Source organism: Micromys minutus, assembly GCF_963924665.1.
Source record: "Micromys minutus genome assembly, chromosome: 3".
NCBI classification, from domain to species: domain Eukaryota; kingdom Metazoa; phylum Chordata; class Mammalia; order Rodentia; family Muridae; genus Micromys; species Micromys minutus.
The window spans coordinates 44,874,883-44,935,830 of NC_137972.1; the positions used below are offsets into that span (position 1 = coordinate 44,874,883).

At 42.5% G+C, this 60,948-nt stretch overlaps 2 protein-coding genes across 2 annotated transcripts; both read right to left on the reverse strand.

The window, feature by feature from the left end:
• Positions 1 to 17,190: 17,190 nt before the first annotated feature.
• On the reverse strand, positions 17,191 to 51,534 carry PPP4R2 (protein phosphatase 4 regulatory subunit 2). Its single transcript, XM_080915045.1, has 9 exons — positions 51,294 to 51,534; positions 50,370 to 50,451; positions 31,297 to 31,467; positions 24,997 to 25,090; positions 23,739 to 23,776; positions 22,435 to 22,509; positions 21,997 to 22,140; positions 21,036 to 21,319; positions 17,191 to 20,835 (listed from the first exon to the last, which is right to left on the reverse strand). Exons 1-9 carry the CDS (start codon positions 51,325 to 51,327, stop codon positions 20,519 to 20,521), a joined length of 1,239 nt encoding a protein of 412 aa, XP_080771171.1. The 5' UTR covers positions 51,328 to 51,534; the 3' UTR covers positions 17,191 to 20,518.
• On the reverse strand, positions 41,407 to 42,052 carry LOC308419296 (large ribosomal subunit protein uL13-like). The gene has a single exon (XM_080914976.1). The coding sequence runs from the start codon at positions 42,040 to 42,042 to the stop codon at positions 41,431 to 41,433; it is 612 nt and encodes a 203-aa protein (XP_080771102.1). The 5' UTR covers positions 42,043 to 42,052; the 3' UTR covers positions 41,407 to 41,430.
• Positions 51,535 to 60,948: the final 9,414 nt, after the last annotated feature.

Here is a 60,948-nt window from a genome sequence, read left to right on the forward strand (position 1 = left end):
AAAAAAAAAAAAAAAAAAAAAAAAAAAAAAAAATGGTTGCTGAATCTCTAGTTGCTGCATCTGTGCTCCAGATAGGGAGAAGGTGCTGTGTCCGCTGCTTGAGAAACAACTGTTCTCATAACCATTCCCCGCGCCCAGAGGACCTTGACCTTCTGTGGTAAGAACTGGGTCACAGGCACAGCCACTCTAAAAGAAGCTGGAAATGTGACCGAGGTGATTTCCAGAGTCCAGAGCAGAGGCAGACGGGGAAGGAGGTGGAGACAGGCGACCAGATACACAGTCAACACTGCCCACCAAAGGAGACAGAACCTAAAAGCATTGCATAGTCTTTCGAGGGCAGAGCTCCGAGTGTGCTGAAGTGTTCGTCTCTGTTGTCTGGGAAACGACACTCTATGTGTATCCTCTTAGACTCGATCAGTTATCTCAGTGACATGAATAGGTTTGAGCACAGGTTATTCTCGGGGGCTTTTGCACTTCGTCTGAAACAGCCCAGGAAGCAGGGATCGCAGCACGTGCTGCGTGGGTCTCTGAGGTCCTGGTGTGGAGCGCTTTACTGAGGGTTGTATCACACTGCATCCGGGCATCGCCTAGAATCAGCCAGGGGGGCATTTCCAAAATAACTAGGCTCTGTCGGAAGTTAGAACAAGACTGAGACATAAAGCCTGTTGTGCCGCCTGCTTCCCTGATAAGGGAGCGGAGCGTGCTGTCCTGCAGGATTCTCGAAGGCAGAGAGCAGGGACTGACGTGAGATGCTGGGCACCCATGCACACAGCCGACAGCACAGCCTGGACGCCCACATCTGCCACGCTGCCCACTGCCCAGCACCCAGGCCTCACACAAACCATAACTGCTGTGCCGGAGGGCTCTCTGTGGCCTTCACTGGGGAGCACCTAGACTCTCCCACTCCCTAGATGAGTCTTTCATGGATTACAACAGACTTTGGGGACTAGATGCTAGGCCCTTGGTCCCCTAGCAAGATGGATGTACTCAGAAGGCCAGTGCACACTCAGAACTCAGAAGTGAGGAGTACTGACAACCAGCTGGGCTCTGTCCCTTTCTGAATCTTACCTCCCAAGATGACTCTTTGAAGCTACCTGGAGGCGAATCCTTATCAAGGGGTCTACTTTTGAGAAACACTAAATTGAGACAAAACATCACCAACAAGACTTGTGGGTGTTATTGACACTTTCAGTATGCACCTGGAATGTTGCCAGACACATAACAGCCATGCCTCTCTCCTTTTCTAAGGGACAGTTACGGCTACAGATCAAAAGACTGAGGCTCAAAGAGCCAAGGAAACTTGGTCAGTGACTCTCAGTGTAAACTGTTATGCTACGTACGAATAAATGTGGATGCTTATCTTCTAAAGGAGAGGCACACATTCTATGTGCACTACACACACAGTGCAGTGTGATTATAGATTTGCACACATACATCTATAGAAGAATAGTATTTGTTTAAAGACCTGCTGTTTTATTTACATGTTTGTGTCTGTGTATGAGGATGCATATGTGTGAGTTAAGTTGCTCTCGTAGTCCAGAAGAGGGTTCAGAACCCCTCGAAGCTGAAGTTACAGGCAGCTGTAATCTACCCGCATGGATGCTAGAAAAACAAACTTGGGCCTTCTGCAAGAATAGTGTGTGCTTCTAACCACTGAACCCTCTCTAGCCCCTGGACTATTATTTTTATTGACATACATTAAGTACACATAATAACGAGTTTCACAATGACATTTTTATACATGCGTGTGTGCGTGTGCGTGTGCGTGTGCGTGTGTGTGTGTGTGTGTGTGTGTGTGTGTGTGTGTTGGTCTTACTCATTCCCCACTACTGAATCTTACCTCCCTCTCTCTTGTCTCCACCAGCACTCTGATAACCCTTTCCCCCACTGGTCTCAACAACTTCCCTGTCTTTTTTCTTGCACTCCCATAAGTTTAAGGGTGCTTATAGAAGCATAGCATGGTTACGGGAACACCTTCCCAGCAACACTGACTACCTACAAATCCCCATGCTACTGTGGATTCATGTGCAATGTCACGTCATATTCAGGGGACAGCATTCCACAGCATGCCATCCCACCCTCAGGCTCTTACAGGCTCTTCCATTCTTCCCTGAGCCCTTGAGGGGGTGAACTAGATGTCCCATTTAGGCTTGAGCCGTGCCCTTTAGTCAGTTGTGAGGTTCTGCATTCACCACTGCAAGAAGCATCAATGAGTAAAGCCAGCAGCAGCAGCAATAATATATACATAAATATATTTAGAATTGGAGCAGTATATCTATAATGGAATATTATGCAGCCCGTAAAAGGGACTGCTATACTAACATATGCTACAACATGCATGAACTCTAATGCCATGCTGAATAAAGAATCCAAACCCGAATGCCTATATTATACAACTCCATTTGTGTGGAGTCACTGGACCATGTGACTCAAGATGGGACTCGACTGGATAGCTGTCAGGAAGCAAGGAGAAAGGCTGCTTGATGGAAAACGGTTTCACTGTGGTGTGGAGGCATTGCTTGGTGGTCCCAAGGCAGTGGGACCAAGATAGTGAACCAGGGCAGTGATGGGGAGCTGCTGTGAAGAAGGGACTGCCACCGGCTCCTTCTCTGAATTAGCTAAAGTGCTTTCACTCACTCCCAGCCTGTCGAAGCAGAACAGGGCTTCCCTCAGAGTGTATCAGGGAGCTGAGACACACAATAAAAATGCCCAGCAGAGCACAGCCAACCCCACCGGGGTGTGCCACAGGAAGGGCGGCTGGCACGCTCCCATGCCTCTGTTTGCTTATGGAAAAGAGTCAGTGTGGCCAGCCATGCTGCGACTGGGGACCTCTCCCCCAGGTGTCCAGAACTTAGATTCGTTGCGGCTTCTGCAAGAGATCCCTGCAGCTCGGGACGCATCTTCAGCTGCCACCAGACCTTTGGAAGCCGAGCTGCACACATTACCTTAGACACAGCAGGATGGGGGCCCCACCAATAAACCCCAAGAAAGTCCAGGCTCCAGAGTTCCGAACCTGCACCGGTCAGTACCAAGAAAGGGAAACAAACCCGTGGATTTGACACAAAACCAGTTAGGAAGAGAAACAGATTACGCTCACCTTGCACTGGGGTTTGGAAAGGTGGCTCAACCCTGGGGACAAAAGTCTTGTGTGCAGTGGCTTCTTTCAAGATAAATTTTACCGAAATGACTAAAATAACACAGCTTATATTTGGTCTTTGGTTTTCTAACTGTGTTTTGTGTGGCGATATGAATCTGCTAGTCATGTACTCTACCACCGAGCCACAACCTAGCTCCTTAGAGACCCTCTCTAAAGCTCCAGGGATAGTCAGCTCCTGAAGCAGGGTGCTGTGGTCTGGTGAATCCCTTTAGAGAGTCACAAGGTGTACTAGCTCATTAAGGCTCTGAGGAGCCCTGCAGCACAAAGCCTGGGTAAGAGCAGACCAGCACAGCACTGCAGCTCAGAGCCAGCGACTGAGTTCAAATCCTTACTCAGCACAAGCTGTGTGACCTCGGGGAAGTTAGTCACTCTCTCTGGTGCTTTCTTTGTTTCTTCACTGATAGACTCAGATAAGAACTGATCGGATGTATGTATGATCAGTGTAACAGGAGTCCAGTGGATCAATCAATTAAATGTATATATTGTGTGTACATAGAATATATTATATGTATATAACATATATTGTAGATACATAACATACGTGTTACATATTATATATTTGTATACATACATATGTACATATACATATACACATACATACATACCTATATACATACATCCTTCAGCACCTACCAAATAAATGTTAGATACACATTACAGTTTATAAAGGTTTTCAATCACTTGCTACAACATATAACAGAACTTTAATTCCACCATAATTTCACGTGTTTAGGACATATGCATATACTCCTGTATATATGCGAACCTATATTTGTGTGCTTGTTAAGTCCCTAAGTCAACATCAGATGACTTCATTGAATTCTTTGCACCTGGGTCTCGCAACGCTTCCCAATCCAGCTAGACTGTCTAGCGAGCAAGCTCCAGGGTTCTCCTGTCTCTGCCTCCTAGTGCTGGGATTCTAGGCCCACAGTGCCATGCCTGGCTTTGGGATAGGCACTGGGGATCCCACTAGGGTTCTCAGGCTCAGAGAGCACTTTACCAGCGGAGCCAGCTCCATAGCCCCCTCTACGGACAAACGAGGAGAATGACACACAATCCATTCGCCTTAATGCTAAGAAGGAAACACAAAAGCATTAGAGCCACATGTCCCTTTAACTGCCACTGGGATGCTGAGCAGTGATTGTACCCCTGAACTTCAGAGGGAGCCCTTCAGGCATGCACCCCTTCTTCTGTCTTCTGAGCTCTGCAGAAGCTCTTATAGAGTCCCTTGGAAATGGTCCCGCATGGTATCTAATGGAGATGTTTGAATCTAACTCCTTAGGCCAAATACAGCATCAGATCCTTATTTTAATGGCTGCCAGATACCCCATGATACTAAAAAATCTGAATTTAGCTGGCCAGTTCCTGTTGATGGACAGCTGAGCGGCACACCCTCCATTTCTGCCCACCACCACCACCACAGCCCACGTGCACTGTCTACCTGGCAGCACCCTCCTCCTCCTCCACCTGGCCCACTTCTCTCTTCCTCCCATCCCCAAGGCCTGGCTCGCCCTTGAACCGAGGCCGGTGTCAGAGCTCAGCAGGTTAAACAAGATGTAGGGCTTGATGGTCCAGGGATGACGGTGCCAGCTTCTGCTGGGGTCCAAAGCAGATGGAGGAGGCCAGAGGGAGATTATAATAGAGAGAGAGTTGGCAGCTGGGCCTTCCTTTGGGAACCAGTGAGGCCAGGAAGGATGAATTAAATGTTTTTTTTTTTTTTTTGAGAAAAGGTGACATGAGCTGGAATCTCGCCACAGGCTTGTCTTGTGTCTGACAGCAACACATATGCCTGGCAAAGACGGACTCATGGGAGACAGTTTGGGAGTCTATGGATGACAAAGGTTAGCCTCACCTGCCTGTTTGGTTGTTCTGTTGTTGTTTTTCTACCCTCGTCACCCATCCCAGACCATGGCAGGACCTTTGCACAGGCTGGACCCTGTTTCTGGGAAGCTCTTTGCATAGATGGAGGCTGACTCCTTGGGCATCTTTTCTCCATCCCCTCTCCTCCACGCAGTCATAGGCACTGTCTGGAAAGTACACTTTCTTCCTTGCTCCTACAACGCTGCCCATCAAAGCTCCTGTTTGCTTCTTTTGCATAGTCATGCAAAGTACCTTGGGGTTAGGGTTTAGCTCGGTGGCACAGCCCCTGTGCCAACGTGATAGTCAGTTTTGTCAACCTCACGGGATCTAGAATGTTTTAGGACAAAAATATCCATGAAGGATTCTCTAGACTGGGTTAACTGAGAAGGGAGGACTCACTGTAAACGTGAATAAGACCATCCCTGGGACTGGGGTCTCAGACTCAAGAGAAAGGAGGAAGTGAGCTAAGAACCAGTGTCGATGGCTCTCTTCTTTCTTACTGCACATGCAGCAACACGAACTGCCCTTCAATGGTGAAACGCTTCTTCCTTTTACGTTGCTGTCTTTTCTATTTATTCACTTATGCGTTCATTTATGTTTCGAGGCACGGTCTCTCTGTGTGGTTTTTGGCTCTCACGAAACTCAGGATGTAGATAAGGTTGGCCTCAAACTCACAGAGGTCCGCCTGCCTCTACCCCCACCCTCACCCTACCTCCATCCTCTGCCTCCCACACAGCACAGAAATCACACTGGAGCTCGTTCTGCTGCTACAAGAGCTGAGCGAATAGGTGTCCAGCTATTTTACACCCATTCCGTTCTCTAAAAGTGAGAGTGAGGGTTAGAGCAATGGCTCTGTCATTAAGGATAACTGGATGCTCTTGCAGGTCACCCAGGTTTAGTTCTCAGCAACTGCAGGAAGGTTTCTGGACCACCAGGTTCAAGGAATCTGATGCCCTCTTCTAGTACCAAGGGGGTACTGCACCCATGTAATGCAGTTCCATACACGCGGGAGGGGGACCTTATACACATAAAATTTGTAATTATAAATAAATAAGTAGTTAACAGGAAACAGCCTTACCAGAATGTCACAAATGTTAAACAACTCCCTGAACTCTTCATGTTGTGCGCATGGACCCACAAGTCTGTCCAAAGGATCCCAGCTATGGCAGGCACCACCGCCCCTTCTGTCCTTCCCTGGACTTCCAAACTCATAATTCTGCCCGGAAAGGTCTGGCCCAGATCCCTTTACTGCTGCTACAGGCCGCTAAAGATAATTATCACACGAGTTCTGGGGACCAAAATGTTATTAATTCGAGCTTCTTTACAGTCCAGCTCAAAGGTCAGTTCTTAGCAATTAACGGTGCCTGGGGGGGGGGCAGATTCTAACTCACTCATTAAGGTAGGAAACCGGCCTCTAGCCACTGTCCACTTAAAGCGTTAAATGCCAATGATTACAGCCAGCACGGTCCACACCCACCTGCTGACCAGCGGTATTAATTATTTACAGAACAACACTAGTGGCCTCAAATCTCCTTGAATTCTCAAATTCCCTGCAACAGTCTCTGGTTGTATCTCTCATTAGCGGCTCCACATGTAGCAAGATGAGGTGTGGGGGTGAGGGGAGGAGGGTTGCCAGAAAATTGAGGGAAATGCCGATGTTTCTCAAAGTATCGTGCTCCCCCTCGTGGCTCGAATATGAACTGCAACACCAGGATCCAACTGGCCTTGGCGACAAGCTGATGAACTTTAACCTGAAAAGGGAATACACATGACTTTTATTAAGTCTTATGTGGGAAAACGGGTAATGTGCATAAACTCTTAAAATAACAGGAACTAGGGCTTGTGCCAAAATAAGGCTACACCTGAACCCTTTCCCTTGGATTTCAAAGCCAGCTTGAGCCTGAGGGGAAGGGGAGCTGGGGGAAGTCCTGGGATTTGTTTAGGCTCGGGAAGAAAGGGCTTCCTGCTGCAAGAAGACCGGATCTGAGCTCCAAGCCTCCTCTGGCTGCCAACATTTTCTTAAGCAACCTCCTTTGATGAGGCTGCTGCCAATTAATGGAAACACAGAGAACACACAAGGGTGATTTCCACAGAAATCCACCAAGCCTGAGAAGGAAGAGAAGCTGGAGCTTGGGGCAGAAAAAACAGAGGCTGCCATGTGATGCCAAAGAGAGACGGCCTCAGCTGGGTGTGTGGTGGGCCAGCAAGGGCCCAGGGTCATTAGAAGGGAGAAGGTTCCTTGGGGAAAACCTACTTAGTTTGAGTCCCTCAACCACTTTGTACAAGGATCCAACTGGATCGCCGCTCCTCCCGTATTTCTTGATAATGTTTCCAACACAAATTTTCCCCCTCATCTTTGGGAGCAGCAGCAGATTCCTGAGTTCCACCCTCTGCCATCCCTTGCTGTCCAAAGGACACCTTGCTGACCCTAGGTGGCCACAAACTAGGCAGTGGGCAGAAGTTCATCTGTGAGAACATCAACCCAAAGATTTCACACCCAGGAGTAGAAAAGAGTGTAGGGGACAAGCCATGGCCTGGCGGAGTGGCTGTGGGCACAGCTGACTTGGAAAAAAAAAAGGAGAAAGCTGGTGTTATGAGACAGACCCTTCCCCAAACCCACTCCTTGCGTGTGGGGAGTTAGTTTGTGATATAAATACAAACAGAGGTGCTCCCTCAGACAGTAGCTGGCTCAAGAGTCTGGAGGGGTTAGAAATTTGGTGTTTTCCTTCTCGGTTGTACCGTAAGTCTGGTTAAGGAACTGGGAATGTAGTTCAGTGGTGGAGCACTTGCCTGGTGTGCTTCGAGTCCTGGGTTTGATGCCCAGAACCACCAAATTAATTAATTAATTAACTACAAGAGGGTGTGGGGCACCCTCCCAAAGCCACGTTCTTCCCTGTGAAAGATTTACTTCCCAAAGGATTTGCAGTAAATGCCTCACAACTAGAGAAAGTGGTTTAGCACAGTTGGAACTCTAGGGCTCCATGTACAAATCCAAAAGAAAAAGAAAGAAAGAGAGAAAGAGAGAGAGAGAGAGAGAGAGAGAGAGAGAGAGAGAGGAAGGAAGGAAGGAAGGAAGGAAGGAAGGAAGGAAGGAAGGAGGAAAGAAAGAAAGGGAGGAAGAGAGAAAGAAAGGAAGGAAGGAAGGAAGGAAGAAAGGAAGGAAGGAAGGAAGGAAGAAAGAAAGAAAGAAAGGAAGGAAGGAAGGAAGGAAAGAAAAGACACACACCAGTTGCTTCTCAAATCTCAGCCAGCAACAGAAGTCTCTGGGGGGCTTGTTAAACACAGGGTGGGAAGGGCACCCTGGGGGGCTCACTCAGTGGACTCCATTAGGACCCAGGAGTCAGGGCTCTCACATCCTGTAGACTTCAGGATGAAGCTGAAGATGCAATTCCCGTTCTGGGAACCACTGAACTGGTAGCCACTGGTCCTACAGTGAGTATGCCACTTTAAGCAAAGGAGGAAATTACAAATGGAAGAGAGATTGGCCCAATAGTTCCCAGGCTTAGCTGTGCCTCAGAATGCTGAGCCTGCCCCCTGCTTGTTAGAGTACAGGTTCCCAGCGAGCCAGCATCCAAAGCTAAAGGCATCACAAGAGTGCGGATTTTAAACGATCCTCACATTCACTCCATAGGTAATATACTGCCCAATTTCAGAGTTACCATGATTGGTTTTCAAACTCTAGTTAGATGAACAAAGAACATTGAAAGGGGTCCAGGTGTGGTGGTACACACCTGCATGTCAGCATTTGGGAAGCTGAGACAAGAGTTTTGCCATGAGTTCAAGGCTAGCCTGGGCTATGCAGTGAGACACTGTCTTAAAACCATGAGTGGGGAAGGGGTGCAGTAGAGGGCCAAGCGTCCACTCAGCTTAAAGAGCTGCTGTAGGCACCAGAGAGCCAGCTCAGAGATTAAGAGCACTCTCTGGCTTCTCTTCCAGATACCTGGGTTCAGTTCCCAGCACCTACATGGTAGGTCTCACAATAGTCTATAAGCTCAGTTCTAGAGGATTCAGCAGCATCTTCTGGCATCCTACATACATGTGGTATACATACATACACACAAGCAAAACACTCTTTTTGTTTGTTTGTTTGTTTGTTTTGAGACAGGGTTTCTCTGTGTAGCGCTGGCTGTCCTGGAACTCACTCTGGCTGGCTGAATTTGAATTCAGAGACTCGCCTGCCTCTGCTTCCCCAGTGCGGGGACTAAAGGTGTGTGCCACCATTACCCAGCAACACTATTATACATAAAGATAAATAAATAAATAATTTAAAGAGCTGCTCAAATGTTAAGAAAAACCTGGATTCTTCCACAGTGTGATAGAGAAAAATTCCCAAAAACAACTGCTCAATCCTGCTCACTACGGGTTCCTCACGAGCAGCTCTGGGTCTCTCACAGCTGAATTTTCTAATCCAGTGAGGGCCTCTTCTTCACCCACACATGGCACCAGGCTGGGAAAGAAGAGGAAGAACACAGCCTTGCCCTTGCCTGCCTTCTGGAGCTGCCTCTGCACTCCTACAGTGGGCCTACGCCCCACAGCTCCCTATACCACCTTCCACCCCCCTCCACCTGGGCCAGCTCCTTCAGTACTTCCTGCAGTGAGTCAAGCTGGGACTCCAGCCTGCCTGGGTGTGTCACTCCCTACCATGAGCAAGCATTCTTCACTGGAGAAGCTGAAGCTTGGGACAGCTTACAAGTGGCAGTGGGACCCAGGTATTCCCCCACCCTAAAATTGGGTCTCATAGTCTAGGGTAGTCTGAAACTCACTATCTAGCCCAGACTAGCCTCAGACTCTCCATCCTCCTGCAGTAGCTCTAGAATGCCACTGTGGAAGAATGCCCCTATGTGCTCTGTAAGGAAACAGCACCTCTGAGAGCAGAACTTCACACACATCTGGGCCTCCTCTCCCTGACAGCTCCTGTCTACCATGTTCCCTCTTAGCTAAAGCAAAATGCAAATGTGCGTGGTTAGTGGGCCCACACACATGGCACCATGGGTTTACACTCCCAGCATGCTTATCCTCAGATGAATCCTCAGTGACACGATCTCCCCTACTTGACAATGCACAAGCCACTCAGACGTAACTGGCCTTACCTAAGCCATGCCAAGTGAAGACATTTTCCTTCTGTTTGAAGTCTCCAGGCCTTCCAGAATAAGAGCTGGGATTTCATCCCCGATGGGTCCTAATTTAGCTCCACCTGCTAAGGGTGAAGTTCCTGAAGGTCCCTCTTTGTCATCAAAGCCTGTTCTTTCACTGTGGGAACAGCAATGAGCAGGTGTACGTGGAACCCATGGCCAAAGGAACCCAGACAGGAGCCATGTTTTTTTCTCAATAGCCTGCCTCTCAGATACCTGGGAAGTCGCCCTCTGTACCCAGCTGTGTGTGCTGAGGCTGTGGAAAAGCACAGGCAGAACAAAGCAGCAGGCAGGGGGAAAGTCATCCACAGACCATCAGAAAACCCAACGCAGACACAGCACAGGCCCACACCTGGATCCTTTGTGAGTCCAGCAAGGGTGGTCGGACAAACACACTTGCTTTCTCAGACCTGTGCTCAGGACACTGAGGGAAATTCAAATTTCACATGGATAAGGAGTTTTTTAAACAAGGTTTGTAATTAATTCCTTGAGAGTGTCATGCGATGTATTTTCAAAGAGCTGTTTGTTTTAACGCTGTGCGTATGGGTGTTTCGTGAGTGTGCGCTTCTGTGTACTGCACGCATTCAGAGCCCAAGGAGGCCAGAGAGAGCGTCAGACCCTTTGAATCTGAGCTTATAAATGACTTTGAGCCACCCTGTGGGCACCCAGCTCTCTTGTTTTTAACCACTGAGCCATCTCTCATATACAGTGTGTTTTGATCAAATTGACCTCTCTCCCCCCAACTCTACGATCCACCCTCTCTATCTTCCCCTTCCTACACTCAACTTCTAGTTTTCTTTCCTTTAAAAAACAAAACATTGAATTCAGTTGTTGTGTAAGTACTCTTGGGAGCGGGAAGTACCCGTGTTTAGTCACCTTACCAGGGTTAAAAGGTTTTGAGAAAACAGGCTCTCCCTTTCCCAGTAGCTGTCAATTGCCAATTGCCCTTCAGCTAGTGGTGGGACTTCCTGTCCACCCCCAGTCCATGTTGACTTGAGTTTATGAAGGGCTTGTGCATGCAGTCACAACTGCTGTGAGTTTATATGTGCGACTCTTCTGATATGTCTGGATAATGCCGCTTTCTTGGGTAACATCACTTCTGTCTCTAACCATCTCTCTGCCACCTGTCCCTTGAAGACCATTGGGCCTTGGCTATAGACGTGTGATTTATAATTCTCATTTAGGATGAAGCATACCATAGTCTCTTATTCTCTGGGCATGGACCAGACTAAGTTGAGTGTCTTAGAATTAATCGCCATCTGTTGCAAGAGGAAGCTTCTGTGTGGATGGCTAAGAGATACACTGAGTGTTGGGAGTGGTTTCTATAGAGTGTCCATCCAACAGACAATAGTATTCTGTTCCCTCCCAGGGCCTATGGCCTGTCTAGACACAGTCTGTGACCCTACTAATGATGCCAAGTATGAGTTCCATCTCATAGAGCAGGTCTTAGACACAACCAAAAGGTAGTTGGTTACCCCCATAACATTTATGCCTCTACTGCATCAGTGGATGTGTCTTACTTAGGGTTTCATTGCTGTAAAGAGACACCATGACCAAGGCAACTCTTATTTTAAAAAAAGTTTAACTGGGGCTGACTTACAGTTTCAGAGGTTCAGTCCATTATCATCATGGCAGAAAACATGGCAGCGTCCAGGGTGACATGGTGTTGGAGGAGCCAAGAGTTCTACATCTTCATCCACAGAAAGGGACTAGAATTCTACACTGGGCAGAGCTTGAGCCTAGAGACCTCAAAGCCCACCCCAACGGTGACACACTTCCTCCAACAAAGTCACGTCTCCTAATACAGTCCTCTGTCGTGAGCCAAGTAATGAAACACATGAGTATATGGGGTTGGGGGCAGGGGAGGGGTGAGAGGGGCAAACCTATTCAAACCACACAGGGTATATCATCATGCTGGGCAGTTGTTGTTGCTCTAAGATGAGTGAGTCTGATGATTACTGCTCTACTCCGGAAGCCTGCACAGCATCTTCCAGAAATCTACCATCAGGTGAAGCTTCCAGCTGAGTACCAGCTTGATTTCTCCATGTTTGATAATAGGGGCTATTCGTGACAGTAGCTTTAGACTTAAGACTCTCTTCCTAACTTGCTCTACAATGACGTGTCACAAGGCTGTTGATAAAGAAGGACTTCTCCGTTTTGATTTTTTTAAATGTGTGTGTGTGTGTGTGTGTGTGTGTGTGTGTGTGTGTTTAAGAGGGGGGGGTAGTGTAGGATGTGTGTGTGTGTGTGTGTGTGAGAGAGAGAGAGAGAGAGAGAGAGAGAGAGAGAGAGAGAGAGGTAGTGTAGGATGTGTGTGTGTGTGAATTTGGGTGTGAATGCCACAGTACACATGAGGTCAGAGGAAAACTTCTAGAAGTCAGTTCTCTCTTTCTACCATGTTCTTAAAATGGAATTCAGATCCCAGGGTTGTGTGTCAAGCACTTTTGTGCCCTGAGCCGTTTCACCAGCCCAGTGAGGGCTGTTTCTCTAACGAAAAGTGAGGGTTTGAACAGACCTCTTAACCACGTCCACAGGTCTATTTCCCCCAGTCCACAGCACTTTTCCTTCTGAAACTGTCTTTATTCTGTATGTGGCGCTGTGCAGACGGCCAAGGAAGGAATCTCATTTTTTAAAGCCCGCCGAGAGTACAGACTCCAGCCCCAGGTCTCTGCCTCTCCACTGGCTTTCTGGGTCCAGGTCTGGTTCTCACACACTGGCCCAGCTTCCCTTCCCCGGCTCATTGTTGCCATTCAAAATGTTTTGGCATCTCTCGCTGCAAGGCTAGTGGAGAATGCTGAAGAAAATGTCCATTTTATGTAGAGGTTAAAATTTGATGAATTGCCTTGTTTTGGCCAGTCTGTCACACCTTAAAATGTATTGACTAAAAACATATGTAAGGCCTGCCTGCCTTCCTTCCTTCCTTCCTTCCTTCCTTCCTTCCTCCCTCCCTCCCTCCCTCCCTCCCTCCCTCGCTCCTTTCTTTTTTTAAAAGAAAAAAAAGCGAACACCATCTTGCAGATAGACTCATGACCACAAGGGGGCACCACGAGGCCATGCATCTGCTCCATCCATGCGATGGCTTGGTCTGGTACACTGGCAAACTGGCGATTTTTCTTAAAGTCGCTTCTGTCACTTCTGTCTAAGACATAAAACTCAAAGTGGGAACACTTACTTGGGGCGGCAGGCTAAGAAGTTACCTGTTGAGATAGTGATAACGGTAACAAGTCGGATGACTTCTTCTTGGTGCCTGAAGTTTTCTAACGACTGGGAGTCAAGCAGTCTTTGTCCTAGGTTTGTTTTAGTCACAGTTGGTTGAAGTGTACAGAGCAACAGCAGTGAGCATCCACTGAAGAAACTGAACATCCTGTTAGCTGACGCCTTCAGAAAGTCCTTCATCAAACGGAACCTTCAAAGGAGTGAAGACAGGCTGTAGACTTGGTGCTCATGAGTCAGCACCTTCATAAATGCCAGGCACAGCATCTGTAATCCCAGCAGTGGGGCCTATGGAAGCAGGATTGCTAGGGGCTAGCTTCCTAGGAGAAGCAGCAAGCTTCAGATATGGAAAAGACCGTGTCTCAAAAAGCAAGGCAGGAGAAAACACCAGAGAATACGTGTATGGACTCACGTGTGTGTGTGTGTGTGTGTGTGTGTGTGTGTGTATGTGTGTGAGAGAGAGAGAGACAGAGACAGAGACAGTAGGAGACCGAGACTGAGAGACAGAGAAAGAGAGGCAGAGGAAGACAGAGACAGAGGAAGAGTCAGACAGAGACAGAGAGACGGAAAGGGAGATAGAGATAGAGGGAAAGGGAGAAACACAGGGAAGGGAGAGACAGAGGGAGCAAGAGAGAGAGACTGAGGAATAACCAATAAAATAACCAATAAGCTGAGGTAGCAGTGGAGAGGCATCTGAACTCCACCCATTTTTACATACTGACTACTTCCTACTTCCAAGGGGACCTGCATAATGCCATTACTAAGATTAGTTGATGAATTTGGTAGAAGGAAAAGGGAACAGGAAAGTTTGTTATGAATACGAAGTTATTACAAATATCCCTAGTACAGGCAAGAAAAGTTAGACAAAAGGAAAAACTGGTCCTAAGGTCCTATTCAGTGTTCACACAGCTGTGTGTCCCTAGAGAAATTAATCAGCTTCTCTGGGATGTTGTTTTATCTTGGAAGAAGTGATGATGGCAGTACCTACTTCCTGGGGTGGGTGGGTAAGGAGTAGAAAGCCTCACTCTGCTCCTGCAAAATAACCACTGTATGACCTTTATTTCAGGTTATGTGACTTGGAGCCGAGTGGAACTTCTTACTGTCAACTTGAAAAGTAAAATGACCCCACGTCTGTGGATTATAGGATGATCCCTTCCACATTACGCAGAAGATGACAGGAAGACTTGCAAATGTTTTGTTCTGTTTGTGGTGAGGTCTCACTATGCAGCCCAGGCTGACCTTGAATCCTAAACTCTCCTGCCTCAGTCTGCCAAACTTCAGATTTGCTGGCCCAGCTTTAATAGGACACTTCTTAGGTAAGCTGAGGAGATATTTGTCATTCTTGGTTATGCTGCTCACCCCAAGCCTCATAACCAGGGTGAACATGATATCTGATCAGTAGCTAAAATACAAGCATCTTCAAAACTGAGGCTCAGGGGGTAAAGACGCTTGCTGCTCAAGCCTAAGCCCTCTCTTTGAGTTTGATCCCTGAAGCTGCATAAAGCCAGAGAAAACAGACTTCTGCAAGTTGCTCTCTGACCTCACTTGCATGCATGCGATGGGATGCTTACTCTCTACCATACAAAAAAAAAAACCATAATGCTTTTTTAAAAGGTAGGGGTTAGAGAGATGGCTCAGTGGTTAATAGCACTGACTGCTCTTCCAAAGGTCCTAAGTTCAATTCCCAGCAACCACATGGTGACTCACATTCCAGAATAAAGTGTCTTGTTCTGTTTAAGATGAGAGCTGTGGCTTTTGCATCAACACCTTAGACCACACTTTAACCTATCAGCAAGTCACCTAGATCTGCCTGCATCTTCAGTTCATGGTCCCTTGCTGCTGATTCTTAGCCACTAGGATTTGGTCTCTCGGAAAAGAATGTCATGGACAGTGTGTTTGTAAATAAGTATATGTTTCTGTGGGGTTTGTTTGTTTTAAAGTTGGGCCCCTCAATGGAGGACAGTCAGAGTGTGCAGTGTACTATTTCAAAGGTATCCTACAAAAGGACACCTTCCATGCAAGCAAGCTCTGTCCCTGCGGTTGAGGGTCAAACACTCACGGCCACCTTAATGGGTATTTATCTCCTTGGCTACCAGTAACTCCTGAATCCCCCAGCCGGGGTTTGAAGTTATGGACAAAAGAGTGTGTATCACACTAATTGATGGCTCTTCCACAGAAGTCTAAGTTCCACATCTCAACTTGGAAAATGCAGACATTCGTGTGGATCTCATAGCTGGTACCACCTAGAGACAGTGTTCACACTGGAGTCACTCTAGTCAAGGTGAGGGTAGAGTTACTCTAGCTGATGGACCATGATTTCTACAGGATTCTCTTAACCTGATTTCTAAAAAGCCACCAACAGCACCAAGGAGTGGCGGAACCACTGGTAAAGCATGTCACCTGTCCTTGTGCAAGTGAATGAAGTTCTGCTGTATAAATGGTGTGTAGGTGGGTGGGTGTCCCCAGTATGTACCCCGTGGTTATAATGTGTGTCCCAGCAGTGATAAGTAACCCGTGTTTGCAGAAGTTTGACCTCATTTGCGGACACACAACAGTGCTGCTTAGTACTAAACCTGACCTTACATGGATGTAGCAGCTAACCCTCACCAGGGCTTGTTGTGGTTCCTAACAGATGCTCTTTTGTTTTTGGTGATTACCCAGGCAACAAGTTGTGGCCGAGTTAGGATTCAAACCCTAGGAATCCATAAACACAGAAGGGCTAAAGTGAGGTACATGGAAGTAAAAGTAGCAGAACAGAAAGTGAACTTGTTTTATTTGTGCTGTTGTTGGGTGTGTGTAGCTAGAAAATCAGGGCAGATCATCCTGACATCCCTCATAACGAAAAGTCCAATCACCTGGCTTAGTTAGGGTTTTACTGCAGCAAGCAAACACTATGACCAAGGCAAGTCTTATAAATGACATTTAATTGGCTTACAGGTTCAGAGGTTAAGGAGCACGGCAGAATTCAGACAGGCATGGTGCAGGAGCAGAGAGTTTGACATCTTCATCTGAAGCCAGGAACAAACTGGGCATCCTCAGGCAGCTAGGAGAGGGTCTCCAAGCCCACCCCCACAGTGACACACTTCCTCCAACAAGGTCACATCTCCTAATAGTGACTCTCCCTGGGCCAAGCTTACACAAACCATCACATTAACTCAGTTACCTCCCTTTTTATGTATACAGATGCTTTATGTGCATATATGCCTCTCTACCATAGTACCTAAGGAAGAAGTTGGATGACCCCCCCCCAATGATTGTGAACCAACATGTGGGTGCTAGGAATCGAACCCAGTATTAAAATCACCTAATAACATTCAAACTGGATTTCCACTACTCATTTTCGGGTAGTGAAAAAAAAATTGTACGCTGAACCCAAAGACCATAAACTCTAAAACTAAAGCCTGTTTCACAAGCTTCACTTTAAGAAGCCAGAGGGCACCCAGCTCCTGGTAGTACAAGCCAACTCTAAATTTCCATTAGTGCCAATTCTGTGACAACACAAAGGTCAAATGGGAATGAATAATAAGAAATCTGATGCTCTCGTCCTAACCTGTTACAGTTCCCATGCAGGTGCCTCAGGTCAGGTTTCTCAGATTCCAACACACACATAAATCAGTGCATGCAAACTAATGCCGGGTTATGTCAACAGACACCTGCACACAGGCCTAGGACCCCAACTCTCCCTGATGGCACCCGCCAATGGCTTTGAGTACTAGAGTCTCATGTTAGACTTCCTCCCTGTGGCTCAACTGAAGGGCAATGGAGAAGAGACAGGTGTGTCAGAATAGTAAATAAAGTGATTCCACACATGAAAAAATTCTAGTTTATACTTTATTGCATTATGAAAATAATACATTTATTTGGCAAAGTGATCGATCTAGGCTCCAAATTGAAAGAAGAGAATTCTGGTGTCCTGATTATTTTTAAAATGTGGAATATGTGTATTATAGCCAGCACATACTAGCATCCTTGTTAGGCCAATAACCCCGTCAAGCTAATTTTCATAATCCCAATATAAAATTACATGGTGTTTTTACATCCATTCATCTTATGATTAGCACAAATCTCAAGAACCGACCTTCATTTTGTCAAAACCAACAGATCTAAGCAACTCCAGCTCAAAAGACAATTTGAAACACTACCCAGGATAACTTGCTTTGGCTCTGCAGGTACATTTCCACCCTCAATACAGGTCTCACATTCAATTTTTGCAGCAGCTTTAGGCTCTGCCCAGAACCATTTAAGCTAGTACATTACGTAACTTGAAAATTTGATTTTACAAAATGCATAAATACATGCCTATCTACACTGCCAGAATAAAACAAGGGATCTCAATGCTCTAAAACTTTCTGATGGAGGATTTCTGGATTAGTTTTCAAAAACCAGAGTTGTAACTCCACTGCTCTGGTTACATATGGGAAAGGCTGTAGATTATTTTATCTAATACTCAAAATATATTTTCACTACTCACTTCTGTTCTGCTACATTTTCAGAACTGAAGAGTTTTCAAAAACGTTTTCACTCTTTAAAAGGGAAAAATGGCAAAACCATGTCATATGTGTATATAACTCACTGGCATTGCCCAGTTCTGTTAGGATTGGGAACAGCTTAGTGATCACCAGCTACTGCAGCCTCCGAAGTCTTGACCCTCTGGATCTTCTCATAGGGCTTTGCTGGATACCTTAAAGAAATATGCCTACAACTTGCCTTTTCATCACTCACATGACTCAGGTCTTGTTAGAACTGATGCTTCCCTTGCAGTCTCCTGTAAGTGCATCTAACAGTCTTGTGGAAATGAACTTCCAAGGGGCCAATGCATCCACAGCCTGAACATGGTTTCACAAAGTCATGAATATTCCAACTGCCCTAGAGAGACCCTTCACCAGTACCCTACATGTATCTTTATAGACAGCAACGACTTTCATCTATGATAAACATAGGAATAGCTAATAAGTATTAAAGCTATTAAACTATAGGTTAAAATGCAGACCTCTCATAGAATTGAGTGATGTCATTTTGGTACATTCACCATTAATTGTACTTTATTTAATAAAGAAATACATTTCCCCTTGCAAAGATAGCAACTGCAAGATTACAAATAAAACCACAGACCTCCATTCACGATGCTAAATCTTCAACTTTTAACCAGCAGCGAACTGATTTGTTTGTGAATGGTCCATGGCACCATAATAAAAACTATCAAAGGTCACAGGAGCTTAGAGAACAGGTTTATTGACAACAATCTCATAAATACCCTAAGGAAAATCTCAAAAATTCTAAACCTAAAATGCTTAAAATCTGCTCTTACTGGTAATCCCTCAACTAAATAAAGTAACAGGCCATTACAAATAATTGTCACACTTAAAATTTGCTTCATTTTAACCTTTTTTCTGTCAAAAATTCTTAAAGTTACATTTGATTCTCACCCCTCTTGGGTGAGTAAATCGACCATTTTATTAGATTCATAAACATACCATCCAGCTGCTGTGAGCCTGAAGGTCATCAATCAGTAGTGTATTACTTTACAAACAAACGGAGCCAAGTATCTCTTCAGCCATTGTAACGTCTAAGCAGCCAGACTGCACACCTTGTGGCTTCCCATCGCCAGCTTAGGACAGTGAGAGACCGTCTGCATCACTATCAGGTCCATCTGTGTACCTCAGATGTCTGAAACTAAAAAAGGGATTCTTTTGTACTTTGATAAAAATGTACTCAAATATTTCATAACATTAATATTTATTGCTTTATATGAATACTGTATGGAAAGCCCGAGCATTCAGTTACACACAGAATTATACAATTATATACCGCTTCACAAAGGCAGTGAACACATTACAGTCTACAAAATCTACTTTACAGAAATTTAAAAATTCTAAATATCAAAAAGTACAGCTGAAGAAACAGGTATAAATTTGGCAGCCAGTAATTCTGACAGGGAAGTTGCAGCTTGCATGACTTTAAATGTGTGGATTTGAAAATATTGAGTTTAAAGGAGTAACCATTGTGCTTTGTGTTGATCTGAAAAATGTAACACTGGCTGTTGGAGATGTATGTTCAAAAATATTACCTCACTTCCAAGTGTTATACAAAATGGCGGTTTCTGTGTACCCCCAAAGCTTCATTTTATTTTAGCTCAGGTACATTACTGATGTACTCTATTAATTCTTCCAGTACAGGGATGTTTCGCACCAGTGCCATGTGCATATAGGATAATTCAGAAAGATAGATGTAATGTTGATAATGTTCAGAAAAGCAATCAAATGTTATGGGACCTGTGGGCTCTTCTGAGATGGTTTCATGTCAGGCTCCTAAGCACTCATTCTATTAACAGTAAGCTAATGTTTGAGTGCAACTCCCAAGATAAAGCACACGTTCTCATAAATAATGAAGTCTTTTTTTCTCAGGCACCTTAGAAGTATACAAAAGAATTTAGTTTGCGCAGATCTCTTGGAATGTGTTTAACCTGGTATTTCAACAGATTTAAAGATTCCCAGGTTTTCACAGGGGCCAGATTTTAGTCTCAATTACTCAGAAGAAAAAGAAAATGTCTCTGAAAGAAGTGAACTCAGTCATTACCAATAAAAAAGTATCCACTGTATTTATCTCTTATAGAAACAGAAAAATAGAACATTCCCCCTTAGGATAATCTATATATGTATATATGACTTAAAGTCCCATTATACAGTCGAACAATAAAAATCTGAAACCACATGAAACCCTATAATTCACATGTTAACATGTTTAAACTGTGACCAAAATATGGGAACTGCAAGAGACAAGACAAAAACCCTTCTGTGTATAAACCAAATGAGATCATCTTTAAAGTTCAAAATTATAATTATCTTCCAGTTTAAAAACTTTAATTCTAAATTAAAAAAAAAAAAAATCTACACACAAACCACTGATTTGAGTACTCCAGGAAAAAACAAACGAAAAACCAAACAAAACAAGAAAATCAGAAATAAGCGGGACCCAGAGGAGCCGCATTCACAGCTCTTCATGTACAACTCTTTTAGGGTTTATTCTTAAGGTTCTTTATTTTACAGCCTGTTTCTCTTGTAAAACTAAAGGTCCACTTTATTTATTACTTAAAAGTTTTATACAGTGTAAAACCAGAACTGTATGTAAAATACTGCCTCTAAGTGTTTTTAAGTAGTTAGTCTTGTTCCATTGGTTCATCTGTGACTTCTGTGGCTTCGTCATTTTCCATAGACGACCCTGACACACTTTCCCCAGTTTTACTGGAAGGGGGACCTCCTGACCCCTGAGTCTCCCGGGAGTCAGAGCCACTCCTCAAGGGCCCAGCACGGTCGCTCCTTTCTGAAGTGGAGTCTGTCTGAGCTGGAGACACACCAGAGCCCTCCGTCTGATGGCTCCCCTCTGAAGTCTCTTCGTTCAAAGTTAAGGCGTCATCAGATTCCTTTTCTTGATTTTTTCTTTCTGGGATCATTTCTCTTGGTGTCATAAACGATTCTAGAAATAAGCAAATGTTGTAGTTAAATTCATTTTCAAAACAAGCGCAGTTAAGTTTCCTGATTCCTGTGTCTATGGCTCACAGCTCCTCAAACTCAGCAGCACACACACAGGTGGGATAAGAGCCCATCAGCAGCAGGTTGAGGAGCCCCATGTGCACATGTGTGGGGAAGAAGGGGTGACCTCTTCCCCTCTCTCACCTTCTTCCTCCTCTTCTTCCTCCTCCTCCTCTTCTGTACAATGCTGCCTGGTTCGACTTTCTCTGTCCTTCTCAGGGGGGGAAGAGGCTGTTTCCGTTTCCTCTGCTCTAACTGAAGAGACTTCACTGGACACCGTTTGGCTAGCTGTCTCTCCGACGTCATCTTCTTTGTCAAACTTCAGTCTTTTCACCTCATGTTCCTCAGATTCCACAGCATCTTCATCTGGATGTTTATTCTTAACAGGGCTCAGTGAGGAATCTTCTGATTCAGATGCTGAAGAATCACTGCAGATTTTTTTTGTGTGTCATTAATAAAGTCATTTTCCACATAATCTATATTCTCACCTCTAATATTAGAAAGTTAACAAACTGACTGAAATTAATGGTAGTATCTGTCCTAAGAAAATGATTTCCAAAGCAACTGAAACGGTTTCAGAATATTCCCATTAGGACCAATTTGTCAGGTTCTATGAGCTTTCTGAAAAATTCTAAAAAATCATGTCAATATTGAGTTTTAGCTGTACTGATGCAAACCAGAAGCCATATCTCCTTCAGTCATTTTAAGGCCTGTTCTGTCCCTGAGGACCCATCGGAAATTCTAGGACCCCCATGGCATGCACCAAAGCCTAAAGATCTCTAGGAACATGCAGAGCTTCCTCTTACACTTACACACTAAATCATATTATCTCCCTTACATGTGAATCACCGCTAGGTGACACAATACCTAATGCAAATGAACACTCTGGGCACAGGGGTATAGACTTTGTCTATACCTAACCAGGACAGATGCAAACTTTCTCAATTACTTTTGATCTTTTACTGGCTGAATCTTACAAACCCACAGATGAAGCTCACTAAATAAAGAAGGTCCATTCTACCTTGTGAATATAAATAGTGCTATAAAAAACCTTTAACATTAAATTTCTATGCATTTCTCTCTCTTTAATTATAAACACACAAACCTGTGGGCTTTCTCTTCACTTAGCTGCAGGTCTGAATCTTTGCTATCTGTGCTCTCAGGCAAACCATTTGTTGTCAAGGAGGCTGACAAAGAAAGCTTTGGTCGATTAAGTGGCCTGGGTGTTCCAGGCCCGTTTATATTAGACCTATAATAAGATAAATAAACATCATTTTCTTTTAGAAATAATAATATAAAAATAAAACACATGCACACAATTACAACTTCCAAAGTACACGTTACAAGTATTTGCAATGATTCTGGCTTTTGAATCTGTGCCTTATCCCATATTAGCAAATAGCCTACTGTCTCCAACATTTATCTTTTATCTTCCCCATAAATGTGTATGTGTATTTTTTTTTTAATAGTGAGCCTTAACTCAAATACTACCAGAAAACACTCTGGACAATTTAAAAATCAAAACAAACCACAATATTCTCACCTGTCAGTATAGTTTGGTGAGTTTCCAGGAAACATAACACCATTCATTCTGTTTAAACTATTAGAATTGTTCTTCCTATAATTAAAAACAAAAACAAAAACAAAAAAAAAAACTTCAGGTAAACGTGGTAGTACACGACTTTAATCCTAACACTAAAACACCGAGGCAAATAGAGTTCTATAAGTTCAAGGCCAGCCTGAACCTCATAACAAGTTCCAGGCCAGCCAGGACCACAGATTGAGACCATGTCTCAAAATAAAATAAAAACATAAAGGAAGAAACTGAAGGAAGGAGGGCTAATTCTAAGGAATTTGGGTATAGGGCTAAAGAGATGGCTCAGCAGGAAGAGCTCAACCTACTCTTCCAGAGGACTAGGGTTCTGTTCCTAGCACCCACATGGTGGCTCACAACCATCCATTCACCCCTTCTCCAGAAGAGCTAATGCCCCTCCCCCAACTCCATGGCACACACAAAGTATACTTAAAGACATTCAGGTAAAACAATATATAAGCAAAAATAAATACATTATAAAGAAAAATCTAAGTCTAGATTGTAACACAGCTGTCAAATTCAAACATTAGAACATGCACACACCAATATTGAGATTGGTTTAAAAAAAACTATTAGTCGATGACACTTGCTTTCAAATCTCTTGAAATGTTGTTCTTTAGCTAACTTTACATTAGAAAATCACTTTAGTAAAGTCAAAAGTTCTAAAAATAAACTTTTTGTTTTTAAAAGAGCAGTGGATCTATGCAAGTAGCAGCGTTTTCTTCCCAGCCCTTTTCATGCCACAGACTCTGAATGTGCTAGGGTAGGTTGGGGAGGATGAGGGTGCACTAGCCTGCAATTTCTAGGACATCCACAGACAACAAAGAATTACACATGTGACCTAAATGTTAACAGTGCCATGGATTAAGAGATGCCTAGAACCAAGTCCTTAATTTGGATATAGCTATCTTGACAATTAGTAATACTTGTTCATCGTGGAGGATACCATGAAGCAGCTTGTTCTGCTCCTAACTGCCACCCCTACAAATGGATTTACATGACCCAAACTGGAGTAATTAGCCCGTCTCTTTGGTTCAACACTTGAACAGTATTTTGGCAATATTCCACTTCAGGGACCAGGTAGATTTCACAATGATTGGATGCTATCACGTTTAGTTACATATGAAATAATTAAATGCAAATGATTTAAAGAACACTATTCAACTAGAATATAGTAATGCCAAAAGCAAAAAAAAAAAAAAAAAAAAAAAAACAAACAAAAAAAAAAAACCACCAAAACACTCTATACTTACTCTGAAGAAGGACAAATGCAGCTAACAACCATCACATTCTGAAATAACAGAAACCAGTAAGTTGATGAGTGAAAGCAAAGCACAGAACATAAAATATTAACCCCTTGTGGAGATTTTCATGACCAGTCTCTTAGGCAAGCCCTCCACCTACTCCAACTCAGAGCAACTGGTTAAAAACGAAACCCCTACCCCTCTTTTAAAGCCCTGGCTAGCCTGGAATTCACTATATGATCAGGACAGCCTCTGACCCCCAAGTGCTGCAATTACAGGCTTGTACCACCACACCAGGATTCAGTGTTTTCTGACAGGAAAAACAATTCCAATAATTTAAGTCAGATTAAGTGGCATTATGACCCCTTGAAACTTGCCATCATATTGTAGGGAGACTGTTGGTTCACTTTTAAACAATTCTTAGTAGTATTAAAAAAAAAAAAAAAAAAAAAAACTATTTTGGAGCCCAAAAATAGACCAAATTCCCTCTTTTGGCAATTATACCAGAAAAGTACTTTTAAGGTTGTCTCACAGCCTTATCATGAAGGCTTAAAATTGTTCAGGAAACAAATTTTGTTTAAATCCCTGACTCAGAATGTAAAACACCATACCACTGATTTGGCAAATGCAGGCAGTGATATCCTGTCTGTTCAATCAATCAATCAATCAATCAATCAATCAATCAATCAATCAATCAACCAATCAATCAATCCTCTAAACACAACTACTCTGGATCCTTAAGCCAAAATACTGAAGTTGGCCTTCGGAATCTCATTATAAGGGATAACATAAAGTCTAAAAACACAATATGATAAGCCCTAACTACTAAAAAAAAAATTCCAAAGGTAATGGTTTTAGACTCCAGTTCCCAGAGTAAAAGGACCGATTTTGAAACAAACAAAAAATTTTAATGAATAGTAGAATTAAGTTTTAAAACTCAACTAATATATATTTGATATCAGATCTGCTTCAGATGGTGGGCGGAAGGTCACAAAAGGAAGAATACTCCACTCTCCAACGTTCTTTCCTTTTGTGACCTTCCACCCACAATCTGAACCAGATCTTTTAAGCCAATAAAAATCACTTAAATGGTTTTACACTCAAGTTTCCAAGTGCTTCTGACTTTCAAAATCCCACAGTGACATTTACAATGCACTACTAAATCTTATGTCTTGCTGGTGGTTTGTTTTGTTTTTGTTGTTGTTTTTAATGCTTAGTAAAAGTAAATAAGCAGCTTTCTTCAAACTTAATTTAATGGAATACTTACCTTTTCTACTCCTCTGAGAAATTTGTCTGTTCCCGTGTAATTTCTTCTTGGATCTGTCAGCAATTCACATAGTCGTTGAATAGTAAAAGGGATACTGTGAAATAATTTTATAGTTTAAGGCCATTAGTGTGAAGGATTAGGATCAGTGCTTCACAGTGAAGCTTTACCAAATCACCATGTGTTAAGCTACAGAAGAATGAATGTAGGTAGGAGTCACTTAGAGCAATAAAAAGAACAAAGGAAACAGAATGCTTTAAAACTCATTCCATAAAAAGATTAGTACAATATTCTAAATTCTGACCACTCGATTTGAACTTTTTATAATTATGTCTTTCTTTTCTACTCAGCCTACAAACTATTCATGGAACCTAATAAAAATCATCAAAAACTGAACAGAAGCTAGGTATGGCGAGGCACAACATTGAAAGCTCTTAGGAACAAGGCAAATAGATTCGAATTCCAGACCAGCCAGAGATACATAGTGAGACAATAGTTAGATGATGCTATATCCTTGCAAGGTCCCACAACCCTGACTGGGAGCAGTGAGGAAATGAAGAAAGACAAACATAAAGACACACTGACACAGAAAAGCTAAGACCAGGTGGTCTGTGCTCTCAAGATAGAACAAAGCTGTAACACCCTGGAAGCTCAGTATGTTTATTAGTATTTACAGGGGAATTAAGGAGGTAATTTAACCTCAGTAACACTAACAGTCTGTAGGAGAACTGTCTTCAGGCCATAAATATCCAGGAGAGAAAAGTTACTGTGGATTCTTTCTGCACATACTGTCAACATTTACTAGAAGCTTTACCACTCTCATGGGTCCTTGTCATGTCAAACATATTCACTCACAATTTTACTTAATCCATACATGACACGGTCTTAAAAGCTAAATACATTCCTAATTTTATTACCTCATACAACTTATAATCACCAGTGTAATGGCATTATCTTTATTTGAAGCTACATGTTTTTTCTATACTAAGGCTTAGCAGTTAAATGAACCAACTTCTTTTAATATTGGAAAAAAAGCCAAGGTTGCAAGCATATTAATGTTTGTATCAGTCCATATCCGAACAATCAATCTTCAGTATGTCAAAGCTTTTATTTCTACAAGTGCTTATAGAACTCTAAATTGTTTATACCTCTATCAAATATGTATCAAAAAGTAACTAGCTTTGTATAAATCTTACTTTCCAATTTTAAGAATTTTATTTGATTATCATACCAAGACCTACCATCACAAGGCAAGGTGAGGGGATAGGATAAGGAGGAGGACCAAATTATACCAATCCTCAAATAATCATACTACAAAAAAGGAAGAGAAAATAAGTACTTCTTAGTGAATAGGTTCTCAGTACACACGTGGGAACCTACCAGTCTAGATCTGTAGTTTTCTATGGCCTTGCTTAAGGAAGCAGTTATCCTTAGAAGCTAATAGTTCAGGTCTATCATTACTATTCTAATTTTTAAAAGGGGAAAGTGAGTGGGCAACTTGAAATTCAAAGAGCAAAAAAAAAAAAATTACAGACACAAAATTTACTAAAATGAGAATAAGACAGGGAGGGGAGAGTAAGGGAATACAGAAAGGGACAAAACTAAGTGCCATGAGAGGTATAAAAGCCCATAAAGTAGAAGCTTCTTGAAATATACGCATATATGTAAGAAATCTAAATGAAATCACCAAATAACAGGAGAGAGAGCCCCAGTTAGACATCCTGTTATCAAATAAAACCTCCAATTCTAAGGATAGGTTACACCTAATCAAGTTGTTGGCCAAAGGGGCCCCATGGACACCCCCAAAGACCCAGGCTATTGGTTACTTTCCATAAGGATGGTAAGACCACATCGCTGAAGACAACACCCACTTGACTCACCTAACATGAAAACAAACGGATACTACTTAGAGCACTTACCTGTATGAACTAGTGTTCATGACACTACAAAGTACTCTACACCCTACCAAAAAGGAAAAGTAAAAACTTACCCAGCTACAAACCCTTTAATTTTTAATGTTAATGGCGACCTCTCAAGATATACTTGTACATTAGTGGAAAGCCTGTGGGAGTAACCAACCAACACCTGACTGGATTTAAGGCCCACTTCATGAGATAGAACTCATGGAACCCATACCTGACAATATTTGGATGGCAAGAACCTGAGACTATCAAGATAGTCCATGTAACTAAGGGAAAACCAAATACTACTGTTCTGCTAAAAGAGCATAGCAATACAATTACTCCTAATGATATTCTACTATCCTCATAAATCAGTAGTGCTGTGCTCAGACATCCTCAGAGAAGTTTCCTCCTCCAACAGATAACAAATACAGAGTCCCATGGTCAGACAATGTGCAGAGTAAAAGACTTTGGAACACTTACTGCTAAAGGGGAATGTCTCTTATCAAATCCCTTCCCTCAAGATCAGGATTTAAACTCTGAAGAGGGGGAGGCAGAAAGAGTGATAAGAGCTGGAGGAGATGGAAGACACCGAGAAAACAAAACCTTCTAAATACAGAATGAGTGAGTGTTGCACATACAAACATTTACAGAGACTATGGAAGCATGTATAGAGAATGTCCTAGAACTGAGAACTGAACACAAACCCTAATCCCCAACTAAAAAACTATATGCAAATGCTAGCCACTTACAAATAAAAGCTTAGTTTTCTCCAGGGGAGCCTCACTGGGTAAACAAAGGCAAAACAGGCCCCCATTCCCAACATAAAATGAATCTAATGGCATCTTGAGAAGTTGTTTATAATGTTGTGTCAGGGCCTTTTTTTCTTTTTAATTTTACAGGTCCTTATCGAATATATGTAATTATGGTTTACAGTTTTGTGTTTTCATGAGATTGCTGTGTGTGAATGTGTTTATGTGTTACTTGTGTTTTTACCTTGTTTGCTTTGTCCTACTGCAATTTATTTGTTTTTATTTTATCTTACTTTATTTTATTTTATTATTATTCCTTAGATGCCTGTTTGTTTTCTCAGTAGAGACCAAAGGAAAATGGTATGGATAGGGGAAGCCATAATCAGAATACATTTCATGAAAAAAAAAAATCTACTTTCAATAAAAGAAAAAATTAAAATAAGGAAGTAGACAATTTTTAATTTAAAAAGCAAAAATTACTCAAAATTTACAAAAATAGTTTGGAAGATAGTGGCATGTATTAAGATTCTTTGAAGCACAGCAGCAATACAATAAAACAAACAGAGCAAGGCTGGAAAGATGGCTCAGCGGTTAAGATCAATGGCTGCTTTGCAGAGGACCGGTACCCACACGGTAACTCATAAACATCTGTTAACTCCAGTCCTAGGGGATCTGATGCAGTATTCTGGCTTCCAAGGACACATGCATGTGGTGTACAAACATATTTGCTAACAAAATACCCATACACACACACACACACACACACACACACACACACACACACACACACAAATAAAAGATTTTCATTCTATTTTATAAAACTACAAACTGGCACCTTGAATGTAGACAGAAAAGATATACACAAAACTCAAAAGCATACACAGAATACACAAAACCACAGTAATTTCAGTTACTACACAGAGGTATATGTGGACATTTTGAGATAGGGCTAAGAGGGTGCTCAGTGGTAAAGTGCTGGTCTAGAATTTGCTAGTACTGCTCGCCCTCCACCACTTTAAAAAAAAAAAAAAAGGCCTGTCTATCTCTAGAGAGAAAAAAGGCATATTCTTTCCTGTTTATTTTGTGCACAAACAAAAAGGCACATGTTGGTGGAAGCCAAAAGAAAGCATCCAATCCTCTGGAGCAGCAGTTGTTTTGCAGGTGGTTGTGTTCTCCGCCCCCCCACAACCCACCCCCACCCCCTGCACAACTACCCCTTCCTCCCATCACAGGTTTTCTCTATCTAGTCTGGCTGTGCTGGAACTCACTCTATAGACCAGACTCATCTCCAACTCAAGAGATCTACCTGCCTCTGTCTGGCATGGACTACCACAGCCTGGCTATAGGGTGCTGGGAACCCAACTGTGGCCCATTCTTAAGTACACATTCTTAACAGCTGAGCCAAGTCCCTCTCCTTGTGTTTTTAAGACACAAGAGCTTAACTATGTAGCACAGGCTGGTCAGCATGCAGTCTCCTGAGTACAGGATGACGTGTGATGAGCCACACCAGGCTATACATGTACCTACTAATCACGAGGTGTCATATCTTTTGTAAAATGAATATACAACTACAATATACCATGATTCCAATACCTCCTTTTCTATATGTATTCCTGGTATTTGGAGATCTAAAGAAATATCATTTTAATCATAGACAACCTAATGATTAACATACTAGAAAGAAGATTCTCAACTGATGAATAGGCCTGTAGAATGACACCGTGGGTAAAGTATTTGCTGTGCCTCAACCCAAGGACCTAAATTTAGATAACCAGCAAGCACACTTATATAGGTAGGCAGCACAAAGCTGTATCCCAAATGCTGTAAGCACAGACAAGTGGATCCTTGGAGCCCAATCACTAGCCAATCAATGAACCCCAGGGCCAGTAAACAATTAAAGATGACACTCTAACAGACCTGTGGTGGCCACAGGAAACTAGACAGATAAGCATACACACAGGCACACATCACAAAAACAATTATTATTAAAAATAAATAAATAAACTGGATGGAAAGCAAAAAGGTATTTCTTTTTAATCTGTTAATATCTATATTCAGAACTTAAAAACAAAAGGTTATCAAGTTTCAACATGTCAATATGTAATTATAAACCAAAAAGGCAGGTATGAAATGAAATTTCCTAACATACCACTAATTGAAACTCTGATCCTGCCTAATTAGAGAAAGTAATTCAAAAACAGCCATTCTGAAAACTGGAATTAAAATACTTATGGCTCAAAGATGAAAAGCACCTTAAGAGCAATTATGCTTAAGTATGCTTAGGCATTTAATGACTGTTCAAATCATCTCAAGTAGATGAATACATGTTCTAACAGGTTAAAAATTATAAATATTTTAGCTTTATCTAATAACCTACTTACCTGTCATCTAGTCTAGCTTTAATGTAATTATGAATATTTACTTTTACTAATTTATAAATTAGCTCAACATTCACAATGAAATAGTATAATTCATTTTTAACTCCCATATATTTGGAATGTCTAAGCATTTTGTGTGTACAAATGCAAACACACACAAATATTCTACAAAGAAAGTCTGTATATTCTGCATACACCCAGTTCAAAAATAAATCTTATGCAACATATAACAAACTTAACAACATGTGGTTTCTTCCTGGTACATGGATTTTTAAAAGTCCCAACTAAACTCATAATGACAAAGCATGTGGTTAAATAACTACAGATAAATGGTCAAGATAAGTCTCCTCCGATTCCAGAGACCTAGGATAAACTAATCTGATGAAACTAAACACCAAGCACAACATCTCCTGGAAAAAGCAGTTTTATTAATAGACCCAATGTCAAAGCATAAACTGATATTGTAGGCAAATCCCTAAACTTAAAATGGGAAAAAGCAGCTGAGAAGGGTGGTACACACCTTTAATCACAACAAAGGACCAAGAGGCAAGTGGATCTCTGTGAATCAAAGGCCAACCAGGGCTACATAGTAAGACCTTGGTCCAAATATCAGCCCCAAAAGAATCAGGCTATTTGAGGCATAAAAACACAGAATTAAAACTTCTTCACATAAAACCTACCAGTAAACAGAAACTTTATAAACATAAACCAATTCACCGTATTTCATACTGTCATCACATGCTTCAAATTGCCAGTACCAAATGCAATATGCTCAACAATCCAACTTCACAAATGCACCATCATCTTCCCTTCAAGAAATATAAACACACGACGACTATAAACTACAGCAACGTTTTTTTAAAGTATCACTCATTTAGTGTTCCTGGTGTTTTCAATGTCTTAAGAAAGCTTAAAGGTATTAAATTATTGGAAGAAAGAAGGACACATAAACTCTAAAATAAATAAACCTCTTAATTATAAATAAGTTTTCACCAAATATCAAAATAATGCCAAATAAAAGAAATATTAAAATGTTATTTTGATAAAGGAATATCACTGCTATCACAGTATGTTTAAAGTTTGAACACCCTCAAATTTCCTAAGAACGGTTTAGTTTTTTAAGACAGTAAACATTTAAATATTTATTAATCAAAAATTAGCAAACACTGATAAAAATCAATTATCAATCAGATGTAGCAAAACTTAAGAAAAAAATCTTTGTTGTTAAAATTAACGCTTGAAAATATTATTATTACTATTATTATGGCATACCCATTAAATCCAGTGACAATTTTCAGTATTCTTTCCTTCATTTCATCAAAGGGAATATATTCAACATTAGGATTGGGAGGACCTCTTGGTTCAGGAGCTGAAGTTCTAAAATCATCCATCACTTTCTCCAGTTTGAAAATGAAATAGCCTTTAAATTGGGACCACTGAATCCTATAAAAAAGTCACAAAACATTAACAATTACTTAACACTAAATGCAAATACAGATATTATAAATGTGTTCACAACTTTCATGCTATAATGCTTACATGAACTAAACTAGGAAAGTCTTATCACTACAAGTACAGAATATGCCAGGTTTTGTGGCATACACCTGTAATCCCAGCACTTAGGAGACTGAGACAGGAGGACCTATCTCTGAGTTCACGGGCATTTCGTCTACAATGTAAGTTCCAGGCCAATCAGGTCCCATACAGAGAGGTCTTGACTCAAATAAACAATATAAATGAACAACCAATATAAGCCACAATAACTTTAATTTCACTCCCACTCCCAACATTTTCAGTCAATTGTCATTTGAGGTACTCAGGGTCCTAGCCTGTCTGACATAGTAAATAAAGCACACAACTGCCTGAGCTAGAAGGTGGCTCAATGTTTAAGGCACCCAGAGCTCAAGCATGAGGATAAGAGTTTGGATTCCCAGAACCAGGTACCAGGTAGGTATGATAGTCTACCTATTATAAAATAATTCCAGTGCTTAGAAGGTGAAGACAGGATCCCTGAAGCCAGCTCACTAGCCTAACAAGCTTCATCAGCAAGCTCTGGGTCCAACAAGAGACACTGCCTTGACTCAACAAATAAGGTGGAAAAAAATCAATTCCAGCACCATCCTTAGATACACATACACACAAGCACACAAAAATGCATACATGCATGGGAAAAATATGCATTTTCATCTCTATTTATTGGTGTGTGGCAATTTCCTCCAAGATGAAATGTTCCATCTTTAAAGGAAGCTGTTGAGACTCAGGAAGTTGTTAAGGGGTGCCCCTTGAAACCCCGACAGTAAACAACTCAGCTGTTTCACAAGTACCTGAAATCCTGACTCTGACCAACTCACTGCAACCTGCTTTTCCCAAGCTCATATAAGCAGTAAAAACTTTTTATTTTAGTATATATACCTCTGGAAGAGCATCAAGAGTTCTTAACCACTGCCTCACTCCAAGGCCACACTTCCTGGAAGAGGCTCTCATGTGCTCAGGCAGCACAGCACATCCCTTACTTCCAGTTCCATGGGTAACCAGCCACCCATCCTGGGCACTTCTGCTCCTGTAAGTTAACCCTTCATCCATACTTCTAAGTACCATCAGTGTGGAGGTTAGTATATTTGAATACTCGGTCACTGGGGAGTGGTACTACTTGACAGGGATTAGGAAGTGTGGCCTTGTTGGAAGATGTATGTCATTGGGGATGAGCTTTGGCGTTTCAAAAGTTCATGCAAGTCAGTGTCTGTCTCTTCCTTGCTGCAGGTGGATGATGACATAACTTTCAGTTTCTTCTCTAGCATTCTGCCTGTCTGCATGCCACCATGCTAATAAGGGATAAACTTCAAAACCAGTGTTTCTCAACTTGTAAGTCCAGACCCTTTGGGGACTAAACAAGGGTCGAGTCACCTAAGACCATCAAAACATTACAACTCATGACAGTAGCAAAATTACAATTATGAAGCAGGAAGAAAAATAACTATTGTTGGGGACCAGTATAACATGAGAAATGTATTAAAGAGTCACATCATTAGAAAACTTGAGAACTCCTCCCAAAAGTGTAAGCAAGCCCTAATTAAACACTTTCCTTTATAGAACGATGAGTAAAGCCAACAGTAAATATAAACTGAGCCAGTACTCACCAAGCTGGACTTCAGTGGTGGTATCCTTTACTCTGGTTTGATACTGGTCCCTAATCAAGCATGAGCAGGGGTTTGTTCATGTCCCCCTAGGAATAGTACCAGATCTTTCTATCTTCCCCTCACACTTTACCATTAGTGTAAAAAATTTAAACATTTTTCAAAAAATTGATGACACCCGAGCAATAGTCTAAGTTCTAGGCAACACAAAAGTTAGGGATATAACCTGTTTTCTTGTGCAGTTCACTGCTTAGATATAATTATAAAAAGTGTAATAATTCGCTATGGCATACATACGTTAAAATACTAGATATACAACTGTCTAGCAGCCCAGTAAACTAGGAGAGTAGTGTATATCTTCATTCATACTTCTGTAAATAAGTGATTCAATAGATCAAGGCTTGAATGGGGAGTCAAGACATCTTCACTGTGCTGATGGTGTACTAATAATGACCTGGAAAATAATGATGTACGGAACTGATAACAACCTAACAGCAATCCGGACACATACCAAATTGTTTTTTTAAATCTGGAGCTGGAGATGTGGTAGAATGCTCACCTAATGCCCTGAGCTTGATCCCTAGCACTGCATAAATTGGACATGATGATGTAAGACTATATCCCCACTATTTGGAAGATGGAGACTGAAGATCAGAAATTCAAGGTCAGCAGGGGCTACATAAAATAAACCATCCAACCCACCTAGCAAAATAGACTTTTTTTGAGGCTAGAAGATCACTGGAACACAGTTCCAGGTTAGCCTATCTCAACATAAAATTTCCTGAAGAAATAGAAGAGGAAGATCCACAATTGGCAAAATTAGTTTCAAAAGACTTTAGATATTAAATAGAAAATTCACAACAGAGCTTTTAGTGCTAATACAAAGAACTCACAAAAAGATCAAGTGATTTAGAACTATGGCACGAGGGTATCAGGACATATAAACTGGCCCTTAAAAGGATGAGTATAAAGGAAAAAATGGAAAAGGTCAAAGACTTGACTAAAGCCAGCACAAGAAGAAAAAAAGTAAATAAAGGGAATTTCTCACACTCAGCAATGTTGGCATGGTGGGCCACAGAATCCTGACACACAAGCTGCCTTATGTGTTTTAGTTTTCTGCAGCATGGCCACTATTCACTTGTGCCAGGAGCACTAATCACACCTCAGAAGTAACAATCAATTGTGCCTCCATTGTTAAATGAACTGCCACCAGTTAAGAACCACTAACAATCCTTAATCCCTTCTGCTGAGGACTACAATGAAAAATGAAACTAGGAAACCTAGAACCTCCAACTGAAATTTCTCAATGAGACATAAAGTAACACACAGATTCTAACGTTTAGATGGCTCATTTAAAATAAACACTCTAGCACTGTGACCTTTAAAAACATCCACCTTAGTCATCACTACGACACTGTAACCCAAACTAGATTCCTTCTCCTTTAAGTTACTTTTGTCCGAATATTTTATCACAGTATTGAGGAGGTTACCAAGACAAGCAGCACATGAAAGACGTCTGTAGGTTAAACATAATAAATATTAAGAAACTTGAGCATCCAGAATTGGTATCAGCAGGGCTCCTATAGCAATACCTTGAAGACATCAAAGGATAGCTATCATTTTCACATTCAAAGAGTTTAAGGGTAAGTGAAAGTAGCCACACTATGAGTTGACAAGACATACATATATCAAGACACAATATAAAGTGCATAATCTTGGAACCCAAAAAAAGCACTACAATATTTCATTGATTAAACACATCAGAGGACCTCAGAAGTATAAAAGTCAGTGTTATAAGAGCAATAGAAAGAAGACACCTTCAAAATCCTAAGAGATGATTCTTTTAATTATAAGCCCAAACTATCCATCGTAGTAAGGTGATACCAAAAACATCTTTAAACACTGAAAGCAGAATTAACCAGTTTCCTGTCCAGCATCCCCTTGCTCAATAAAATCAAGTGAACAAGGATGGCATAGTGCCTAGAAAAATGAAGATCAAAAATAAATCAAAATTACTAAGAACACCTTCATTATAAAAATTGTCATCTTAGTGGTGAGATGAAAATCCCTATCTTTATAACATGGTGAAATTTAAAGTCTGCAGGCAATCAATTTGGAATAAACAATCAAGAATGGCTCTTTCTGGGTCAGCAAAATAATTCAATAGGTGAAGAAGCTTGTTGCCAAGCTTGAGTTCAATCCCTGGAAGCTCCAAGGCAGGAGAAATAAGCTCCTGCAAGTTACCCTCTGATTTCCACATGAGCACTGCTATACATTATGCCCAACACACAATTTACTTTAAAAATGCATCTTCATTGCTAGGCATGGAGGCCCCACCTATAATCCTAGCAGACAGTCCTGTCTCAAGCATGTATAATGGGGCTGCTTGGACCAGTCCTTCCAAAGGTCACAAAAGCCAAGGAATGATGCAGAAGCTGCCGGTGCATATGACACAGACTAAAAGTGGCCAACCATGGCTCCTACTTAAATTGTTCATATTTTTATCAGACAGAGGCATGTTTCACCTCAAGACTGAGATGTGAATGAAGAGTATATCTAACAGAAATAAATATACTTTAATGCAGTGTTTCTCAACCTGTGTGGCACGACCCTTACAACTCATAACAGTAGTAAAAGTCCAGTCACGAAGTAGCAATCAGAGTAATTTCGTGTTACCACATAAGGAACTGTATTCAAGGAGGTGGGGGAGAGATTAGGTTTACATCACTCACCATGGGGTTGACAACCATTTGTAAATCCAATTCCAGGAGATCTGATGGTCTCTTCTGGCCTCTAGGAGTACCAGGTATGCATGTGGTGTGTGTGTGTGTGTGTGTGTGTGTGTGTGTGTGTGTGTGTGTTCGCGTGCGCGCGCAAAACACTTAGATACATAAAATAAATCTTTAATAAAGTTGAAAGAAATATAAGAACGTGAAGATGACAGTAACACTTTGAGATGACATTAATAATAGTAAAATGGGTCAGTTAGACTTTATAGTTTGTTTTTCAAGACAGGGTTTCTATCTAGTCCTAGATGTTCTGAAACTCACTCTAGACCAGGCTGACCTCGAACTCAGAGATCAGAGTGCCTCTGCCTCCCAAATGCTGTGATTAAAGCCACCTCCACCTAGCAAAATAGACTTTTGTTGGGCTCATAACATACTATCACATAATAGACAACTTCAGGAAGTCTCTGTCCTAGAAATACTTTCAGAGGCACTTTAAGCATTCCCCTTTGTTAAGAAGAAAATTCTCAGTATTGATTCCCAACTCATTTATTATTTATTTATTTAAAGACAGTATGTCAAATGACAGACCAGTATAGAAAGTAACAACCCCCCCAAAAAAGAGTCATTTTAGCTTTGCCCAACTCTAGTGAGATTTACTTTTACAGTACTTGATGAGGGAAAGACATTTATGTACTTCACATTCCCAAGTCTGACAGACCTGGAAATCCCATTATAGATAGATGTGATCCACCATGTGGTTGCTGGGAACTGAACTCAGGACTTCTGGAAGAGCAGTTAGTGCTCTTAACTACTGAGCCATCTCTCCAGGCCTCAGTAGTTAACACCTCAACTTCCCTGTTCTATAAGGAGCATTCTGCAAGGTTACCATTCTTCCCTGTTTTCAAATGTTCAATGCTGCAGCATTCAGGAGCACAACCTACCTCTTCTTTCTGAACAGATAATGACTTCACCCAGCATTTTTATACCTCTGTCAATTAGACTTTTCTTAGACTCATCCATTCAACCACACCCTTCGTGTTTCCACTTTGCTCTAAGTGTCGAACACCAAACTGATTTTTCCTACCAAAGGTTCCTACCGGAATTCTCTTCTTCCTGTTATGAAATCCCTAATTCACTACTTTCCCCCATCACATCTTCCTGTCAAAAAAATCTACTTATACCCTCAATATTTATACCTTCAAAATAAATAAAGCATGATAGTGCACACCTGGAAGGCAGGTGGATTTCTGTCAGTTCAAGGCCAGCCTGGACGATAAAATGCATTTATAAGCCAGTCAGGGCCATTGAAATCATGTTTCAAAAACAGAACAACAGAAAGCTGGGTATGGTGGTATGCAATGATCAGGAAACAGACACAAGGCCTCCAAAAGACAATAGCCTGCTCTACATGAGACCCTGTCTGAAAATAAATATATACACAAACCATTCTCTACTACCTCTGGCTGCCACTTATTCAAAAGCATCACTATTCTTTAGCCTGAATTCAAGCTGTGTCTTTACTGAGCTGCAAGCTCAGTGTACAGCTTGTGTACACTGTGCCTGACTGAGGGCTGGGTTCAGTTAAAAGCGCCAATGAAGGAGGAAAATAACCAATAATAAACAGCACCCACATCTCCTTTACCAGTTCAGCATAACCATTCACAGTACATTCCTTTGATAATGCAGTCTAACAACATTACCTCTCTGTTTCAAACATAGGTGTCACTAAGAGTAAAAACAAAAGGTCTTTAAAGACCAGAGGTTTGCAATAATGTCATGGTCATTCCACTCCAGCCCCTACCTAGTTTTCGAAAATTCTGCACACTTCTACTAGAGTTTAAGTACAGGAGAACATCAAAACAAAGCATTCCCTAAAGTAGGCACCTCTATATTACCTTGTGACTAGAGAACAAGTGGAAGGGTCCAGATAGCCCTTGAAGCTCACACTCTAAACCAAAATGGCGCGGCAAATCACACACGACTAAGGAAGCCATCAAGTTGTCATAAGCAAGAACATGAAAAAGGTTTTCCAGAGGGACCTTAGAATGCCTTTGAAGTTGGGCACCCAGAAAGGATGAATATACAGTCACTGTGATCAGGGAACAAGAAAACAGAAGGCCACAAATTAAACAGGTACGTGCAAGCAGACTCCTAAACTTTAAAGTCTAAATTCATGAAGATTTTCAATATGATATCTAAAGAGAGCAAATGAAACTGTAATTCAGGAAGCCAATTATTTTTTAAAGCCTGAGCTTTTAAAAATCCAAAAAAAAAAAAAAAACAAGAAAAGTGTATTGGGAATGGTCCCAGATGGAAATCCCCAAACTGTCTGATAATCTTACTTCCCCTATTGCAAGTCTCAGTTCCTCAAACTTAACACACCATAGTAGGAATTTTCTTTTATTCCTAAGTGTGCTAGATTCCCAAGGATAAAGGCATGGATTCTCTTTCTTGCACAAAATCCTTAAGCAACACTTCTAGTCTTTCTACATTAAAACTTCAATGTCTTGCCCCCTTTTTCTCTTTCCTTTCTCCCCCACCCCCATCTCCGTTGTCCTCTTCCATGTGGAAAAAAAATTCAATGTCTTTACTAAAATTTCTGATCCCCACAGCAACCTTGCATTGTATGGTTTATTTTTAATCACTGTAGTCTCCCACCTCCTTGTATAACTAGTAAAAACTGATTTCCTCTCAGGAATGCAACCTAATTTACTTACTGAAACATACACTGTAAGTAACTCTGTTAGATCATCAGATACCTTGATGCTAAAAAGTATGCAGGAAGTTCAAGAAAAAAAGAAAAGAAAACAAACAAACAAACAAAAAAAAAGTCATGCTCAATCCTTACACACCAAGAAAATGTTGACTAATTCCGGGTTACACCCTGTTTTACATGTACTTTTTGCTCATTGTAAATAGTAAGACCTTAATGCGGAGTATCAAACCTTAAAAAAAAAAAAGCCAAGCACTGACACAATTGTATTTGTATACATTTATGCAAAAATGTTTAAAATTTTTTTCTTTTATCTTTGTTTTTTAAAATAAAGTTTAAAAAAAAAGTATGCAGGAGAAAGTCATTACCTTTCTTAAAGGGCTTAGTGACTCACAGATTTATTCCCAGTGCTTGGAAGAGGAAGATGGATCTATGAGTTCTGACCAGCATAGTCTACATGTGGGAGTGGGGGGGGGGGAGGGTGACTCTTCTTCTTAGGGGAAAGATCCTTGTTATGAAAACATTAAGTATACACCACCAACTCCAAGACTTCTACAGACTGGGGTACTGAATGTATCTGATCCTCAAGGCAGAAGCTGTTCTTCCCACTGACACAAAGTTGCAATTATAACCCTTACTAGTGGACTTTACTTAGACATCTACTGAGCACCCTGTACTGCTGGCTACAGTGTATACACAGGAGTTGGCTTCCCAATTCATTTGTGCTCATTACTTTTCTGGAAAGACACCAGGATCCTCCCGACACCCCCACCACCAGCAGCTGTTTCTATTTAATTTTGGTGGGATGATGCCTACCAGGTGCCTCAAAAAAGTAGATTATGCCAAATGGATCAATTGCTCTGCCTCCAAAATGTAAAACAAAAAGGAAACTGAAAGAGAAACCAGTGGAAGCACAATCAGCAGCCCAAGGAACAGCTCTACCAACTACAATGGATTTATCCTCCTACCCCAAAGCCTGACTCTTTGCTAACTCAACATCCTTCCAAAAAAAATTTGGACTACAAAAATTCTTTCTCCTCTTGTTCCCTTTTGGACTTAAGTCAATCAAAATAAATTATGCAAAAAGCATCTCACATGTACAGGCTGTTGAATACCTAAGTAACCACACATTATACTCAACAAATCCAAGCCCCTTCTCATAGTTCTTTTTAAAGACAGATGAAAGAACAGCTAAACAGTTTCCACAACTCAACATACACTTGCAAGAAAGTCATCTTCAACAATGCACCCACACCCCAATTTAATCAGTAAACCTGAGGTTCAGTCACTGCACAATTTTGTGACAAGTATTAACACAATTATGAGATCTTACAATATTCACAATTTGAAGCCCTTAAACTTCAGTGCAATGACTTGTGGAGATGGTGCCTTTCACAGGTAATTTATGATTAGCTAAGAACATCTGCATGGGACCTTCATGATTAGGGCCTAGAGACATGAGAAGCTGACATTTTTCTGTAAGTTGTGATAAAATGTGACAAGGCAGACAGCAAAGTTTCACCACCACAGGACACCCTCATCTTAGATTTCCTAAACTAAGAAACTGAAAGAAAAGACCTGATCACTAAGCCATGCAGCCTCTGTTGTTACATCAGCTCAAGTTAAAATAAGTAAGTCTACATTTTAAAAGACCAATGATACAAAAGCATGATCCCAGCTTGGTGTGGTAGTCCCTTATGATCACAGCATTGGAAAGACAGCAACAAGGGTAACATAACAAGTTCTAGGCCAGCCTTGCATAAACCTAACAGGTGCAAGGACTGCTGGGACTACAAAATGAGGCTCATCCCAAATAAACACATATATTAATAAAGCAAAACAAGCCTATTATTCCAGTATTTAGAAACTAAAGACATACTGTGGGTGCAAATAAGGACAAAGAGTCCAAGGTCTTCCTAGGCTACAAAAGATCATGTCCAATAAAATTTTAAAAATACTAAGCATTATAGTGCATGCATTTAAACTCAGTAATACCATGCTATTCAGGACTAGATACCCTGACTCCAAAACAAAACACTAAAACCACACACACACACACACACACACACACACACACACACACACACACACACACACCCCGAGATGTTAATGATCAGACATCCAAAGGAGACTAGCTTGGCATGCGTGAGACATGTCTTTAACAAAACATTCATAATACAAAATAGATCACAGTAAAGCAAGGTTTTAATGAGATCACTGCATTCTTTTACAATCTAAGGTCTAAAAAATGGCTAAAATGATTAAAGAATAAACAGATTCTGGACATATAGAAATTGAAAATAAACAAGGTACACTTATCTCCAAATATTTATACATCAGACAGTCAAGGTTCAGATATTTTCTATTGTTTTCTAAAGTTAAAATATTGTGCTGGATCTGGAGAAAAAACTAGGCATTGTGATGGGTAAGTATGTAACCCCAGTTTTGGATAGGTGAAGACAAGATTCCTAGGACCTGTGGTCAGCAACCTAACCTAACTAATGAGCATTACCATCATTAGTGAGTCCAGTAAGAGGACTTATCTCAAAAGCCAAGGAGTCCAAGTGTGGTAGCTCTCTGTGAATTAAGACAGCCTGGTCTACACAGTGAGTTCCAGATCTACTTACCTTCTCATCTATCTACCCACTCACCTACCTACCTACCTATTGATCAGGTAAGGATTATATAAGATATATGTGGATGACCATTGAAAACCAACACCTACATCAACCCCCCCCCCCCACTTCTCAGCATTACTATGCACATGAGTTTTATTCACTGTAATTTCTTTTTTTTTTTTTTTTTGAGGCACAAACAGTCTTTATTGGGTTCACACCAGTAGTCCATTGGTCTTGAGGACCTCTGTGAACTTGCAGATTTTCTTCTCCACATTCTTTTCTGCCTGTTTCCATAGCCTCAAGAGCTGCTTCTTCTTCCGATAGTGGATCTTGGCCTTTTCCTTCCGTTTCTCCTCTAGAGTGGCAGTCACGGCCTGGTACTTCCACCCGACCTCATGAGCCAGACGACCCAGGTAAGCAAACTTTCTGGTGGGCTTCAGCCGTACAACCTTGAGGGCAGCAGGTACCACCATGCGCTTTTTCTTGTCACAGGGTGGAGGGATCCCATCCAACACCTTAAGGCGTTCCAGGGCAGCATGGCCTCTCTTGGTCTTGTGGGGCAGCATGCCTCGCACAGTGCGCCAAAAAATGCGGCTCGGAGCTCGGAAGTGGTAGGGGTCTCGAGAGGGGTTGGTGTTCATCCGCTTTCGGAGGAAGGCTAGATATTTCAACTTGTTTCTGTAGAAATTTCCAGATATGTTGATACCTTCACATCGTACAACCACCACCTTCCGACCCAGCAGTACCTGCTTGGCCACAATGGCCGCCAGGCGGCCCAGAAGATGGCCTCGGCCATCCAGTATTAGAACCTGCCCCTCCGCCATCTTCGGCAGCCGCCTGGGAAAAGCTCACTGTAATTTCTTTTAAAGCTTTTTCTTCTGTTGGCCTAGCTGTGTGCCACACTAGAGAACAAGTTAAGCTCTGCCACTCACAGAACCATGAGTAAAAACAAACTATCAACACTTATGAATCATGAAAGTTTCTATGAAGAAATACAACCATGAAAAATTTTGCACATAAAATATTCAGTCATACACTACATAGCTTTGGTTTGGTCTCAACAGAATACAATGAAAATAAAAAATTCCCATTGCCTAGTGTGATAGCACAGCCATGCCATCAAAATAATGTACTGCAACACACAATGGTCTGGTGTAGTTTAGAATAGTAATGCATATACAGTTGTTATGGTGCATAGTTCTTGGTAAGAACATGCAACTCACTGGCCTACACACATTTTATTGCTAGAGAATGTCTCTAGCTAAAGCTAGTCTAGCTAAAGTTGACTAATAACAGCAAACTGCATGGTGCCACTGCAGACTCAGACACCAAGAGGACCTACTGACTGACTTCCACTACCTATGTTTTAAGTACAATCTCTGATGTTTGCAAATAGTATCAACTAACTCCCAACAAGGTTCTCAGAAAGTATCTTCAAGTGATATTAAACTGTTTGTCAAGATGAAGTTATCCTATAGTGAAAAATCTAAAATGGGTAACGGTGGCACATGCCTTTAATCACAGCACTCAGGAGGCAGAAGTAGACAGATCTCTTTGGGTTTAAGTCCAGCCTAGTAGTCTATAGAGTACCAAAACAGCCAAGGCTACAGAGAGAGACCTTGTCTCAGGGAGAAAAAAGAAAACCCTAAAATATTGTCAACATACATTTTTTAAGTTATAAGAAAGATGCATTTATTTTATCAGTATGAGTGTTTTGTCTGCATGTATATACATGTACCATTAGCATGCAATGGAGATTGTAAGATGTCAGCTCCCCTGGAACTAGTTACACAGATGGTTTTTGAGGTATGAGTGCTAGGAAGAGAACACAAGACCTCTGCAAGAAAAATGATCTTGACCACTGAACCATCTCTCCAGAACCATCAACAATGTTTTTAAAGTTGCCTCACTTGGGCTGTGCCAATGATTTTAATCATATCCTAGAGTGTGTGGGAAAGTAAGACCATAGACCTCAGAAAATAAAAGAAAGCCAAGCAACAAGCAAATTATGAACTTACCAAATGAACAGGAGCAAAGACCAGAAAATACCAAAATCAAAGACAACAGCACTGTGAACTATCTTGAAGTTATCAAGGTACCTTCTCACTGAATCTGTAAGTACCTTCAAATGTAGTCCAAGCACGGTGACACAAACCTCTAATCCTAACATTACAGAGGTGGAAGCAGGAAGATCAATCTGGAGTTCAAAGCCATCCTTGGTTATATATAAAGTTCAAAGCCAGTTTGAGCTACAAGATACTGACTCTAAAAAGAAAAATGTTCAAATTTCACCCACATTAAGATTGTCCTATCAGAAATACTGCTGTAAAACCCCTGAAAAGTGTGACAAGTCTCCATGACCAGAACTGGCAGGAGCTACAGAATGCAGTAAATCTCAGAAATAACTACAAGTCACTGTGCAAAGATCCCTAAAATACAACCATAATTTAAAGAATAAAATAAAATCTATAAATGACAGTTCTTTTAGCATGAAAAACTTAAGAGATAATTTGATAATGGTTGATAAGAAGCCACCTTATCTGCTCTTTTTATAGACATAAGAACAGAACAAAATCTATACCAGTGCCAGTGAAACCTCTCATATCCCTCAAATCTCAAATACTTCCATAATTTATGCCTTCTTCACATAATAAAAAAAGCTAGGTTTCTGTATCACAAACTAAAATAGGACATATGGGTCTAATCATCAATGTCATACCAAATTTATGTCTTTGCAAAAACCGTATTTACATAAAAATGTTCAGGCTTTGAAGTTACTAGAAATGTCAAAATATAGTATTAAGAACACATGCATCACCTATTTTGCCAAACAGTATTCAAGCATCACCACACAACCTTCCAATACCTACCCAAACACCTCTCCCATCCACAGGCCTCAGGCTATATGTACTGGGAGAAGGAAGGAGCTGTGCAGGTATATGAAGTAAGTTTAGGTAAACAATGACAACCTCAAATAATGATGAAAATGAATTCTCATGGTGGTTTTAAGATTGCTGCGGTAGAGAGGGATAATGTTGTTCAAGTGAGCAAACACAGCACAACCACTGCATCAAAGAATCAGTTTTGATAGGACCTGATATTGACCATGCCCAAGGATAAATGCAGTGCTCATCATCTGCACATAATAAGACTGTAAGCCTAACCCCATTTCAAACACAATACATACATCACAGAAAACAGTCACAAAGACTAAGGCTGGGTATATACAGGAAATATTTGATGTCTTATACAAAATGTGTTAACAAAATCTGTCTTTCTTGAAGTTTGGTGGCAGACAGTTAACAACCCAAAGCAGAAGTTCCCATATGAGCCAGGCATATATATGCTCACCTGCAATTTTAGTACTGAGGAGACTAAACCAGAAAGGTCACAAGTCAAAGGGCAGCCTGGGCTACAAAGCAAAGTTTCACCTAATGGAGAAAGAAAAATGCCAGGCAGACATGGTGGCACATACCTTTTAATCCCAGCCACTTGAAGTCAGAGGCAGGATCTCTGAGTTCAACGCCAGCCTGCTCAATATAGTTACTTCCAAGCCAGCCAGAGCTACACAGTGAGACCTTGAATGCATAGAAACCTCATACTGAAATCCATTATGCATTAATACATGCTAATAAGAAAATCTTAAAGGGGCAGAGATAGGGTGATAGTTGAGGGTAAGAATGCTTGAGGGAACTAAGTTTGAATCTTCAGCATCGCATAAAAAGCAAGGTAGAACTTTGCATGCATGTAACCCCAGAGTCATAGGGTGGAGACAGGTGAATCCTGAGCTCCAACCAAACCAGCTTAACCAAAAAAGTGAGTTTCTACCTTTCTAACCACCACCTGTGTGTGCACAGCCCAAAGCTCATACACACAATGACACAAAAACAGTCCGTACATTAGTGTTTATAGATATAAACACTGAAGTTAACTTATAATCTACCACTTATACAACAGAGCAAGTTTCAAATGCTACACCCTTAAAATTAAAGGGAAAATTAACAGAAGTTAGACCTGAGGAAGGAAAACAAACAAAACCTTTAATTAATATACAGGGGTTTTTTTTCCATAAAAAAGAAACAAAACAAAACTGGGGCTAATAAGATGGAACACAATCTGATGAACTGAGTTTGATTCTGGAGTCACATGGTAAAGGTATTATGATTAATTCTTGCAAGGTGTCCTCTGACTTCCACACTTAAAAGTGTGATTTAAAAAAAAAAAAAAAGAAACTGAAGACTGAAAAAAAAACCAATATGCTTCACCATTACATGATTAATAATAAGTTAAAAAATTTCAGTACTACAAAGTATTTCCCACCTTAAAATTATAAAAGACCCACCAGCCTCATACTATAATACGGTATATATTCATAGTGACTAGTAACTACTTTTAAGTTACCTAAAATTATTCCCTTCCTGAAGTATCAAATATATAAACATAAAAAGAGCCAGACAGGCCTACCAGCTGGAGCCAATCTACACTATAAAGCAAGTTCCAGGGCTAACCTGGACAATAGCTAGACTACCTCCAATTCCATCACAGTCTTATTTATTTTTAGCACCAAGTAGTGGTCTAAGGTGTTGCATATTATTTCCATACTGTTTGAGGTACTAGCCTAATTTTAACTGGCTGCTGTGTAACAGTTCCCTCCATGATCAAAACAGTCCATCCTGCAAACTCTTTAAGCAGAGAGGTAAACAAAGCAAGAACTCCCTGAAGCTGACCAGACTCACTAGTCTGCTTCCTGACTGAGTAAGCAAGCAAGAAAGCTGAGAGTAGTGAGTCCCTCTGAGGGGAAGAGAAGCTGAGCTTCAAAGACTCTAAGAAGAGACCAGCTACATGGAAAAAGTTTAGAGCACCTGAAATATAAGGAAAATACACTCTACAACCTGTTGTGCTGCATGCAGGCTGTACAATGTACTCCAGGTTTTTTGTGAGCTGTCACTCATCCTGGGGTGGGCCTTGGTAATAATAATGTAGCTATCTTTGAGTCATTCTGTTCCTAAGTAACCCCAATAAAATTCACTAGTTCACCAAGCGGGATTTTGGTGGTATCCGTACTTTGGTCTGTTGTGGGCTCCCTATCTGGTGAGTATATTGTTGCACATGAAGTGTTTTCAATGTCTGGTTGTTCCACTGGTCTAGCAAAGATTTAAGTTTTCCTTTAAAAAAAAAAAAAAAGGAGGAAAAAATAAAAAGAAACCAAAAAGAATGACACTGTTGGCTTTGTTCATCTCTCAAAACCCCGTCAGACAGACTAGACAACAAAATAAAAAGCCCGACAAACCCCAAAAGGGTGAAGAAAAGCTGACAAATTATGCACCTCTGGGACTTACCTGTTCAAAAGGAAACAATGGTTCAGAGGTCAAGGCCCTGAACTAAGAATCATACCTCCACCACACACACACACACACACACACACACACACACACACACACAGGAACACACACACAGGAACACAGGGTCCAACAGGTATCGCCAGAGCCATGGCTGCCTGAGTTGAGAGCAGCAGTTACAAATGAAATACCCTTGGCCACACCACCAATGAGTTAAGAGAAGATCTGAAGGGACCACTTGTGCTCACTGAGCTCCTAAATGTGGTATTAACAAAGCTCATAAACCAACCCCACAGGAGACAAGTATGGCTACATAGTGAGACCCTGTCTCAAAACAGGTAGAGGGGAAAACACTCTAAGTGGGTACATTTTGTTAAAAAATAACTTTCCTGGGGCTAAAGAGATGCTTCAGCAGTTAAGGTCACCTGAATTCATTTCCAAATGCCCACAAGCAACTCAAAACCCCCTGAAACGCCACACATTCACTTCTGATCCTGGCAGGCCCTGCATTCACACAGTACACAGACATATGTGCTGGGAAAACACCCATACAAATTAAAAATAAGCCTTAAAGCCTGGCAGAAGTGGCACATGTCTTTAATCCCAGCACTCGGCAAACAGAGGCAGAAGGATCTCTGAGTTTGAGGTCAGTCTGGTCTAGAATGTTTCACGTGTAGTGTAGTCCACGATAGCTAAGACTACAGTGAACCCATCTTGAAAAACCAAAAAAATAAATTAAATAAACCTTAAAATTTTTAACTTAACATTCTTGTTTCGTGGAAGTAACACTGGCATTATTTCCACCTTTTCTCCTGCAAAATAGATCCCCGTAGCAATTGTGAGATATACTGATCCAATCATTCAACCTCCAGACCCAGGGAATTTGTTGTGGACAAAGTTCCTAAAGAAAACACACAGTATTGGATAGCTAGGCCGTATAGAGCCTGCCTGGCACACTAAGGATATGAATATCATCTCCAGAACCAGTTAAATAAAGTAATTGCTATCAAGTTTTGCACTTGTGACTCAGTGGCTGAGTGCTGGGCTAGCATGTATGCAGGACCCAGGTCCCCATCTCCCCAGGAAAATAGTGAAAAACAAGCAAGCAAAGGCTACACCTAGTTTGGGGGGGGGGAAATTACTGTTCAAATTCTACTAAATGTAATAAAGAATATAAAGGAACAATCATTTTAATACAAACATCTAAATATACAATATCCAAACAATGTAGTGAGTAGAGAATTCAATTCCTAAATCAGAGCAGATCAACTATAGGTACTGTACTTAACAAAAGTTAAGACAATTTAATTTGTATAGTCCTGACTGATAAGATACCCCTCTCCTATCCCCAAGACAGGATTTCTCTGCATTGCCTGGCTGTTCTGGAACTCACTCTGTAAACCAGGCTGGCCTTGAACTCAAGAGATCCGCCAGCCTCTGCCTTCCAAATGCAGGGAATAAAGGTGTGAGTCACCACAGCCAAGCTAAGATAACCTTTTGTAAAACAAATAAAAAAACACTTTCAGGAAATGAAATGCTTTTTTTGTGATGACACAGAAATACCTCAGTCAACAGCTCAAGAGGAAGAAAGGCAATATGAGCAAGGGATTCATTTAGGGACTACTTTTGAAAAATTGTACCTAATCATCTTTAGGCTTTTCTATGTAAGTAAAACTAGTGACTTGCATTCATTTTGGGGCGTTTGCTTGCATGTACAGATGAGTACAGTGGTTATGTGGTGCCCTTGGAGGGCAGAAGAGGTCATTAGAATCCCTGGAACTGGAGTTCCAAAGACCTACAAGTGGGGGCCAATAATCAAACCTGGGTCCTTTAAAAGAGCAGCCAGATCTTAACCACTGAGCCATTTCTCCAGCCTAATAAACGCTTTCTCTTTTTCACTAGAGGTTTCCCCTCTCTCCACCCAAGACAGGGTCTCACTATGTGTAGCCTTGGCTGTCATAAATTTTGTAGACCATGCTGTACTGGCAAAAATCCACCTGTCTATGCCTTTAAATCTTCTACTGGGATAAAAGGTGTTCACCACCACGTCCTGTAAGGATTCCATTCTTAAAACTGACATGCACAGAGATATTAAGTGAAGTAAATGAATCACAGTCACATTAGGTTGACAGATATATTTTAACAGACCACTGAAAAGGTTCTGCTTGTATAACTACTAAATTATGCACTATACCAGATATTTTTTCTTCCTAAAATGCAGCTAGTTATTAGAAAGCTAAACTATAACCATAAATAAATCTTGTAAGAAATGAATACTCGGTAATAAAGACAGATCTAGCATGTTGGGACATGCATGTAATCCCAGCACTACAGAGATGAAAAAGCAGTTCAAAGCCAGTATGGGTACCTTAAAGAGACAGTCACTCAAAAAAAATTTTTTTTCAAGACAAGGTTTCTCTGTACAGCCCTGGCTTTCCCAGTACTCACTCTGTAGACCAAGCTAGCCTCGAACTCACAAGAGATCTGCCTGCCTCTGCCTCTTGAGTGGTGGGATTAAAAGCTTCAAGATAAATCTATAAGGGGGCTGAGAATGTAGTTCAGTGTTAGGGCTCTAGCCTAGGAAGAGGCACTAGGTTCCAGCTCCAGTGAGCCAGTAATAATACTAAGATGTTGAAGACACCGATGAGGTAAGCTAAGGTGACTTGCATGTAGCCCCAGCATTTGGTGGCTGAGTAACTAACTAGAGTGTGAAGTCGGTCTTAGCTACCTAATGAGTTCCAAACCATCTGAGCTAGATGGAGATTCCATCTCAAAAGATAAAACAGTCTGGCTTGGCTAACTAAGACTTTAATTAAGAAGGCAGGGCAATAAGGATCACTGAGTTCAAATCCAGCCTGGTCTACATAGTTGTTGGTCCAGGCTAGACAGGGCTACAGGCTGACTGAAAATTGATGACAGAGAAGCTATATAATCGCTGCTGAGTGTTATACTCAAACTAAGCAGCTCATCAACACTGGAACCAAAATAATCTTTCCTCTTCCTGCTCCACACCCTACACTACTCAGAGCAGTGTACAAAGATGGGTTTATCTTCCAGAGTAACTGAGCCAAACTGTGAAAGCAACTTTTTCCATAAGCTATAGAATAAACCAGATTCTACCTTTTGAAAAACCACAGTATAAGTTCAGACTGACACTTGGAAAAGAGCCTAGTAAGACGCTGGGCATACATAAGTTACTAACCTAGGAAGTCAGGACAGTGACAACTTCACCGTCTGGAATGTGTCAGGTAATCACCTCAAGTCCTCAGGGCAATAAATGTTAGACTTCAAACTACAAGGATCAGTAAAACAACAAAAGACTGAGGAAGCAACAGCAAAAAGAAGTATTCAACAAATCCCTGAAACAACATCAAAGTCACACAAAGAAACATTTAGTTGGTTCTTTCCAACTAAAACTAGTAGGTTCTTTGTGCCAAAGCACAGAAATCTAGACAACTCTGGTAAATTCTTAACAATTGTTATACAATCCCCAGAAAGAATTCTCACCTTTACTGTGATTTTTAAGGCATCTCCAATTTTTTTTATTACACTCATTATTTGATTTGTGTATAGGAGTCTGGAGGGCAACTTTTGGGAATCAGTTCTCTCCTACTGTGTGGGACTCCCAGATCCAAAGTCCTCAGACCTGGCAGCGAGCACCTTAACCTGTTGGGCTATCTCACCCATCCCCAAAGGTCTCTCATTTTGACAGAACTATCACATGAGTGTTCTGAAATCCCCCCCACCCTCCATGCCTGAACAACTCTGAATGACAGGTAGACTGTGGCCATGAACCCACTTTCTCTACTTACATCGTTTCTCCAGTTTTGGCTACGTGACAGAGAAACTGATCCAGTACAGGACAAACTTCCTTTTTCCCTCTCTTCTCAAAATCTAGATAAGAGAAAGAAAAAAAAGGGTTATCACCATGTCCTCGCCAAGAAAACTTTATTCAAACTCTTTCTCCACCTGTGGAGACAAGAAAATCAGCCTCAGCCAGGCGTCCCTGGGACACGCCTTTAGTCCCAGTAACTGGGAGGCAGAAGCAGGCGGATCTCTTGAGTTCAAGGCCAGCCTGGTCTACAGAGCAAGTTCCAGGACAGCCAAGATTACACAGAAAAACCGTCTCCAAAAAAAAAAAAAAAAGTAAGAAAATAAGCCTCTCACTCAAATACCCACATACACGCACCCTTTCCCACCAGCAGTGAGAACTCTCCTAAAGGGGGCACTCCACCTCACAGACCATCCTTTCAGTGCTCCCCAAGAGTGGCGCAGGGGTGCCCCGGCATCCGACCGAAGCCCCGACCGCCGCAGCGTGTTATCTGAATGAATCCAGCTCCAAGTCACTCAACTAAGCCGCCATCCTCCAAATGCTCCTGCATGTCCAAGATGTGTGTGTGCATGCGTGCGTGTGTGTGTGTGTGTGTGTGTGTGTGTGTGCGTGTGTGTGTGTGTGTGTAGAGGGGGGGTCCTCAGAACGCACGGACCCCGCGGTTCCAAGTTTGGAAAGCAGTGTTCTCGAGCCTGTTGCTTGCCAAGCCTCTGCCCCAGCATGGTGAGGACGAGCCTCCCCAGGCCCGGAGGCCGCCGCCGCCGCCAAACGACGAGGCCGCGCCGGTGCCAGGCGCTCCCCTCCCCCCACGCCCGCAGCCCACACAAAGCCCGGCGCCGGCGACGGCCAGGAGGCGCGGGCGGCCTCCGCCCGAGCGCGCGGCCCGCAGCGCGGCGACCCCCACCTTTCAGCGCCTCCTGCAGCCTCTCGACGTCCATGGCGCCGCGGAGTCCCTCGCCGCCGGCGCCTCCCTCGGCCGCCGTCCCGGGGGCCGCGGCGCCCGCCCCCGCCCCCCGGACGCCCGCCCCCGCCCTCGCACACACTCCGCACACGCCGGCGATCGGGGAGGGGGGTCCCGAAGGGAGCCGGGGGGAAGCGAGAGACGGAGCGAGACGGACAGAGCGAGAACCTCCCCGAGCCGCTACCACCAGCCCTCCAACATGGCGCCCGGCACGTCAGCGCGCGCACGCTCTCCACAGCTGTCGTCCTCGCGCCCGCTGCGCGCGCGCGCACACCCACACACGCCCAGGAGCGCTCCCGGCCCGCCCAGTGCGCGTGCGCTGCGGAGGCGCGAGGGACTGAGGCGCGAGTTCGGAGCCCGAGGCTGTCATTGGGCGCTGCAGACGCCACTGAGTAGAAAGAGTGTAACTGATGGGTCCACATAACTTCTCCGCGCGTCCGTTTCCCCATCTGTACACTGAAGGCGTTTTATATATATATATATATATATATATATATATATATATATATATATATATATGAGACAGGGTGTATCACAGCGTGCATGTAGAGGTCATAGGATAACTTTGGGGAGTTGGTTCTCTCATTCCCACTTGTAAATTCCATGAATGAAGACACAGACCCCTCAGGCTTCCTGGTAAACTCCTTTACCTGTTTACCTGCCGAGGCACCTTCCTGGCCGCTTTGCATTTTCAAAACAAAACAGACCTGGACTCTGCTTTGATATTTGGTGAGAAATGATGGGTGCAGCTGAATAACCAAGAGACTGAAAATCTAGAATCAGATGGAGTCTTCTCTCCTCTCCCTTGTTTGAGGGTTAGTGACCTAAAGTCAAGAAATTCCCAAGGCCTCACTATGTCTGTGAGCACTCCAGAGCCCTACATAGGTTAGGTGAGGCTTGACCACTGGGCTACATCCCCAGCCCTTGAAACCTTACTTTTCTCCCTGGTGAACTGGGGAGAGGATCCTTAAAGAGAGTTTAAGGTGAGAGCATTTGCTGTCAGGCTGGGACTTGAGTTTACTCCCTTGGCTCCACATGGGTGGAAGGAGAAAACTGACCCTCACAAGTTGTCCCCTGATCCTTACACACACCCACTCCCCACCCACCTCCAATGTGAAAACAAAACTTTTTGAGCAGACATAATGAAAGAATGCGATAGTGGATACGAGGCACTTTTATTATGGCTATTAGTTCTTACAAGAAGGCAAGAACCTTGGCTCTTCAGCCAAGACAAATGGATATCAAGTATATTCTAGAACTCCATGACAAATGGAAACAAAGTATGTCAAGACAGTTCTAGAACTCAGAACATCTGGCTTTAAACCAACATGGAATGTTTAATGTTTTTTTTTTTAAAGATTTGTTTATTTTATGTATGAGTACATTGTCACTGTATTCAGACAGACCAGAAGAGGGCTTTACATCAGATTTTATTACAGATGGTTGTAAGCCACCATGTGGTTGCTGGGAATTGAACTCAAGACCTCCATTTTAACACACTTACTCTGGCACACACAAAGTAATTTTTAAAAACATAAAGAAAAAAGGAAAAGCTATTGCTTATTCCACCTTCTCTTCCCAAGGCCCACATACCATGTCGTCAACAAAGAAGGAATGAAGCCTGTTGCCAGACGTAACTGAAATGCTAAGAATCCGGACACGGCCATTACAAAGTTGACTTTAAAAAGATGTTTCCGACTCTAACCCTGGGCTGTAGATGCAAAATCCTCCCACACTCAAAATACCTCTGTCAGATTTTGCTGCCAACCAGTCATCTATGTCTTTAGGCCACTACTGATGAGGGTGAGTGTTCAGAAGTCACAGGGAGATTTCAGGGAGGACAATGTCATGAAACCACTGATGGCTGCCATGTGCCAGGGTCCCTCCAGCTCTGAATGGAACCACAAACTCCACAACAGAGTTTACTATCTCCTCCCTGATATCCAAGCCACCACAGGGCCCAGGTTCTCACATCAGAGCAATGTGCCAAGCAATACATCTCACCAGCCCTCCTTCCTCCTCTCTTCCCCCTTTTTTGCTTCCTTCTCTCTCTACTCTCCTCTACTTCTCTCTCTCCCCCTTCTTTTTCTCTCTCCTCTTCTTCCCTTTCTTCTCTTCAGTCTCTTCCCCTCCTCTTCCCTCCATCCTATGTCCTCCTTTTCCCTCCCACTTCTCCCTGCTTTCTCTCTTCACCCTCTCCCCTTTCCCCCTTCTCTCCCTCCCCCTTCTCCCTCTTTTTCTCTCCCTTCTCCCCTCTCTTACCTGTCCTGTTCTCACCTCCCCCCCCCCAACACCTACTTCTTAGACAAAGCTGCTTTCTGTAGGCCAGGCAGGTGGAGAACTCGCCGTGTAGCCCATTCTGAGCTCTAACGCACCACCCTCCTGCCCGAGTCTCCTGAGTGCTAAGATTCTAGGCACTGACCACCATGCCCGGCCACCAGGGCCAGCCTTCTCTCCAGCCTTCTCATTTAAAGGTCCCTGCTTTTAGGGTTTTCTGTTTGAAAGCTCTTCCCCTGCAGAACACTGTGGGACCTTCCTCACACATTTCTGGTGTCAGGCTAAACTCCACTTCCTCGGAGAAACTTCCTGTTCCCTCAGGCAGGGGCTGCTGCGTACCCTTCTCTTCTGTCTTGTACCTTATCTGTTTGTTACTTGGAGGTCAGGCTTGCAAAGAGCGTAGAGGCAAGACAAGCCCGAGGACTGGCTTTTTGGGTTGTTTCCTACTTCCTCCTAGAATTCTTAACTGGGCAGCTTCCTGCTAATCTTATTTTTAATCCCAAAGATGGGAGGAGAAAGACCACCTACCCAAATCATCATGGCCAAATTAATTAAAGCAAGTAATTAATTAAAGCAAGCTTTTTTATTCGTGTAATTGGGCTGCCTCCCGCTAAAGCGGGGGTTTGAGAGGTCAACATTGGATATGAGGAAGACAAAATTTAAAAGCTTTAAAAGCTCAGGGGTGTGGGGGGGGCATTCCAAATGGGGGAGTTGGCAGGGAAAATACAGGAGCAGAATATAAGAGCACACAGTCTTAGCGACCTCCTGAAACAAAGGCATAATTGCAAGTGGTCATAACAACAGCAACAAGGTAGCCATAGCAATCCTTTGAAGCAAAGGGAAGGTTTGCAAGATGCTTATTAGCTTTTTGAAACAGAGACATGATTGCCATTCCTGGAACAGGCAGTGCAGAACCATGTGTAGCTAGGGTTACAGGGGGCACAGCCCAGTCCTTGAGAAACAGAGCTTTAATCATAAACAGGAGTGAACCTTGTTTGTCTTTACTATGAAATGGCTTTTAAGCCTAAGATGGAAGCAGGCTGGTTCTTCACTTAATTCCCGGGGAGGAAAACAGGATCAAGATGTGGCCGCCAGCCCCAGAACTCCTCATAATGATTCCCGCCCATGTATGATCTCTCCCTACACTGAACCAGAGAATTCAGTGTGCACAGGGGAGGGACCAGCTAGATCACAGAAGACCCTGGGGTTTCTGCCTTGGGGGCAGAAGTCAGCTGTCATTCGGGACAACACTGGCTAGCCCAGGGGAAGGAGCCTGAAGGAGAAAGGCAGAGAACTTAGGTTGGGGGCTTGCTCAGTGACAGTGACAACTGCAGGGACAGTTGATACTAGGACTGCAGTTAAGGTGAGTTCACCTAGAACAGCCCATCTGAACAACTCCCCAGTGACTGATAAAAGGACCCATAGAAGATGACAATGGTTACAATAGTCCACTCCTGAAACCTCAGGATTTCTTATATGTAATAGAAAACCAATGCAAACAAAATTTAAACGCTGACAACAAAAAAAAAAGTTTTTAGAATTTTTTTATTTTTTATTTTTTGGGCAGGATTTCATTGTGTAGTGACCTGCCAGAACTGACCGACCTGAAACTCACTTTATAGATCATGCTGGCATCAAATTCACGGAGATCCACCTAGCTCTGCATCCTGAGTGCGGGGATTAAAGGTTAACTTCACACTGCCAGTCCCACGCTCCCAGGGAAGAAGTCACGGGGATCAGCAGGGCCAGCAGCGAGGAGTTTGGGACTAAGGGCAGCAATGTACAACAGCTGGTGTGTACCAGCACCTCAGTTTTCTCCTCACCGTGACCAAATGTCTGACAGAAAGAAAAAAAAAACCTTCAGGAAGAGATATTTATCTAACTCACGGTTTCGGAGGGCTCAGTCCATCCTAGTGGGGAACTCAGGTAGAACTACCTAGTGTTTGGTGCAGTAGCTTGTGTTAGACATTGTTCACATCACAGCAGACAGAACAGGGCACAAAACAGCAGCTAGGAATAAGTCTCAAAGGCCAGCACTTATAACTACTTCCTCCGACCCACCCACCCACCTGACCCATCCCTGCCCCCATTTTCATTTTCTAAAGATTTCAGTGTCCCTAAGCATTGCCACTTGCTAGGGACCAAGCATTATAAACTGAGCCAGTGGGGGACATTTCAGATTTAAACCAAAACAGGAAAGGGCCTTAAACCATTATAAACAGCAATTGTCAGACTGTAGCCCCCTCACTCCCCCCCCTGCATGTCATGCGCATGCGCACTGAGGGATGGTCCTGAGCACAGAGTGGGTGGCAGAAGCCGGAGACAGGAAGAAAGGGTAGAAAGAAAACAGCCAGGGTGACTTCAGAGACCGTGTGGGAGGATCTTTTTATAAGTTCGTGGGGAATTACTGGAGTCTTGCTGTTATTCCGAGCTGAGTCTGTAGAAAAAGACAAGAGATTTAGGAAAGGTATAAAAAAAAAAAAAAAACAACGTCCAGTTTCTACAGGTTGGAGACCAGACCTGGGTTAAAATATCGCTGTATTACTGCTTAGCAAAAGAGGCCACGAACAGAAAGTGGTTGACCATACAAAATGGAAGACCGTATTTATAAAGCATTCCTCTGCAAGGGGGCTAATACTCAGAATATATACCAAACTGACAAAATTCAGTAACAGCAAATCAGTTTAAAATGAGCATTGCATGGGGATGGAGAGATGGTTCAGTTGATAGCACCCACGAGACAGTTCACAACTGCCTGTAACACCTTCCTCTTGCCTCTCTGAGTACCTGCAGGTATGTGATACATGTACACACAATCATGCATAAACATACAAACATTTAAAATAAGACCTAAATGTACATTTGTGTGTGTGTGTATGTATTCATGTTTTTGTTTTCGGGCTCACATGTATGCACATGCACTTGGAGTTCATATCATGTAAGACAATCTAAAGAATCCTCTTTCATGACACGCCATTCTATCTGCTGGGTCACAGGAGATGTCAACATGTACTTCACAATGAGATATCCATAGATAATGACATTACGGTGTATATTTTACAAAGCTAGAAAAAGCTGAGCAAGGTGGCATATCCCTGTAACCCCAGCACCTGAGAGGCAGAGGCAAGAGGATCTCTGTGAGTTCAAGGCTAACCTGAACTATATGTAGTAAGAGCTCCAGGGCAACTAGGACTTTGTAGAGACCCTGTTTCACACAAACAAAAAATAAAGCTAGGGAAAAAAAAGACTTTTTTCATAAATGATAAATGTCTGTGGAGGTTGATCTTTACCTTGATTTAAATAACACACAAAAGCCAAGCCAGATGACTTACTCTTTTGATTCTAGCACTTGGTAAGTAAAGGTAGATAGGTCTCTGAGTTCAAGGCCAGCCTGGTCTACATAGTGAGTTCCTAGACAGCCAGATCTAAATAAAGAGACCCTGTCTCAAAAAACAAAATTAATATAAATAAATAAAATAAAATCACATGATACCTAGATGATTCCCATAAATTCTTGCAATTTTTATATACTCATCTATCAGTTAAACTAAATTTAAATTCAATGTACTATATAAAGCCTGGGAAGTTCTGTGATTCCCTTTTATGCCTTTTGAGTCCTTACTTGTACATCACAAAGCACAGAGCTGAAGAAGACAAAATAGACCATTTATAACATTCTAAACAATATGGCAGTTACTTCCCAAGCCCGCTGGGTTTCATGCCATCCCCCCAGACTCTCAAAAGCTAGCAGGTTCTTAGTGAAATATAGGGATCTTGGGTCTGCCCTTAAAGAACCGGGACTGTTTTCTGTGGTGTCATGACAAACGCTGGCGAGGACAGAGCCGGGCAGGCTAGATAAGTGTGTCTTCATTCAGCCTGACCTCCACTGTGGAAGTGGGCTTCCAGAAATCTGGGAAAATAAAACAGGAGACTGTTAGGAGAGTGGAGTGTTCTGAGATTGGGACCCCTGCTCCACCTGCCAGCTATCCATTGCCCCCAGCCCTGACCCTCTCCTTCCTCTTTGCCTCTTCATCTTTCTCTCTGAATCTCCCTCCACTGCTTAGGAGTCCACACCTTCATTCTAATTAGCTTGTTAAGGACAGCTGAACAGTATGGTTCAGTGACAGGCAAAGTATCTGGTAGGCTGACGCAGGCCAAGTGTTCATACCACAATAGCTAGGAACCAAGGTCTTGTATAAATCTGGCTGTTGCTGGTTGCTAAGTCCAGGTAATGGAAGTTCTTGGAGAAGGGTCGGGTAGGGGGATGTAGAATTTGGTCCGACTTTGAGCACGTCTGTAAGCATGTTTCTACATGGGAGAAGCATCTGAGTCAGAAGCCAGATGAGAATAGCTGACCTCCCTTAATGTGAGCAAAGGGCTCCATATAACAGAAGCCTTACTCTTCCCCAAAATGATCTTAATTGTCTTCTGTCTGATTGGCTCCGCCTGGACCTGGTTTGTCAGGTTGGCCTGTAGATCAGCCTGAACCATAGGAGCTGTTCCGACAACTTATAGTAATTCTCAACCTTTCTCCTCCTTCTCCATCTCCCCGTCTCACTTTCCCCAGTGCTGTCTGTGCATCTGTACACATCACACTATGAGGCATAGAGTGTGGATGTCTAATCCTAGTACTGGGGAGGTAGACAGAAAGATCTTTAGGACTCACTGACTCAGTGGGTTCCAGGCTCAGTAAGAAATCTTGTACCAAAAAACCAGTGTCTCTCTGTCCCATTTACACTATTTCTGTTTTTTTGGAAGACCTCACCCACACACATCTAAATATAAAGATACACATACACTATCAGTAATTGAGTGTAATAACACTGAATTTTCTTCTGGTTTACATAAAGGTCTGAAATCTGACATCTGGGTTTAATTCCCTGCTTCCCACTTCCTGATTGTGTGAACCCAGGTAAATCATTAATGTCTAAAATGCCAGTTTCTTCAGCTGTGACCCGAAGCCACCAGAGGTGACTTAACCAGTTAAGCCGGTGGCTTGCCTCAGTGACGACAACCCGATGTTCTCGTTTAGGCTGGCTGACAAAAAAAATCTGTGAATTTGCTACTCCTGCCTTTGAAGTAATTTCAAATGCAGAGTCACAGCACTAAAACAAGAGCACTTTCTGTGAGCTGCTTGAGACTAAGGGGCTGCAGGTAGCCACAGGCTCCTGCCACAAGGACAGCCATGTTCCTATCCATTCCATCTAGAAATGAGCACCTCCATCTGACATAGAGCCCTTTGTAAGGATGGACACAGCAAAGCATCACCGAGGGGTCCCTGGCAGGAACACCAGGAGGAAATGCTGTATTCTTTTTCCACCCCATTGCACGGCATACCATCAAGGGTGGCCCATCACTAAATATAGTTACTTTAATCTTGTCACGGTGAGTGTCAGGTTTCTCCTATGTGCATTCCTTCCCTACCCCCTGTAACTGTACTTGTTCTCTGCAAACTGCACTGATGTTTTACTACTAACTCAGTTGCTTAAACTAATGGGAATGTGTCCTTCTGCAGCTCTGGAGAAGGAGGACTGGAGCCAAGGTGCAGGGGAGCTGACTGAAGGCTCTCCAGTCAGTTCTTCCTCTGCTGCCAAATGTTCTCTGTCTCTGTCATCTTTCTCTTAGTGTCTGTGTGTGTCTCTATATGTCCCTCTGTGTCTCTGTGTCTCTATGTGTCCCTCTGTGTCTCTATGTGTCCCTCTGTCTGTCAGTCTCTCTCATCTCATCTCATCTCATGTAGCCCAAGCTGGCCTCAAACTCCTGTACCCGAGGATGACCTTGAACTTGGAATCATCCTGACTCCACCTCCAAAGAGTGTTGAAATGGCAGTTGTGGGAGCAACTGGATCATACAGTGCTGGGAACCTAACCTAGGGCTTCATGAAAGCAAGCAGTTCACCAACTGGGCCCTCGCCAATCTTTTGATTATTTTGGACAGTCTTATGTAGCCTAAGCTAGCCTCAGACTTTATATGTAGCCGAGGATAACCTTAAATCTTTGATCCTTCTGTCTTCACTCCCTCACAGGTATCCCGGCCTTGTTTGGCAAACCTTGTTTGGTAATCAAATGATTTTTTTGTGTGTATAAGAGTGGCCTACAAATGCCACTAAGCACCTTGATGATCAGAGCATCACCTGCAGGTATCTTTCCACAACATGAGCCCTAGAGGGATTAATCTCTGGTTGTAAAGTTTGGCAACAAGTGCCTTTTCCCACTGAGTAATCTCTCCAGTCCCACCCTTAGCTTTAAAAGAACTCTAATTGGGGGCTGGGATACGGGTTAGTTACTAAAACTAAAGGGTTGTGGTCAGGGAGGTGGGAAGAGGGCTGTTGGGTGTGAAAGAAAGGAGAAGGAGGTGTTGATAGGCCTGTGGGGCCTCAATAAAGAATTCAATTCTCAACTCTCCAGGGATGTAAACTAAAATGGTTGTTTGGGTTTTAGGTTAGTTGCATGTGTATTGTGAATGAGTGTCTGCACTCATGCATGCTTGCATGCATGGGCAGAGGCCAGAGCATGGTGTGAACTACCTTCCTTTGTCCTGCACTCATGCATGCTTGCATGCATGGGCAGAGGCCAGAGCATAGCGTGAACTACCTTCCTTTGTCCTGCAGTCATGCATGCTTGCATGCATGGGCAGAGGCCAGAGCATAGCGTGAACTACCTTCCTTTGTCCTGCAGTCATGCATGCTTGCATGCATGGGCAGAAGCCAAAGCATGGTGTGAACTACCTTCCTTTGTCCTGCACATGCTTGCATGCATGGGCAGAGGCCAGAGCATAGCGTGAACTACCTTCCTTTGTCCTGCAGTCATGCATGCTTGCATGCATGGGCAGAGGCCAGAGCATAGCGTGAACTACCTTCCTTTGTCCTGCACATGCTTGCATGCATGGGCAGAGGCCAGAGCATAGCGTGAACTACCTTCCTTTGTCCTGCAGTCATGCATGCTTGCATGCATGGGCAGAAGCCAGAGCATGGTGTGAACTACCTTCCTTTGTCCTGCACATGCTTGCATGCATGGGCAGAGGCCAGAGCATGGTGTGAACTACCTTCCTTTGTCCTGCACATGCTTGCATGCATGGGCAGAACCCAGAGCATGGTGTGAACTACCTTCCTTTGTCCTGCACATGCTTGCATGCATGGGCAGAGGCCAGAGCATAGCGTGAACTACCTTCCTTTGTCCTGCACATGCTTGCATGCATGGGCAGAGGCCAGAGCATAGCGTGAACTACCTTCCTTTGTCCTGCACATGCTTGCATGCATGGGCAGAACCCAGAGCATGGTGTGAACTACCTTCCTTTGTCCTGCAGTCATGCATGCTTGCAT

What these genes read in the sequence shown, in the direction of transcription:
- LOC308419296 (XM_080914976.1), bottom strand. Translation starts at nt 42,042, where the DNA reads ATGGCGGAGGGGCAGGTTCTAATACTGGATGGCCGAGGCCATCTTCTG.
- PPP4R2 (XM_080915045.1), bottom strand. Translation starts at nt 51,327, where the DNA reads ATGGACGTCGAGAGGCTGCAGGAGGCGCTGAAAG. An exon ending in GCCAAAACTGGAGAAACGAT is followed by an intron (nt 31,468 to 50,369) that starts GTAAGTAGAGAA and finishes ACTTTTTTATAG; the next exon opens with GATTCAGTGGTCCCAATTTA. An exon ending in ATTGTCACTGGATTTAATGG is followed by an intron (nt 25,091 to 31,296) that starts GTATGCCATAAT and finishes ATTATTTCACAG; the next exon opens with TATCCCTTTTACTATTCAAC.